General features: G+C 34.3%; 2 protein-coding genes across 5 annotated transcripts in view; both read left to right on the plus strand.

Annotated features, from left to right (window-relative positions):
* Nucleotides 1-319, plus strand: part of AN3 (SSXT family protein) — a 6,555-nt gene extending 6,236 nt beyond the window's left edge. The window contains exon 4 of the mRNA XM_086428759.1: nucleotides 1-319. This exon is cut by the window's left edge and continues 335 nt beyond it. Coding sequence (XP_086284885.1) covers nucleotides 1-16 — 16 coding nt within the window. The 3' untranslated portion in view covers nucleotides 17-319.
* A 21,176-nt stretch (nucleotides 320-21,495) lies between these two features.
* Nucleotides 21,496-49,087, plus strand: LOC147383073 (myosin-9-like). 4 transcript variants are annotated; one of them, XM_086428655.1, is made up of 42 exons: nucleotides 21,497-22,182; nucleotides 24,852-24,980; nucleotides 25,284-25,427; nucleotides 25,523-25,668; nucleotides 26,025-26,181; nucleotides 26,318-26,376; nucleotides 26,850-27,009; nucleotides 27,130-27,279; nucleotides 27,385-27,521; nucleotides 27,609-27,755; nucleotides 27,882-27,983; nucleotides 28,078-28,135; nucleotides 28,218-28,319; nucleotides 29,130-29,167; nucleotides 29,368-29,494; nucleotides 29,573-29,743; nucleotides 29,891-30,022; nucleotides 30,114-30,223; nucleotides 30,390-30,450; nucleotides 31,148-31,325; nucleotides 31,586-31,791; nucleotides 31,885-32,004; nucleotides 34,590-34,688; nucleotides 34,978-35,187; nucleotides 35,950-36,159; nucleotides 36,921-37,130; nucleotides 37,289-37,492; nucleotides 37,651-37,860; nucleotides 38,615-38,754; nucleotides 44,277-44,391; nucleotides 44,489-44,521; nucleotides 44,621-44,875; nucleotides 44,968-45,123; nucleotides 45,216-45,422; nucleotides 45,540-45,683; nucleotides 45,938-46,008; nucleotides 46,110-46,209; nucleotides 46,754-46,810; nucleotides 47,625-47,681; nucleotides 47,776-47,856; nucleotides 47,999-48,081; nucleotides 48,707-49,085. In XM_086428655.1, exons 1-42 carry the CDS (start codon nucleotides 22,180-22,182, stop codon nucleotides 48,882-48,884), a joined length of 5,457 nt encoding a protein of 1,818 aa, XP_086284781.1. In that variant the 5' UTR covers nucleotides 21,497-22,179; the 3' UTR covers nucleotides 48,885-49,085. The 4 variants fall into 4 exon arrangements, 3 of the variants coding, with proteins under 3 accessions (XP_086284780.1, XP_086284781.1, XP_086284782.1); XM_086428654.1 differs by lacking the exon at nucleotides 45,938-46,008 and having other exon boundaries at nucleotides 21,496-22,182; nucleotides 46,009-46,209; nucleotides 48,707-49,087; XR_015173690.1 differs by lacking the exons at nucleotides 47,776-47,856; nucleotides 47,999-48,081; nucleotides 48,707-49,085 and having other exon boundaries at nucleotides 21,496-22,182; nucleotides 46,166-46,209; nucleotides 47,625-47,644.
* Nucleotides 49,088-64,562: the final 15,475 nt, after the last annotated feature.

Here is a 64,562-nt window from a genome sequence, read left to right on the forward strand (position 1 = left end):
AGGAGGGGGAAACTAGAAGGTGATGATGATGATGATGAGTTCATTGATAACATCTGAACTATGTTAGGGTGGGTTTAGACTTTAGAGTTTTGGACTAAGTTTTGATGGGCTAATGATCTGATCTGATAATGGTAGATACTCCTAAACTGGTTTGCTTGTGTGCAAGTGTTATCTTGTAAATTTTATGTTGTTGAATGTCTGATGATGCGATTTGCTCGCGTCGACTTTGTTTACTATGTGGTGTTTGTTTCTCTCTCTCTCTCTCTGACTAGTTTTGTGCGTTATCATCAGAGGCAGCTGTTGTCAACAGCTTTGATTATTTTGGTGATCCCTCTATCCATATTTCTTTTTTATTTTTATGCTTTATTATCTGTTGCAGCATTTGTCGAGGAAGATTGAACAATATAACAAGTTTATTTGCATGCTTTGGTTTCATCATATTTATATTTGTGGGCTGTGAGAGAATATAATTAAATATTAGGCCTATTTTAATCACTCTTTCTTCTTTCACTAAAGATAAATAGGGGAACTCAAAGTAATGGCGTTACTTTTTTTTTTTTCTAACTATTTTTTTATATTATCAATAATAGAATATTTATTAAAAAGGTAAGTGATTTAGTAAAACAACTGTAGTTCGATTAAAAAATGTAAATATTTTTATATGGGTCCTGTTTAGGTGCCAACCATTTGGCCAACAACATGGGTTAGAAGTTTCAGAATGGGTTAATTTTATGACTTGAAGAATCATGGACTGTCATTTTTTGTAAATCACTTTTGATGGGGTTAGAAGTTTTGGAATGGGCTGATTTTTGGCGAAGATGATCTCTATATGCTGAAACTTTTAACCCATGTAGGTCAAAACTTTGACCAATTTTTTTTTGTAGCAAATCAACTGATGAGATTGGAAGTTAAGGTATATTGTGGCATTTCAAAGAATCAAACAAAGCTTATATGCTCCCAAAAGTGTTTTATGGTTAGATGCCAAATGTTGGCATAAATTGAAAATGGATGAAGGTTGAATATTTGTGAGAATCTTATGTAACTTAAAAAGACTATATATTTTTTTGGGCTAAAATGCTCTTATTTATTTCTATTAATGACTAAAATGGGAAATAAAATATTTTTACTATAATTATTTTATCATGTCCAACACGCCGGTCATGTATGAATGTATATAACATCGATTATCACAAGGTTTGTTGAATGGTTAGGAAGGTTCATTAGCCAATTAGGACACGATATTGGCTTTTGCATATTATATTTTATAACATAAACTATAATATTTCTTTGCTAGCCAGGCTTAGTCTTTGTTATATGTATCCTGATGAGAAGAAGAAGAAGAAGGTTTAAAAGAAAGGCAAATGGCGAATCATCCATGTTTGAATGTAACATCTGATGATCACAAGTATTCTTCCCCAATTCCTTTGATTGGCTTATATACAGCGGCAGCCACTTTGGTATGTTTTCTATTTATGATTTTTGATGTGTTCCATGCACTTCATCAGAAGAAACCATGGATACCTTGTCGATTCTTCTCTCTCAACTCACTTATACTAACTCTTCTTGGAATAGCAACAAAACTCCCTGTAGATCTCACCACTGCGATGCCTTCTGCTCATGATCAACTATCCAAACTTTCTGGTAGTGTCTTGATATGTATCTCCATGGGTTTTTTCTTACCTTCACTTGGAGCTCAGAGTCACTATGAACGTCTTTCCAACATGGCCTCCCTGACCATCTTTGTAATAGCCATTGTTGTCAATGTTAGTATACAAATGGTTACAAGGGTGATCTTCGCATTCATTGTAGAACATGTCATAATCTTGTCTTGTATGGTGCTTTTGCTAATTGCATTATGGGATTCTACTTTTAGACTTCATTTTACTTCTGATATTTACCTTGATGATTTAAAAGAGCGACTTGAAAAGGGCGACCCTCAAAGTTCGGCGAACAACTGTTTGATTTATCGAATGAAGTTGTTTTATGTATCCAGTTATGGAAACAACCCTCAATTAGCACTCAACGGTACCCCACCTGGTATGACTTTGTGCATGATTCCCACACTTTGCACAGTAGTTTTTTCCCAAGCTGCAATTAAATCCCTTGTTCTTAATAATAAGATGGAGTTTGGTTCTGGAGTTTCGGATTACAAATGGTCAATATGGATGGTTGTTGTGACTCAGATTTTTTCCATCGCAGTAGGTTGTATAGCAACTGGCTTTAGATGGCTTACCGTGGTGAGCAACCTTGACATTGAAGAAGACGATGACTTAAGAGGACCAGATGAACCATATATCCATATTGCATCAAGGTTCAAAGGCTTAAGAATGAGTCGGAATGTCAAATTTGGCATTGTTGTTTGTCTTTCAGAGGTCGTCATTGTGACCCTATTGCCTTTTATTTTGACATGGTTAGCAGCATATGTGATGGGAGTCACTAAAACATGCTTGGCTAATAAACTGAGAAATGGTGACACCACAGATTTGATGAGAGAAGAAAAATTCTATTTCTATGAGACAGGATTGATCAGATGGATACAAAGGAAAGGTGAGGAGGATATGAAGAGGTTGTTGGAGATATATCAAATCAATTCTCCAACTCGTATCTTCCAACTCTTCTGCAAAACTACTCCATCTCAAGAGTCTCTTATTAACAAATTTCAAGTTTCTTCAGAAAATAGGATATCTTGCCTTTCAACTGTGATCCTCGTAAGAATGGCTATTGTTTCATTGCCAGATACTCTCAGTGCTTCTCTAATTCACACCTTAGATGAAGTCTTCGAAATCATTTATTTCATCGACAAGAAAATGAATGTCGTAAATCTTCGTAACAAAGTTAAATGGATGACGGCAAAATATATGTGGGAACATAAGGGATGCATCAAATTGTCAGTAAAGAAACAGTGTTCCGAACTTCTTATGAGATCTATGGATGGAGGATTTCATTCTCACTCTCAATCTCAATTGGACTTAAACGATGCACTTAGGATTATTGAAGAAATACCATTGAAACATGATATGATAAATATGGTTGTATGTCACGACGTAGATGCCATCAATGAATTTATCATGAAGTGTCAACCGTGCACATCAATCAATGAGTTATACAATCACATCGAGCAACTATTTGTGGACATGTTACATTTTTTCTTCTCTCAACTCCCACATGCCATAATCAAGGATATTGTTGAGAGTCCCAACGATGAATGCGAAGAGAAGGCAAGGCGCTCCATGAAATTCCTATGCAAACTTGCACAATTGGAGGACAAAGTTCACTGGTCATTTCCTATTGGAACTGGCATTACTAGCTTGATAAGCCCTCAATTTCTTGCTAGAGATGCTCATGATCACATCGAACCATCTGAAAGCAATGCATCTACACATCTTGCGCTTCAGGTAGTTGAAGATGGTGAAATTCAAGAGCATGCTTAAACATCATGGACTTCCAAAGGCAATAATGAAGGTATGTGTCTTTTTTATTTGATAGTATCAAGAAGAAGAATTTCACTTCTTGTGTATTTTGGCCCGTTGTTATTATAAAAAAAAAAAGTCATGATAATATGACGTCCCTCTCTGACATATGCCCCCATCAAAGAACCATAGATCATTTGCCTTGAGATACATAAGAAAAAGATTTATGATTATGCGTATCCCAAGACAAATGATCTACAGTTCTATGATGGGAGTGTATGTCAAAGGGGTGTCACGAAATCATTACACAAAAAAAAAAAGTCTTTTATCTTTGAAATATCAACTTATGTAGGGGTGTCAATGGGTCGGTTCTTATTCGGCTCCTAAGGAACTTTGAACCATAACCATTATATTAGTTTAGTTCCAGTTCTTGTTGGTTCTGGATCCAATTCTAAAATAAATTTAAATAGAATTGTAACTGCCAAAAATCACAGGCACCCATCGGTTCTATTTCTCAAAAATTGAATGAAGAAAAAAAGTATTTCAAATCATCATAAATAAAAAAAAAAAAATTCCTTTCAAGAAATTAACATATTATCAACAACATTGTTAACTTAGTTATAATTAAGATACAAATTAATTATTTTTTTCAAAAATAAAATTTTATTTTTCTTAAAAGTAATAATTTTTTAGAAGAGTAACTCATTTTTAGTTTCAATCGATAATTTATATGAAAAATTGAAGAATTTTATATAACATGTATTTATTTTTGAAATAAAAAAATACCTTAAATCATTTATAATATGAAAATAAATCGGTTCCAGGTACTAGCGGGTATCTATTAGATAAAACCTAATGATTCTAGATTCTATCGGTTCGGTTCCATTTTAGACCTGACTTTAATCGATTCTAATAAAAAAAGATCCCGAACCAGGGTATTTGGCTCCGATTCTAATTCAATTTCAGTTAAATAAGTACTCATTGACATCCGTAAACTTAAGCAATTGTTCAACCACCAAATATATATATATATGGGGGGCGTGCAATGGCCAACTTTTTGGCAAAACATTTTTCAAAACATGAGTTAGAGGTTTTGGAATGGGCTGATTTTTGGTGCGGATGATCTCAACGGTGAGGAGATCATCCTCACCAAAAATCAGCCCATTCCAAAACTTCTAACCCCATCAAAAACAGTTTACAAAAAATGGACGGTCCACGATTTTTCAGCATGTAAACATGGGTTAGAAGTTTTGGAATGGGCTGATTTTTGGTGACGATGATCTCTATGATTAGAAGATCATCCTCCCCAAAAATCAGCCCATTCCGAAATGTTTAGCCCCATGTTTACAAGTTGAAAAATCGTGGACCGTCCATTTTTTGTAAATGATTTTTGATGGGGTTAGAAGTTTTGGAATGAGCTAATTTTTGGTGAGGATGATCATCCTCACCAAAAATCAGCCCATTCCGAAACTTCTAACCCATGTAGGACAAAACGCGTTTGTTAAAGTGTGTGGTAAAACTTAGGGTGCCGAACGGGACCCTATATATATATAGGGTGGCGTTCGGAGGCTCTAAAGAGAGCTAAACATTTTTCAAAACATGGGTTAAAATTGGAATTGGCTGATTTTTTGTGAGGATGATCTCTATGATGAGGAAATTATCCTCACCAAAAATCAGATCGTTCTGAAACTTCTAACCCTATCAGAAGTGATTTACAAAAATCGGACGGTTCATGATTCTTCAACTTGTAAATTAGGGTTAGAAGTTTTGAAATAAATTGATTTTTGGTGAGGATTATCTTTTCATCATAGAGGGCATACTCACAAAAAATCAGCTCATTCCAAATATATATATAAAAGCAAGTAAAGTATATTATAACAACCTTTGGTTATTAGTGAAAATAAATATACACGAATCCACCTCTAGAAATAATGAAACAAATATGCTGATTAATTTCATCTTGAAAATCTTGTTCGTCCACCTCTCTAAGGAACTCACTACTACACATGAGTGTGTATTTTGGAGACCCCACCACTCTATTGGTCCACGTGTACGATCCTACTCCCTACTTTCTCTCCTTCACGTTAGATTTACTTTCTTTCCGAAAATAACCTTACACTAGTCAATTAATTAATTAAGAGAAAAAAAGGAAAATGCTGAAGTAACGCTAAAATGACATCCCTGCTACCTATTAGAATATCATATATTATTATTATTATTATATATAATTTTTTATTTAATTCAAATATTAATTTTTTATTAATCTTAATATAATAATTATCTTTCTTATTATATTATAATTATATTATAAGACACTACGTAGGTCGAACCCTCCGTAATCGATCAATGGGAACCTCGAAGCTGTCTGGGGTAGGAATAAACTCATATTAGGCATTGTCGCAACCTCAACTGGTAGCTGACGTGGATGTGTTTACGGATCATAGATTTTGTTCATTGAGATACGAGTGAGAAGAATCTATGGTTCTAGGCACACCAATGTCCCAACAGATGTCAATTTCAATGGTACTTCACCACGGCTCGAGAAAAAAAAAAAAAAGAAGAAGAAATAATAATTATTATTAATTATTAATTATTAAAAATAATAATTTTTATGAATTTAGAAAAAAAAAAAAGTAATAAACCGGCGGTTGGACTGCACGTTTCCAAGCTGACGAAAATACCCCCATGAAAATCGTCAGTCCAACTGTTGATTTTCAAATTGACGAAAATACCCCATAAAAGTCGGTGTTCCAACTGTCGGTTTTCATTCCTCTTAAACATCGGTGGCCCAACTGTCGATTGCCATCAATTTTTGCACAAATTATATATCTCTCACTTACCCCATTCATACTTCTTTTATTGTCTTCTTCTCTCTCAACTTTTATTGTCTTTTTCTCGTTGTTGAGAATTTTTTTACAACATTTTTCTAGTTTGGGATTTTTTTTTCTGGGTACTCTATGATCAAAATTTTACTTATCAAAAATTTTAAAGTTGCACACTTACTCTATAATGTTTGCCCACAATGTAAATTACTGTTGTTTTGCCTATGTTTATATTTTAGTTTTTCCACAAGGTAAAAACATTGATGGAAAAAGAATTTACGTGTGTTAGTCTTGCAAGAAATGTGGTCATTTTGTAATAGAATGTCCGAAGAGAGTTTCATGCCCCAAATGTCATGTAGGAACGATCATTTCCTTTGTCGTCAAGTTAGATACACCGAATAAAAGGTCACTCATACCAAAAATGTTTAAAAGAATGTGGTTATTTTATGTTTATCAACCAAATTGTGAAGGGACAGACATCATCAACTGATCAATCAAAACTATTCAATATTAATGAGTTTTCTCGACTTTTTAGAGAAGTAGCAAGAGTGGTATTTTCTGAAGATGTGGAGGTGAAGGTGAAAATGGATTTGACTACAACGTTTAAGAGGACTCGTGAATAAATGATATAGTTCGTAATTTATAAATTTTAGGTATTTTATTATTGTTATATGTATTTATGATGTTTTAATAATATCTAACTTATGTGAAGTGATGTTTTGTTAACATATATTCTGATTATATGGATGTAATTAATTATGTATGTATGTTATAGGGAGTGTGGAATATGTGTATTTTTTTAGTAGGGGTGCACATTGAATCAGGCCAAACCGAGAACCAAACCAAACCAATACAGTTCAGATTGGTTTGGTTCGATTTTTTCGCTCAATGATTCAACTCTGATTTACAATTTTGCAATATCAATTGATTTGATTCGATCTTTGGTTCAAGAAGTAGCCAATCTGAAAGAAAAAACACTAGAGAAATAGGTCAGATGAGAAGCTTACATTAATTCAAAATAAATATTTCATTGAAAACATATTACTAATACTAAGAGAAAGCAACATTACCAACAAGAAGTGCAACTAACAATAATAAAAAGCAACAATTAAACAAGATAGAGCAATAGAAAAAGCCAACACCAGTTACTAGGACACCTAATCCATATCACCAAAATCACTTTCATTTGTCTTATGATACAGTGAATGTAGATTATAATTGTAGACACCCCAATTTGAACGTCCCCCATCTATTTCTAAGCCCATTTAAAATCCATCATTCCTAAAACCACCCAAACCCCTTTCGTGACCCTACCTTAAATCACTCCCTAACATAAACCAATACCAACTCATCCCCTAACCGAAGCCAATTCTAATATAATTTTTAACTTAAATTACAAACTAATCCTAAGCCCAAACTAAAAAAGTCCAATTCAAACCATCCTAAAACTAAACCAATTTATATATAGACCACCATTCACCTCTCCTTGAGCCCTACCTATGAAGTCCAATCAATGCCCATTTGATGTTCACACAACATCCAATCATTACCCTCAAAAGCTACACAACCCATAGCTCAACATACACCACTTATCATCGTCAAACATAATCATTTCATCCAAACTTTTATCACAAGTCATCCCCACATCCCTTTTCCTTCATTAACTCACTTAACTCACATACCTCCATACATTTTGTCACATGTCATCATCACAGTCACCCTTCCAAAACTTAACCACCTTATCTTTTGCACAAATTATTTTTTTAACCAGACACTCACACCCTTCAACATTTACCAACACTCAATATATGTATGGATTGCCTAACCAATCTAATTGAATTCTATCTTTGGGTTCGAGTCAAAAGAAACCCATTTATCCTTTTTCTCCATTTACCCCTCCCTAACATTAAAATTTCAAGCAATACATGCTTAAACCTCATGACTTTCTCTCCCATCTTCTAACCTTGACCATTTTAACCTCAAAAGTAATTCTTCAACACCTATAAAATTGTCATCTCCTTCTCGAAAAGGTGATGTTGGAACTTTCCCCCGCAAGTCTCATCTCTCTCAATTTTTCATCTCAATCTCATTTACTATCAAGTCATCTCTTCAATCTAAAAATCCCTACTAATCTCTTTACTATATCTTTTATTTTCTCTCTTGGAAAAAAAAGAATTCAACATAATTTACTAATGACCTAAGAAAAAGTCTAAGTCTCAAAGTCGGTTTAGAATAGGGTTTAATTTTTGTACCTCCCTTCCTCTCCTCTCCATCTTTCTTATTTATCTTTCCTTTTCATTTCTTTAATTTTGATTTTCGAAGGCCTTAGGATGCGATGAATACCCTCCCCTACTTCTGGTAGATCGGAGTTCAGTTCGATCAAAAGTCTAGGGGTTGTAGTCATTTAAAAAAATAAAAAAAAAATCAATTTTAACCCTCAAACACTTTGTGCACCCACCACAAAACTTATTTTGGGACTAAAGGAGATTGGGCATTTCTCTTGTTTATTTCTATTAATGACTAAAATGGGAAATAAAATATTTTTAATATAATTATTTTATTATGTCCAACACGCCGGTCATGTATGAATGTGTATAACATCAATTATCACAAGGTTTGTTGAATGGTTAGGAAAGTTCATTAGCCAATTAGGACGCATTGACTTCTGCAAATGATATTTTATAACATAAACTATTATATTTCTTTGCTAGCCAGGTTTAGTCTTTGTTAAATGCATCCTGATGAGAAGAAGAAGAAGAAGAAGAAGAAGCAGCAGAAGGTTTAAAAGAAACGCAAATGGCGAATCATTCTTGTTTGAATGTAACATCTGATGATCACAAGTATTCTTCTCCAATTCCTTTGATTGGCTTATATACAGCGGCAGCCACTTTGGTATGTTTTCTATTTATGATTTTTGATGTGTTCCATGCACTTCATCGGAAGAAACCATGGATTCCTTGTCGATTCTTCTCTCTCAACTCACTTACACTAACTCTTCTTGGAATAGCAACAAAACTCCCTGTAGATCTCACCACTGCGATGCCTTCTGCTCATGATCAACTATCCAAACTTTCTGGTAGTGTCTTGATATGTATCTCCATGGGTTTTTTCTTACCTTCACTTGGAGCTCAGAGTCACTATGAACGTCTTTCCAACATGGCCTCCCTGACCATCTTTGTAATAGCCGTTGTTGTCAATGTTAGTATACAAATGGTTACAAGGGTGATCTTCGCATTCATTGTAGAACATGTCATAATCTTGTCTTGTATGGTGCTTTTGCTAATTGCATTATGGGATTCTACTTTTAGACTTCATTTTACTTCTGATATTTACCTTGATGATTTAAAAGAGCGACTTGAAAAGGGCGACCCTCAAAGTTCGGCGAACAACTGTTTGATTTATCGAATGAAGTTGTTTTATGTATCCAGTTATGGAAACAACCCTCAATTAGCACTCAACGGTACCCCACCTGGTATGACTTTGTGCATGATTCCCACACTTTGCACAGTAGTTTTTTCCCAAGCTGCAATTAAATCCCTTGTTCTTAATAATAAGATGGAGTTTGGTTCTGGAGTTTCGGATTACAAATGGTCAATATGGATGGTTGTTGTGACTCAGATTTTTTCCATCGCAGTAGGTTGTATAGCAACTGGCTTTAGATGGCTTACCGTGGTGAGCAACCTTGACATTGAAGAAGACGATGACTTAAGAGGACCAGATGAACCATATATCCATATTGCATCAAGGTTCAAAGGCTTAAGAATGAGTCGGAATGTCAAATTTGGCATTGTTGTTTGTCTTTCAGAGGTCGTCATTGTGACCCTATTGCCTTTTATTTTGACATGGTTAGCAGCATATGTGATGGGAGTCACTAAAAAATGCTTGGCTAATAAACTGAGAAATGGTGACACCACAGATTTGATGAGAGAAGAAAAATTCTATTTCTATGAGACAGGATTGATCAGATGGATCCAAAGGAAGGGTGAGGAGGATATGAAGAGGTTGGTGGAGATATATCAAATCAATTCTCCAACTCGTATCTTCCAACTCTTCTGCAAAACTAATCCATCTCAAGAGTCTCTTATTAACAAATTTCAAGTTTCATCAGAAAATAGGATATCTTGCCTTTCAACTGTGATACTTGTAAGAATGGCTATTGTTTCATTGCCAGATACTCTCAGTGCTTCTCTAATTCACACCTTAGATGAAGTCTTCGAAATCATTTATTTCATCGACAAGAAAATGAATGTCGTAAATCTTCGTAACAAAGTTAAATGGATGACGGCAAAATATATGTGGGAACATAAGGGATGCATCAAATTGTCGGTAAAGAAACGGTGTTCCGAACTTCTTATGAGATCTATGGATGGAGGATTTCATTCTCACTCTCAATCTCAATTGGACTTAAACGATGCACTTAGGATTATTGAAGAAATACCATTGAAACATGATATGATAAATATGGTTGTATGTCACGACGTAGATGCCATCAATGAATTTATCATGAAGTGTCAACCGTGCACATCAATCAATGAGTTATACAATCACATCGAGCAACTATTTGTGGACATGTTACATTTTTTCTTCTCTCAACTCCCACATGCCATAATCAAGGATATTGTTGAGAGCCCCAACGATGAATGCGAAGAAAAGGCAAGGCGCTCCATGAAATTCCTATGCAAACTTGCACAATTAGAGGACAAAGTTCACTGGTCATTTCCCATTGGAACTGGCATCACTAGCTTGATAAGCCCTCAAGTTCTTGCTAGAGATGCTCATGATCACATCGAACCATCTGAAAGCAATGCATCTACACATCTTGCGCTTCAGGTAGTTGAAGATGGTGAAATTCAAGAGCATGCTTAAACATCATGGACTTCCAAAGGCAATAATGAAGGTATGTGTCTTTTTTATTTGATAGCATCAAGTAGAAGAATTTCGCTTCTTGTGTATTTTGGCCCATTGTTACATTTTTTTTTTTAAGTCATGATAATATGACGCCCCTCTACGACATATGCCCCCATCAAAGAACCATAGACCATTTGCCTCGAGATACACAAGAAAAAGATTAATGATTATGTGTATCCCAAGACAAATGATTTACAGTTCTGTGATGGGAGCGTATGTCAAAGGGGTGTCACGAAATCATTACACAAAAAAAAAAAAAATTAAATAAATAAATAAATCTTTAATCTTCAAAATATCAACTTATGTAGCGGTATCAATGGGTCGGTTCTTGTTCAGTTTCTAAGGAACTTAGAACCATAACCATTATATTAATTCAATTATGGTTCTTGTAGGCTCCGAATCCGAGTCCAAAATAAATGTAAATACAATTGGAACTACCAAAAATCACAGGCACCCATCGGTTCCAGTTCTCAAGAATTGAATAAAGAAAAAAAGTATTTCAAATCATCATAAAAATAAAATAAAAAATCCTTTCAAGAAATTAACATATTATTTACAACATTGTTAACTTAGTTATAATTAAGATACAAATTAATTATTTTTTTCAAAAATATAATATTATCTTTCTTAAAAGTAATAATTTTCTAGAAGAATAACTCATTTTAAGTTTCAATCAATAATTTATATGAAAAATTGAAGAATTTTAGATAACATGTATTTATTTTTGAAATAAAAAAATACATTAAATCATTTATAATATGAAAATAAATGACAAAATAAATCGGTTTCGAGTACCTGCGGGTATCTATTAGATAGAACCTAACGATTCTAGTTCCTATCGGTTCGGTTTTATTTTAGACCCGACTATAATCAGTTCTAATAAAAAAGGATCCCGAATTGGGGTATTTGACTCCGATTCTAGTTTGGTTTCTGTAAAATAGGTACCCATTGACATCCCTAAACTTAAGCAATTGTTTAACCACCAAATATATATCTAGGGAAATGTTCCAAACATTTTTCAAAACATGGATTAGAAGTTTTGAAATGGGCTGATTTTTGGTGAGGATGATCTCTACGGTGAGGAGATCATCATCACAAAAAATCAGCCCATTCCAAAACTTCTAACCCCATCAAAAATAGTTTACAAAAAATGGACGGTCCACGATTTTTCAACTTGTAAACATGGGGCTAGAAGTTTTGGAATGGGCTGATTTTTGGTGAGGATGATCTCCTCACCGTAGAGATCATCCTCACCAAAAATCAGCCCATTCCAAAACTTCCAACCCATGTAGGACAAAAATAGTTGGTTAATATATATACATATATACATATATATATATATAGGTCTCGTTCCCCACCCTAAGCTTTACCCTACACTTTAACAAACGTGTTTTGTCCTACATGGGTTAGAAGTATTGGAATGGGCTGATTTTTGGTGAGGATGATCTCTATGGTGAGGAGATCATCCTCACCAAAAATCAATTCATTCCAAAACTTCTAACCCCATCAAAAATGGTTTACAAAAAATGGACGGTCCACAATTTAACTTGTAAACATGGGGTTAAAAATTTTGGAATTGCCTGATTTTTGGTGAGGATGATCTTCTAATTATAGAGATCATCCTCACCAAAAATCAGCCCATTCCAAAACTTCTAACCCATATAGGACAACACACGTTTGTTAAAGTGTAGGGTAAAGCTTAGAGTGTTGAACATTTCCCTATATATATGGGTCCCGTTCAGCACTCTAAGCTTTACCACACACTTTAACAAACGTGTTTTGTCTTACATGGGTTAGAAGTTTTGGAATGGGCTGATTTTTCGTGAGGATGATCTCTATGGTGAGGAGATCATCCTCACCAAAAATCAGCTCATTCCAAAACTTCTAACCCCATCAAAAATGATTTACAAAAAATGGACGGTCCACGATTTTTCAACGTGTAAACATGGGGCTAAACAATTCGGAATGGGCTGATTTTTGGTGAGGATGATCTCTATGGTGAGGAGATCATCCTCACCAAAAATCAGCCCATTCCAAAACTTCTAACCCATGTAGGACAAAAAACGTTTGTTAAAGTGTGTGGTAAATATATATATATGGGAAATGTTCAGCACCCTAAGTTTTACCGCACACTTTAACAAACGTTTTTTGTCCTACATGGGTTAGAAGTTTTGGAATGGGCTGATTTTTGGTGAGAATGATCTCTATGATTAGAAGATCATCCTCCCCAAAAATCAGCCCATTCTGAAATGTTTAGCCACATGTTTACAAGTTGAAAAATCGTGGACCATCCATTTTTTGTAAATCATTTTTTATGGGATTAGAAGTTTTGGAATGAACTGATTTTTGGTGAGGATGATCTCCTCACCATAGAGATCATCCTCACCAAAAATCAGCTCATTCCGAAATTTCTAACCCATGTAGGACAAAACGCATTTGTTAAAGTGTGTGGTAAAACTTAGGGTGTCGAACGGGACCCTATATATATATATATATATATATATATATAGAACAGCGTTATTACGACCCCCTTTGCGACCCCCTTTGCGACACACCTTTTTGTCTTATATGGGAAAAAATGTTTGGAATGGGCTGATTTTTTGTGAGGATGATCTCTATGGTGAGGGGATCATCCTGGCAAAAAATCAGCCCATTCCAAAACTTCTAGACCGTCCGATTTTTGTTGAAAAATTATAGACCGTCCAATTTTTGTAAATCAATTTTGATGGGGTTAGAAGTTTTGGAATGGGATGATTTTTTGCCAGGATGATCCCCTCACCATAGAGATCATCCTCACAAAAAATCAGCCCATTCCAAACATTTTTGCCCATATAAGACAAAAAGGTGTGTCGCAAAGGGGGTCGCAAAGGGGGTCGTAATAACGTGACCCATATATATATATATATAGGGAAATGTTCAGCACCCTAAGTTTTACCACACACTTTAACAAACGTTTTTTGTCCTACATGGGTTAGAAGTTTTGGAATGAGCTGATTTTTGGTGAGGATGATCTCTATGATTAGAAGATCATCCTCCCCAAAAATCAGCCCATTCCGAAATGTTTAACCCCATGTTTACACGTTGAAAAATCGTGGACCGTTCATTTTTTGTAAATCAATTTTGATGGGGTTAGAAGTTTTGGAATGAGCTGATTTTTGGTGAGGATGATCTCCCCACCATAGAGATCATCCTCACCAAAAATCAACTCATTCCGAAACTTCTAACCCATGTAAGACAAAACGCGTTTGTTAAAGTGTGTGGTAAAACTAGGGGTGGCGAACGGGACCCATATATATATATATATATATATATATATATATATAGGTCCCGTTTAGCACCAAACATTTGGGCCAACATTTTAGCCAACCATTTTTGTCCTACATCGGTTAGAAGTTTTGGAATGGGCTGATTTTTTATGATGATGATCTCCTCACCGTAAAGATCATCCTCACAAAAAATTAGCCAATTCCAAAACTTCTAACCCATGTTTTGAAAAATGTTTGGTGCCGAATATTTCCCATATATATATATATATATATATATATAGTGTGGCGTTCGGAGGCCCTAAAGAGATTCAAACATTACGCCAAACATTTTTCAAAACATGGGTTTGAAGTTTTGGAATTGGCTGATTTTTTGAGAGGATGATCTCTATGATGAGGAAATCATTCTCACCAAAAATCAGATCATTCTGAAACTTCTAACCCTATCAGAAGTGATTTATAAAAATCGGACGGTTCATGATTCTTCAACTTGTAAATTAGGGTTAGAAATTTCATAATAAACTGATTTTTGGTGAGAATTATATTTTCATCATAGAGATTATTCTCACAAAAAATCAGCTCATTCCAATATATATATATATATATATATATATATATATATATATATATATATATATATATATATATATATATGGGAAATGTTCAGCACCCTAAGTTTTACCACACACTTTAACAAACGTTTTTTGTCCTACATGGGTTAGAAGTTTTGGAATGGGCTGATTTTTGGTGAGGATGATCTCTATGATTAGAAGATCATCCTCCCCAAAAATCAGCTCATTCCGAAATGTTTAACCCCATGTTTACACGTTGAAAAATTGTGGACCGTCCATTTTTTGTAAATCAATTTTGATGGGGTTAGAAGTTTTGGAATGAGCTGATTTTTGGTGAGGATGATCTCCTCACCATAGAGATCATCCTCACCAAAAATCAGCTCACTCCGAAACTTCTAACCCATGTAGGACAAAATGCGTTTGTTAAAGTGTGTGGTAAAACTTAGGGTGTTGAACATTTCCCATATATATATATATATATATATATATAAACAAGTAAAGTATATTATAACAACCTTTGGTTATTAGTGAATATAAATATACACGAATCCACCTCTAAAAATAATGAAACAAATATGCTGATTAATTTCATCTTGAAAATCTTGTTCGTCCACCTCTCTAAAGAACTCACTACTACACATGAGTGCGTATTTTGGAGACCCCACCACTCTATTGGTCCACGTGTACGATCCTACTCCCTACTTTCTCTCCTTCATGTTAGATTTACTTTCTTTCCGAAAATAACCTTACACTAGTCAATTAATTAAGAGAAAAAAAGAAAAATGCTGAAGTAACACTAAAATTGACATCCTGCTTCCTATTAGAATATCATATATTATTATTATTATTATTATATATAATTTTTTATTTAATTTAAATAGTAATTTTTTATTAATCTTAATATAATAATTATCTTTCTTATTATATTATAATTATATTATAAGACACTACGTAGGACCCTCCGTAATCAATCGATGGGAACCTCGAAGCTGTCTGGGGCAGGAACAAACTCATATTAGGCATTGCCCCAACATCAACTGGTACAAGGAAGAGGCACGATAGTTGATGTGGATGTGTTTACAGATCATAGATGTTGTTCATCGAGATACGAGTGAGAAGAATCTATGGTTCTGGGCACACCAATGTCCCAACAGATGTCAATTTCAATGTTACTCCACCATGGCTCGACAAAAAAAAAAAAAAAAGGAGAAACCATCTTAACCGATACTTTCTCTTCCAAGTTTCTTTATAACAAAAATCCCTAGAATCTAATACGATTATAATTTATAGAGAAAATTATTTTAAAAAATCATTTATTAATTAATAATTATTAAAAAGAATAATTTTTATGAATTTAGAAAAAAAAAAGTAATAAACCGGTGGTTGGACGGCACGTTTTCAAGCTGACGAAAATACCCTCGTGAAAATCGTTAGTCCAACTGTTGATATTCAAATTGATGAAAATACCCCCATAAAAATCGGTGTTCCAACTGTTGGTTTTCATACCCCTTAAACATTGGTGGCCCAACTGTCGATTGCCATCAATTTTTGCACAAATTATATATCTCTCACTTACCCCATTCATGCTTCGTTTATTGTCTTCTTCTCTCTCATTCACGATACATTCGAACACCAATCTCTACAAAAAATTTGAGAAATTTTCGTGTGTTGGGAATTTTTACATTGTCTTCTCTCTCACCTTTTATTGTCTTCTTCTCATTGTTGAGAATTTTTTTACAACAATTTTTTTTTTTCTGATACTCTGTGACCGAAATTTTACTTATCAAAATTTTTAAAGTTGCACACTTACTCTATAATGTTTGCCCACAATGAAAATTACTGTTGTTTTGCCTATGTGTATATTTTAGTTTTTCCACAAGGTAAAAACATGGATGGAAAAATAATTTACGTGTGTTAGTCTTACAAGAAACATGGTCATTTTGTACCAGAATGTCCGAAGAGAGTTCCATGCCCCAAATGTCATTTAGGAACAATCGTCAAGTCAGATACACCGAATAAAAGGTCAATTGTACAAAAAATGTTTTAAAAAAATGTGGTTATTCTATGTTTATCGACCAAATTGTGGAGGGGGAAACATCATCAACTGATTAATCAAAACTATTCAATATTAATGAGTTTTCTTGACTTTTTAGGGAAGCAACAAAAGTGGTATTTTCTTAAGATGTGGAGGTGAAGGTGAAAATGGATTTGAATACAACGTTTAAGAGGTCTCGTGAATAAATAATATAGTTCGTAATTTATAAATTTTAGGTATTTTATTATTGTTATATGTATTTATGATGTTTTAATATTATCTAACTTATTTGAAGTGATGTTTTGTTAACGTATACTCTGATTATATGGATGTAATTGTGTATGTATGTTATAGGGAATATGGAATATGTGTATTTTTTAGTAGGGGTGCACATTGAATCAGGCCAAACCGAGAACCAAACCAAACCAACGCATTTCAGATTGGTTTGGTTCGATTTTTTAGCTCATCGGTTCAATTCTGATTTACAATTTTGCAAAATCAATTGATTTGATTCGATTTTTTGTTCAGGGAGTAGACAGTCCGAAAGAAAAACACTAGAGAAATAGGTCAGATGAGAATCTTACATTAATTCAAAATAAAGATTACATTGAAAACATATTACTAATACTAATAGAAAGTAATATTACCAACAAGAAGTGCGACTAACAATAATAAAAAACAACAATTAAACAGGATAGAGCAATAGAAAAAGCACCAACACCAGTTACTAGGACACCTAATCCGTATCACCAGTATCACTTTCATTTGTCCTATGAAATGGTGGACGTAGATTATAATTGTAGACACTCTAATTTGAACGGCCCCCACCCATTTTCAAGTCCATTTAAAATCCACCATTCCTAAAACCACCCAAACTCCTTTCCTAACCCTACCTTAAATCACTCCCTAACATAAACCAATTCCAACTAATCCCCTAACCTAAGCCAATTCTAATCTAATTATTAACTTAAATTACAAGTTAATCCTAAGCCCAAATTAAAAAAGTCCAATTCAAACTATCCTAAAACTAAACCAATTTATCTATGGACCACCATTCACCTCTCTTTTAGCCTTACCTATGAAGCCCAATCAATGTCCATTTGATGTCCACACAATATCAAAAGTCCACGCTCATCAAAGTGGACACTTGTCACCACCACAATCATCAGTTCAAAATCAATCTACCTAACCCAATCATTACCCTCAAAAGCTACGCAACCCATAGCTCAACATACACCACTTATCATCATCAAACACAATCATTTCATCCAAACTTTCATCACAAGTCATCCCAACATCCATTTTCCTTCATTAACTCACTTAACCAACACACCTCCATACCTTTTGTCACATGTCATCAGTACAATCACTCTTCCAAAATTTAACCACCTAATCTTTTGCACAAATTGTTTTTTTAACCAAACACTCACACCCCTCAACATTTACCAACACTCAATATAGGTATGGATTGCCTAACCAATCTAATTGAATTTTATCTTTGGGTTCGAGTCAAAAGCAACCCATTTACCCTTTTTCTCCATTTACCCCTCCCTAACATTAAAATTCCAAGTAATACATGCCTGAACCTCATGACTTTCTCCCCCATCTTCTAACCTTGACCATTTTAACCTCAAAAGTAATCCTTCAACACCTATAAAACTGTCATCTCCTTCTCAAAAAGGTGATGTTGGAACTTTCCTCAAGTCTCATCTCTCTCAAATTTTCATCTCGATCTCATTTACTATCAAGTCATCTCCTCAATCTAAAAATCCCTACTAATTTCTTTACTATATCTTTCATTTTATCTCTTAAAAAAAAAAAAAAAGAATTCAATATAATTTACTAATGACCTAAGAAAAGAAGAAGAAAAAGGCAAAGTCTCAAGGTGGGTTTAGAATAGGGTTTAATTTTTGTACCTCCCTTCCTCTCCTCTCGACCTTCCTCATTTATCTTTCCTTCTTATTTCTTTAATTTTGATTTTAGAAGGCCTTAGGATGCAATGAATACCCCCCTCTACTTTTGGTAGATTAGAGTTCGATTCGATCGAAAGCCTAGGGGTTGTAGTCATTTAAAAAAAAAAAAAAATTTTGACCCTCAAACACTTTGTGCACCCACCACAAAACTTATTTTGAAGCTAAAGGAGATTAGGCCTTTCACATTTTATGAGAGTGGATCCATAATCACAAAGCTAACATTTTTCAAAATGTGTTTTCTCCAGGCAAGACATGGTTGGGGTCTCCCTCTCAATGAGGTGATCCTCATGGTGTAAACTAACATTAAAAGTCTCTTGCATCCGAGGGCAAAAAATTGTCATTTATTCAAACTTTTTTATTTATTTTTATTTCTCTAAAAAATGAACACTTTTTTTTTTTTTTTTCCAAATTCACACAAATAATCTTGGTTTTTTGTTTTTGTTTTTACAAAATGGGTATCTATTAACATCCCAATTTCTTAAATTATTTATCACACCCAAATTAAAGATTAAAACATACCATTAAAATATTGATAATAAGTCAATTTGAGAACAAGTAAAAGTCGGAGTGCAAATATAATCTCTCTCTCTCTCTCTCTCTCTCTCTCTCTCTATTTTTATTTATTAGATTTAGGATTTTACATGAGCCTCATTTTAATTGTAAACAATTGCTAAAGTTGTTTGATTGGGTATAACCCTTTGAAATGTTGAAGTAAACACTTGAACCAGACTTTAAACATTTAGCATAAAAATTCAACAAATTTATGACACTGGCAAGCAGGGCCACTTAGAAAAAAAAAACTCAAGATAGGATTATTTGCTACATTAACTTATGTTTTTCGACATAAATACTCACCTATAATTTCTCCAATAAACCTTTGAAAAAAGATATTCTAAATTTTAACTTTCTCCCTTCCAATATTTTATAACATAAAAATAGAGAGAGATAGAGAGATTCATTTTCCCTACCAAAAAATCATTGGAGTTCATCAAAGAAGCTCTAAATTTCAGGAACGATGGTGAACCTTGTAGATATTCGCACTCTCGTATTCAATCCATGATATATTGAAGGTTTTTACCAAATATCGTCGTTCTCTTTTTTATTTCTTTCAATATTTTTAAATCGTTTATATATTCTTATTATCTTGATACATTTCTCATCCATAGTTATAGAAATGAAAAATGGTAGTAAAAAGAAATTTGATTTCATAGAATTTTTACGATTCATAAAATTTACCCAGTGTCGAATCTCGGTGTTGGAATGTATTATAGCTAGTGTCGAGCCTCAACAATACCTATTGTTAAGATTTGATGTTGTGGACATTTTTCACTTACAGAAATTTCTATTAGACAATTTCGTCGAGGTTCGAGTATAGGTACCGTTGAGCCTCAATGCTATAATACATTCTAGCGTCTAGGTTCGATGCTGGATAAATTTTGTGACAAAATCATGAAATTTCATGAAATTAATCGTTTTTTTTTTTTTTTGCTATTGTTTTTCATTTATATAACTATAGATGAGTAATAGATCAAAATTATAAGAATATATAAATAATTTTTAAAAAATTGGAGGAAATAGAGGATAAATTAAAAACCTAGATGAAAATTTTCAAAATAGATCATGGATAGAACATGAGAGTGAGTAGATCTACAAGATTCACCATCGTTCCTCTAATCTAAAGCCTCTTTAGTGAACTCCAATAATTTATTGGTATAGAAAATAAATCTCTCTCTTCCTCTTTGTAGAATAAAATGTTGGAAGGGAGGAAGTTACAATCTAAAAGACTATTTTTCAAAAGTTTATTAAAAAAATTTATAAATGACAGCATTTCTATCCAAAAACATGAGTTACTGTAGTAAATAACCATATTTTGAAAATTAAAAAAAAGTGGCTTTCTTTTGTCATGGTTATAAACATATGAAATTGTTATGGTAAATATCCTTACTTTCAAGGGTTTATTAGAGAAATTGTAGGTGAGGGTATTTTTATAAATAAATAAATAAAAATTGAATAAATGTAGCAAATAGCCTATTACGAGAATTAATAAAAAAAGTGACCCTTTCTTTTGTCATTTTTATAAACCTATGGAATTTTTATACCATTCATACAATTTTATAAAATAAAATTTTAATTTTATCTTTCTTGATATTTCCATTTATCTTTTATCCATCTTAGTGACAAAGTTGGTGCTTGGGAATAATAAAATCATAAAACATTGGATATGTAGTATAAAAATGTATTGGATATACTAAAAATTTCAATAATTCGTTATTTTTAAAAAAAATTTATTGACTTTTTTGAAAAAATCGTGATTTAATCGACAAGATTTAAGCCTGTTATGAATTACGCGCGTAAATTCAAAAAAGAAAAAAAAGGAAAAAAGGATGAGTTTTCGCTATTTTTTTATTTTTTTTTTTTTAAATTTTCGCTAAGGCCTTGTAAGAAAGGCTTCCCCTTTTACTCCGCTAAATTGTTCACTAAATTTAGCGAAGGTCCGTGGCATAGAGTTGCAGAGACTCGAGACTCGAGACTCGAGACTCGAGAGGGAAAGCGAGAAGACTTAGTTAGCAACCACTAATATTCGCCAAATTGGACGAAACACACGAGAGAAAGAGTGAGAGAGAGCGAATTTCAAGGCATTTCGAAGGATGTCACCTCCACAGACTGAGCGACACGAAGACCAGATCCAAAAGAGAAGAAAAAATAACGACAATCAAATCAACAGAAAATTTCTCTGCCTGAAGTGTCTGTATCTTCTTTCAATTATAATAATATTCTCGATGGATTCCCTAAATCTGGACGTAAAAGATGTTCTTTGTCATGTAAATCGACTTATCTTGATGCAGTTTTGGTAAATTATCGAAGAAACTGTAGATTTGGATCCAGATTTTGTATGAACTGTTTAATGGAGTTGGTTTTTAGGCATTTTAACAGAAATATTGAGAAGAATTGACGAAATATGGCATTTTGTGAAGTGTTTCTCGATCAACGTAGTTGTCGTTAGTTCGATTCATGGAAAAAGCTAGATCCGTGATCTAAAAGCGTCAATTTTTATCCCAAGTGTCAAATGTGGGAGCTTTAGCTACATATTGTTTGATTTTGGGAGAAATTCGAATGGTTGGATCTTCAAAAAGGCCTTGTTTATAATGCAACAAAGAAATATTATGTAGCTGAACTTTGCAATCTGCAGTTTACAATGGTATGTGCACTTTGCTCATAGGTTTGCTATTGCTTCCTGTTGTAATTTGATCTCTTCGAGCTTACCATGCTGTGGATGCTTAAATTTTTAATATGTTTCTCTACAATTTGAATCAATCTCTCCATGTTTTGAATTTGTTTGGATGAATCTGTTCTTTCTCTACACTGGTGTGACTTCTCATGATTCTTCTTTTCGTCTCCCCTATTTACTTTGTTTGGTAGGTACAACTCAATGTTATAATAAAACAAAAAATACTTTTTTTTCTGTAAGTTCGGGAAGCGGCGATAAATAGGAATTGTTAGCATGAAACGCAAATATATGGCACATTCTCTTACTTTATTATACAAACTAAACATTTAATTTAATGTCTCTCTTTATAAAATTACAGTATCAGGATCTAAGTACAAAAAATGTTGTAAAATATAATTATTCTATATGGGTGTCAGTTGAATCATGGACAGAAGTTGTTGGTAAGAGCAAGAAGGGGAAGCAGGTCTGCTACCCTGAGTAGGAGATTCCTTCAAGAACACTTTGAATGAACACATCATTGTCTTATAATAACAAAAAAGAAGAAGTAAAAGATAGACCCAAGGAATAAATTAATTTTGTTTATCTAAACAATATTGTATAATTTAGAAATCTGGATAAAATATGTAGTGGCACTAAAATTGCAAATGAAGCTATGAAGGACCAAATTTCTGAAATACAAAATAGTGTTAATCTTGGAATAAAATTGTGAAGAAATTTCACATTACATGAATGCTGTTGTTGTTATTGGATTTTAGTTAGGGGCTTAGAGCAAGAAAGAAAAAAAAAATCATATCATTCGACTTGTAGTTGGCTCCAAAACAAATTGACGTGGCTTGTCCAACATGGTGTCCTTTTAATCTATTTGTTTGTTCAAACGCGACGATCGGTAATCAATGCCGGATGAAGCTGGAACTGGGAGGGCTATTGTTTCATTGATAGGAGTGTTGAAAGAAAAAAAAAAAAAAAATCAAGGGACCATAAACGAAACCGAGTAACCAGGTGTAAACTTAAATCGGGAAATCTGGAATGGCCCGAAGTAAGGATTCCAACTCTGCCATGAATGCAAAGAAGAATTACTAAGCCAAAACATTTAATGACGAGCTCAAAATATTGATTTCAATGTGTCATTGCATCACAATTGAGCTAATTTCTCTTGTACTAATAGTATGCAGGAATAAATGTTAGTTGTCTGACAAAATTCCTACTTAGTATTTGCATTAACTCAAGCATACTCTAGATTTCACTGATTGGGCAAACAACCAACCAAATGAACATATCCTTGGATTTACTTTTTTTAACTTCCAAGGTTTCAAATTTTGGTTTTGGTGTCTATTTTGGTTAGTTTGGAAACTAATACATTTTTCATTGAAATGATATACATTGAGATAAAAGAACAATAAGAAACGCTAGGAACTGACAAAACAGATATGAAAACTCACTAATAAGTCATTAAACTACAATAAACAACCAGATGGAGTGTGACAAGGAAGATCATAACATTCCGCTAGCCATTGGAGCAGGTATTTGAGAGCCCAATAGCCAAAACAATTATATTCTACATGGAGATGAGAATAATAATGTCATTCAAACTATGCAAACCTTAATGTGTAAGACACTTGCTTAAACTTAAAAATGTTAAATATTGCATTTTAACATGCATTACTATATATACTTTTTTTATTTTTTGCATATGTATGATTATAATTTTAAAATATCCAACTAATTAAAACATGGACAATTGTATACATGAGCTTATATAGACGTGTAAACACTTAAAATATATCAAATAAGATTATATATATATTTATGTAACTTCAAGAAAAAAATATTATTTTAGTCGAATTTTACCGTCCATAAAAATATTTCCACAAATTCTTGCAATTTTACTCCTGAAATTTGATTATTTTGGTCAAAATTCATTGTTGATCAAAATATTTTGTGAAATGAATTGTGATCTGATTTCCACCATAATATATACAAAAAGAAACTGTTGGTTAAATTTCATTTTGAGCCTTGTGGAAATGGAAATATTTTGGTATATTTTATGAAAAAATGTTGAATTTTAATACTATATTTACTTCTATATTGGAAATTAGTTATTCGTCGTCGTCAACAATGTACGATCTTTGATTTTCTTAAATGAAGTTGCAGAATTTCTTCACCTTTTTTAATGCGTTTCAGGCAAATAGTTTGGAGCAAATTTGTCTGGCCAGCTATTCTCTATTTGTTTTCAGTCAGATTGTTCTTTGGCAACGGCCATAGTGGTGAAGCCTTATTCCAAGAGAATGCTTAATCTTGATGTAGGACTCCACAAAGTTCTTAGGTCCCTAGACTGATAAATATTCAAAAATCAATAGAACTTGCAACACAACAAGACCAAAACGTCAATGAAATGTCAGTACATACTAATATGTACATTAAATAAGACAAGACACATGAGTTTCATGAATGAGAATGCATCAATAGGTGATAAAAGGTGCAAACATCGGAACATCATATCTATCATCAAATATTCTGATTGAAAAGTATATGTATCTTTGTGTATGCACATCTACAATTATTTTCACATCCATATTAACTCTGTCTGTCTCCTATCAGCCTTCTTCTCTGATATTTGCATGAAATCTAAATCGCTGCAGGGAACTTCAGTGAACATTATTGTGGGTTCTCATGTATGGGTTGAAGATGCAGAATTAGCTTGGATTGATGGAGAAGTGTCTAAGATTAATGGCGATGATGCTGAAATCCGGACTACTAATGGGAAAACGGTTGGTATGGTGCTTATGATGTTAAGTTTATATCTTCTCATGGGGTTACTTTTTAAATACACAGACAACTCACTCCCCCACCCAACCAAAATAATAATAATAATAATAATAATAAATAATAAATAATAATAATAAATAATAATAAAAAATTGCATGTAATGTCACTCCTGGGTATTAGTTACACTTACAGAGACTATAGGAATAATGTTCCGCTTGAAATTTTCAACCTTAAATATTATGGTTGTATATTAATCCCTTGGCATCACAGTATCATGACATCTTTTCAATTTTGATACTGTTCAGGTTGTTTCAAATTTATCAAAAATATATCCAAAGGATATGGAAGCTCCTGCTGGCGGAGTTGATGACATGACAAAGCTATCCTATTTGCATGAGCCTGGAGTTCTGCAGAATCTGGCAACTAGATATGAACACAAAGAAATCTATGTGAGCTTTTCTTCCTCTATTTTCTTAGTCAGTTGATGTCTGAAGCTATGGGCTGTACAATAATAGATATTCCTTTATCTTTGATACAATGGCAGACTTATACTGGAAAAATTCTTATTGCCATTAACCCATTCCAAAGATTGCCTCATCTATATGATGCTCACGTGATGGAACAATACAAGGGAGCACCATTTGGGGAGCTAAGCCCCCATGTTTTTGCACTTGCGGATGTTGCATACAGGTGATCTCATATTTTCATGTATATAGGTTTAAGCATGGTTTAAAATATCGTTTCGATTAATGGAAAAACTGATACGGTATCCGATAATACCTGATACATTCCCAAAACAGTTAAATGTTTCGGAGTCAATATTTCATACATGTCTTGGTTGATACCGATATGTATCGACCGATACATTCTGATATTTTAAACCGTAGGTTTAAGTATGGAGGCGGGGTTTGATCCCAGGTCTGTGGTACTATTGCACATGGACTTTAACACCCACTGAGGTGTGGCACCTTCATTTTACAGGGTACATATTGCTTTCTTGAAGGATGAATGCACGTAATTCGTGGAAATGGTTTCAATGAAAACAGGGCAATGATCAATGAGGGGAAAAGTAACTCCATTCTTGTTAGTGGTGAAAGTGGAGCTGGTAAAACTGAGACTACTAAAATGCTCATGCGTTATCTTGCCTATATGGGTGGTCGTGTTGCAACTGAAGGACGAACTGTCGAACAACAAGTTCTAGAAGTAAGATGGATTATCTAGCCCCGGTTCAAATTAAAGATGATTCTCAATTTGATTCCTTGTTCTTATCGAGTGGTTATTCCTTCAGTTTGTAACCTCTCATGAAATTGATATTTAGTGCTAACTGATGTTATTGCAGTCAAACCCAGTTCTTGAAGCATTCGGCAATGCTAAAACTGTTAGAAATAACAATTCCAGGTGAGATACTGTTCAGACTTCTAGGTGTACCACGAGATCAGATGTTATGTTTCTCCACATTTACCTCAGTGTATCATTGAAATTTGATTTTAGAGATGACTCGTGGACTGTCTCACACTCATTTCCCACTTTTTATCTATCTAACACAGATATTTCTCCTATTTTCATTTTGTGGGTTTCTTGAATTTCTGATGATCATATTTTTTATTTTATTATGTCTTGACACTGTACGTGGTTATACTCTTAGTATTGCCAATTAGACAGCCAACCTATTTGCTGATGGTGTGAATTGGAAGGTTTTGTACATCAGAATCTTTCCCTTTGCTTCCCATCTTCTTATTAATATGAAATCCTTCTTTCTGAAAAAGAGGGATAATTACTACATAAACACCTAGACTTCATTTTTCTTGAAAGAGTCAATTCCTGAAATTTACGTGATCTGTAATTGATGCTCATAAATGTGTCTGTTGCAGCCGTTTTGGTAAATTTGTTGAGATCCAATTTGATAAATATGGAAGGATATCAGGGGCAGCCATCAGAACATATCTTCTTGAAAGATCTCGTGTTTGCCAAATTTCTGACCCTGAACGCAACTACCATTGTTTTTACCTTCTTTGTGCGGCGCCACCAGAAGTAAGTGTCCTGTTGGAATAATAGCTATTAACTATATGTTTCATTTTCTTCGTACATGTCCCTTGACTACAGGACTTAATTAAGATTTTTTTACAGTCAATTATGTTTAAATCTTGCCAGGAAATTGAGAAGTATAAGTTGGGAAACCCCAAATCATTTCATTATCTTAATCAATCAAATTGCTATGAGCTGGTTGGTGTAAGTGATGCTCAAGATTATCTCGCCACTCGTAGAGCTATGGATATCGTCGGGATAAGTGAGAAAGAGCAGGTATAGCCTCGGCTATGATCTTGAAGCATGTAAACTACATGTGTTTAACTTCTTTATATAACTGGGAAGAATTATTTCCCTCACTTAAGTACTTTCTACTCTCAGGATGCAATTTTTAGAGTTGTTGCTGCAATTCTTCATCTTGGTAATATCGATTTTGCCAAGGGGGAAGAAATCGATTCATCAGTTCTAAAAGATGACAAATCCAAGTTCCATCTCCAAATGACAGCAGAACTTCTCATGTACGACTGGAGCCCCAACGTTACCTCACAAATTTATTTTGTTGCCTACATGGTCTCCAGTAAATGTTGATTTTATCATTATTTCAGGTGTGATCCTCAGGCCTTGGAAGACGCATTATGTAAACGTGTGATGATAACCCCAGAGGAGGTTATTAAGAGAAGTCTTGATCCTCTTGGTGCAACAGTTAGCAGGGATGGTTTGGCAAAAACAATATATTCTTGCTTATTTGACTGGTAAGGCACCATTAGTATGGGAGAAATGTTATGAGGTTTTTTCCATTACTTTCTAACTCCATGAGTAGCACAGAATAGAATGAGCTTCCACATGATGTTAAGGGTTCATAATTTCTATTATTACAGGTTGGTGGACAAAATTAATTCCTCAATTGGACAAGATCCTAACTCAAAGTCTCTGATTGGGGTCCTTGACATATATGGTTTTGAGAGCTTTAAGACTAACAGGTAACCATTGATAAAAAAGGCAAACTAATATCTAACATGGAATTTATCACATCTAGCTCACTTTGACTAAGTTTGTATATTTGATGTTACACAGTTTTGAACAGTTTTGTATTAATTTTACAAACGAGAAACTTCAACAACATTTCAACCAGGTAAGGTATTGGATCGTGTTTGGTAAATTCAACATTAGCTTGATCTTTATCTCATTCTAAAATTGTACATGATGTCACTCAGCACGTGTTCAAGATGGAGCAGGAAGAATACACGAAGGAGCAAATTGACTGGAGCTATATAGAATTTGTTGATAACCAAGATGTCCTGGATCTTATTGAAAAGGTTTTTTTGCCCTTTGTCCTTCACTTTTTAGCCCTTAATTTGGAAATAATGAATCATTTTAGTCTATTTCTAGTGAATTATAGAGTGGAATGGCTTAAAATATTATTCAGTTGTATTATTAAATTGTAGTGGTTTTTCCCATGGTCTTAGGTTCAAACCCCTTGAACCCCTTCTTATACTAATATGCTACTGTTAACCACTAACCCTACCAAGCAAAATATATATATGTGTGTGTGTGTGGGTGTGTGTGTGCGCGTGCGCGTGCGAGCGTGCGTGCTTGTTTACAGTGCTAGTCAATTTTAATGTTAAATAAATGACAAAATGCATATACCAGAGAAACGGCTAAGTTGCTTTGGATTAAATTTATCTGATTAAGTCAATCTATTTTGTTAGTGATCTCATAATTTGTATAGTTCTCTGAGTTGATATATTTTTCTATTGAAATCTGCATGAAATATATTAGTTTTCTGAGTCATGCACCAATTAGGTTTACTTCTAATAAGAACGCGTGAGTTTATTCTTAGTTGATTCCCTGAGTTCTAAATCTACTAATAAAGCTTGCAACTATGGTGTGATAATCTCTATATTGCGGCAAGCCATCAATTCTAGCTCAATGTAATCTTTACAATGATGAAAAACTTATTGCCCTGGTTTTGTTTTAATGAATTTTGGCTTGTTGTTAGTTTATATATTAGTTATTAAGATATGAAGTTCTGAATGATTTTTTTCTATGTAGCATTTTAGGATCCCTAATCTAAAGGTAGATACTGCTTCTTGCACAGATCTTAACTTACATTGTTCCTTTTGCAGAAACCTGGTGGAATCATTGCTCTCCTCGATGAAGCTTGGTATGACAATGTTTCTTACCGTTTCCTAGTATTTAGTTCTCTCCTTTTACTGGGAATGATCTAGCTGCATCAGGAGTTATATTTTAGAAAAGATTTAATTCCCATCAAAATTATTTGGGAAAATGCTGGAACTAAGCTTCTTTTTAATGCTGATGCGATTTTCCCGCTGTCATTCATATATCTTCTTTTTTTGCTTCCAGCATGTTTCCAAAGTCAACACCTGAAACATTGTGTCAGAAGCTTTATCAGACATTCAAAGTTCACAAGCGCTTTATCAAGCCAAAATTGTCTGTTACAGACTTTACCATTGCACATTATGCAGGAGAGGTGAGTTCAATTCCTAGTACTAAGTGTTCCATAATGCGAGTTTTCTTTGCACTTGAATATTTTGATTCTCCTTTTCAGGTCTTATATCAATCTAGTCTATTTCTAGACAAAAACAAGGACTATGTTGTTCTTGAACATCAAGACATGTTGAATGCTTCCAAATGTTCTTTTGTAGCAGGCCTGTTCCCTCCACCTCCTGAGGAGACAACAAAATCTTCGAAGTTTTCTTCTATTGGTTCTCGTTTTAAGGTATCTTTTTGAATGTGATAATGGGTTTTATCTTAAAGTAGGCTACAACCAATGAAAGATCTTAAAACATGTAACTTGTCATGTCCCATTGATATGTTATTTGCTCATTCTACTGGGGTGGACTTTATTATGATCTAATTGATGCAGATACAACTACAGCAGTTGATGGAAACTTTAAATTCAACAGAACCTCACTACATTAGATGTGTGAAACCAAACAATCTTCTAAAACCTGCCATTTTTGAGAATGTCAACATCATGCATCAATTGCGCTGCGGTGTGAGTACAAATTGAAATCGTACAATGCCTTTAACCTATATATAACCAGGTAACCATTTTAATTGGTGTTTTGCCTGTAATTTCCTTGCAGGGTGTTCTAGAGGCAATTAGAATCAGTTGTGCTGGATATCCTACTCGCCGGACATTTCACGAATTCCTTCTACGTTTTGGTATTCTAGCTCCAGAGGTTCTGCAAATGATGTAAGAACCCTCTCTTTGCTTTACTAGCAAAACAAATAAAAGATTGTTGTACTTTGTTAGGAATTAGTTTGGTATTTCCTGTTTGTGTTTGCTAAATGCCTAAATGTACTTCGTTAGATGTGAATGTTCTTGTTCTTTTTCTTGACTTTCTCGCATTTCTGCACAGAAATGATGAAAAGGTTGCATGCAAAAAGATTTTGGAGAAGAAGGGGCTTGCAGGGTTTCAGGTAATGCTAGGACTGCATTTATCGCTTGTATACACTTAGAATAACAATCATAAGTTTCTAACTCTGTCAAACTATATGTTAAATTAGGCTTCACTCCTCTATGATAATGTCTAATCTAATTTGAATATGCTTTGCTACTAATACAAACTGGTGCACATGTAACCAAGACACTCCATTTTCTCAGAAGTTGCCATTTGGGTACCCTATTGTACTTCTGTTTTCTATGCATGCTGACAAGCTTTTGCAAATAACCTTAGTTTACTCATATATTTTCTTTTACCTATTTTTGGGTATTGTGCACATGATTTTAATGTATATCAGCTTATATAAGTATCTTCTTTCTATATTATACACATGACCTGAACTAAGTATTTTAGAAAATATATGAAGTCACATGCCATGACTGAAGATGTCTCCAGGAGAGTCGAATGACAGTAGTTAGATAAGGCATAGATAACGGCATCGATGATGATATGTTTCAAAATATGAAATAATCTTTACGGACGTGTTGGTGAATTGGTTTGTGGGCTGTGTATTTGACATTTTGTATCAATTTGCAACATTGATAGTGTGCTTCTCATTACATAGCAAGGAGAATTTTTTCTTTCTTTCTTTTTGATGAATTCTCATAAATCTAGTTACATTTTGTGAATGTAAATGCTTTCACTTATTGAAAGGATCACCAAATGGTTTGCAGATTGGCAAATCAAAGGTTTTCTTAAGGGCTGGTCAGATGGCAGAGTTAGATGCACAGAGAGCAGAGGTGCTCAGCAATGCAGCCAAATGTATTCAGCGGAAAATACGAACATATATTGCTAGAAAACATTTTATCACATTACGGAAAGCAACTATTCAAGTGCAGGCCTTATGTAGAGGTAGCCCATCCAAAACTTTTAAAGTATGGATTACATGTACTGCTATTTAAGAAATTATTATTATTTTGGTCTGCTCTTTAAATTTTGTAGGCTGACACACTTATTAGGACATGTTTATGATCTTTTACATAGCCCTATGCCTATCCTGTTATTTTTCTAGTAGCAACTGAGAAAGCACTGCAGGGAATTTGTTATCTGCTTGCCTCTATTTTTCTCATTTAGTTTTAAATTTTTTACTTTTTTTCTGAAATGGTTCGTAGGAAGGCTGGCCTGCAATCTGTACGAACAAATGAGGAGGTCAGCGGCTGCTGTGAAAATTCAAAAGAATTTGCGTAGATACCTAGCCAGAAAGGATTATACTCGGCTCCGGTTGTCTGTGCTTGTCTTGCAGATGGGTTTAAGGGCAATGGCTGCTCGTAATGAATTTAAATTCAGGAAGCAAAATAAAGCAGCAATCATTATTCAAGTAATTAACTCGGGGCTACCATATATAACTTCAAAAAAATCATTTTTTTACTATGTATTCAAAGGTTTGTTTTCTTCCTAAACAAAATTGCAGGCCAAGTGGCGTTGTCATAGGGAATCTTCATACTACAAGAAGCTCAGGAGGGCATCCATTGTTTCTCAATGTAGATGGAAGGGAAGAATTGGCAGGAGAGAGCTTAGGAAGCTCAAAATGGTCAGTATCAGTATTAGTGTTCTAGCGAAGTTACGGTATTTAATTCATTTATTAGAATACTGTGATGCCATCAATTTTTGAAAAACCAGTTACTTTATACCTATACGGTATACGAAATGACAAGCATGAAATTGGCGAGGGAATATAAATATCAGTTGCTAGCTCAACTAGAGGGCTAATTCAGCTCCCCATGTGTGACACATGGTGCTGAAAATTTGCTCATGAAACAATCTTGCATATATAATGGTAATTTTTTCTGGTTTATTGTTATGCAAGTTTGGCATAATACATAAGCTATTGCTGGGCACAAACCGGACAAGAGTTGTGCGCAGCCTTAAAATGTTGATATTTACTTGTCAAAAAAAAAAAAAAAAGTTCTCATATCGATGTGTGTGTATACAGAAAAATATTCAACACTGTCATCATCGAAGCCTTGTCCCAAAAATTTGGAGATGGCTGAAGAATCTTGTTCCTCCATTCAATTCTGTTTAAAGACATATCTTTTGTTACTTCAAGTCTGTATGTTCTTTCTAGCTGGGGCTGTTATGTAACACATGGCTTTACCCATCTCAGTGTCTTTCCCTTAGTTTGCTCAACATTCAGCTCCATAATGTATAGCCATCCTTACTGTCATCTTATAAAACTTTTGTGTTATAAAGTAGTTCTGTTTTGTTTTCCTTTCCCTTTTCACTTTTTACAAGGTATGTCTTTTCGACCTCCTTTCTCCTTTTGATAGTATTTCTTTTGTTCATAAAAAATATGTATGTATCTTTAGCATCTTTATCAAACAATAAAGCTTTATACCACCAGCCATTTGGGCTTGCCTGCTCAAAGTTCATCATGTAGTCAACACTATCTAGGGTCATATCTTTCATTACATCATGTTCTTCAAATCTTTCCTCAGGGCCTTCTTCATCTTTTGTGGCCTTCTCTTGTGCTATTAGAGCTTTCAACATTGGCTTGAATGCATCTTGTCATGGGTGCCGTCAATGGTCTTCGTCGTACATGAAAAATTATCTAGTGGACTTGTCTTTAGTTTTACTCTTATTGGGATTTGGAGCTACTCATAGGTTTCTCGCATGCACTCATTTTAACTTTCATATTTTTGATGATTTTCTTCTTGTCTTGGCCAAAATCATTCTATATTTTCTTGATTGCCAATATTCAGTACCATTAAGCATAGTAAATCTTATGGTTTCCATATAAAATTCTCTTTCTTCTAAATGATGCGTCAATGGCATAATGCTTTAGAAGCATGTGTCATTCCAATTACCCAACTCAAATTTTATAAGCAACATCATCCTCAAATTTTCCCTCTTTTAGTATAATCCAACAAAGTAAAGAAAAGGAACACTTTGGGGGTATGGTTGTCAATGGATTGGATTCAGATCGGATTAGGATGGATCATGATTCATGAACTAATCTGATAACAGTGGATCCTGCCCATTCCTGTAAGATTTATCAGATCCCAAAACCCAACCCAATCCAATAATAAAACCACACTAAACCAACCAATAATGGTCGGAATGGGTCCGAATTGTGTGTGTATATATAATAACGTTTACACTATATATGGATAGGTATGGTGGTTAATCTGCTACCCATTGTGCCTGACCGAACTAGCTCCTTCAGAATTATGTGATTTCAACTCCACTTAGGAGACCTGCCAGTCATGGGTTTGAACCCATGACCACCTATTTGGGTGTTTACGCACCAACCGTCTTACCTATGGTTGGTGTTGTGCAATATGTATGTACATACTTACACATATACTATCTTGGGTCATTATCAGATTAAAGCTTGGTTGATCAAGAACTGATGCAATATATTATTGGATTGTAACCTTCTTGGTTTGGTAATAATTGGATCCCAAAACGTCACTCTAGACCCAACATTATTGGATTGAATCCGGGTCTAATATGATCCATTGACATCCCTACTTTGGGCTTCACCTGTCCATCAATCTTAATTTTCGCCTCATGTCCGTGGATCTGTTAACAAAGTTGCATAGAACCCCTAGATTCCAAAGTATTCCTCCATAGTTCCAGTTTTACATTTTATCATTTTTTTTTTTGTCTCATCAACTAATAAGGTGTCATCTGCAAAAACAGCCAAGAATCTCCTCTTGAAGCTAATTCATCCATAAATAGCCAATAAATATTTTATAATCTTAAAAGTAGTAAAATGACTATATCTCCCTTTCTGCACATAACTACATAAATAACTTCTAAATAGACTCTATATTCTAACAGTTTGCAACAAATATGTTGTGTTTGAAATGCACCTAATCTGCATACCTCATGTTGAAATCTTCTTCTTGTAAGATAGATGGAATGTTCTTTCAGTCATGATTTCAAGATGGTCTACCATACTTAATTTGCAACAAACATTGCATATTTAATAGGTTCTCTTCACTGGTTAAGAAGTACACATGTCTCTTGTCTTGGCGAATCCATTTGTCAACCAAAAGTTTCACTCAAGCTTCAAATAGTAACCATATGTTTTTCAGTTTTGCATCCACATTTATATCCTCATATCTTGCTGCCAACGTTGACTGTGTAATGTACATTTACAATATTGAGCAGGCTGCACGAGAAACAGGCGCACTTAAAGAAGCAAAGGATAAGCTTGAAAAAATGGTGGAAGAGCTCACATCGCGTTTGCAGTTGGAAAAACGTTTAAGGGTAATATTAATGTTCTGCATATAGCCATTTTTTTCTTGTGCAAGATATTATTAATAATTGATATATTCCTAGTTTGCAAGAAATGCAGACCCAGGCCTTCCATCCACCAGCACGATTCCTGTGCTATAGTGCCAAGGGTAGATTGGCAGTTGATTCATGCATTGGATAATCATTTGCTTCACCCCTCCTTCAATTCTTCGTTATTCTGGCCCTATTGAGTGAGGAGAGTTTGTATTTCATATTTTTTACTATTAGCCTCTTATGGAGGTTTTAAATAAATGACATGCAGATTGACTTGGAGGATGCAAAGGGACAATTGCAGAATTCTTTGCTATCCATGCAAATCAAAGTTGATGAAACAAATGCATTGCTTGTCATGGAACGCGAAGCTGCACGTAAGGCTATTGAAGAAGCACCTCCCGTAATCAAAGAAATCCAAGTTCTTGTCCAAGATACTGAAACGATTGATTCTCTAACAGCAGAAGTGGAAAGGTTAAAGGTAATTGTAACACCCCAGGCCCACTACAATACAATATTGTTCACTTTGGGCCGAAGCCCCCACAACTTAAAAATGCGTCGTATCATGTAGTGTCTGGTTTATCCTTATAGCCCAGATTTTGAACGTTATCTTATCCGATGTGAGATTAATCACACTCCTCCCTGTTATTCAACCCTGCAACTGTGGTGGCTCCACTTCGATCTCACGCGGTCTCCGTGGTCCTTTCCACATCCAGCCAGTGGCACACTGGCGAGGTCGTGACAACCTCCCCACCAAACAGGAAGAGTCGTCCTCGGCTCTGATACCATTTTTAATGCCCCCAAGCCCACACAATACGATATTGTTCGCTTTCGATTGAAGCCTGTACAACTTTTAAACGTGTCGTATCGTGTAGGATTTGGTTTATCCTTGTAGCCTAGGCTTTGAATGTTCTCCTGCCTGATGTGTGACTAATCACACTCCTCCCTACTATTCCACCTCACAACTGTGGCGGCTCCACTTCAACCTCACATGGTCTCTGCAACCCTTTCCATGTCCAGTGAATGGTGCACCAGCTAGGTCATGACAGTAATTCTTTTCAATCCTATTTATCATACAATGGTTAACCAATGGTAGATTGGCAGTTGATTCATACAATGGATAATCATTTGCTTCACCCCTCTTTCAATTCTTATTATTCTTGCTATATAGAGTGAGGAGAATTTGTATTTCATATTTTTTACTATTGGTCTCTTATGGAGGTTTTAAATAAATGACATGCAGACTGACTTGGAGGAGGCAAAAAGACAATCGCAGAATTCTTTGCAATCTATGCAAAAAAAAGTTGATGAAACAAATGCATTGCTTGTCATGGAACGCGAAGCTGCACGTAAGGCTATTGAAGAAGCACCTCCTGTAATCAAAGAAACCCAAGTTCTTGTCCAAGATACTGAAACGATTGATTCTCTAACAGCAGAAGTGGAAAGGTTAAAGGTAATTGTAATGCCCTAGGCCCACTACAATACAATATTGTTCACTTTGGCCCGAAGCCCCCATAACTTAAAAATGCGTCGTATCATGTAGTGTCTGGTTTATCCTTATAGCCCAGATTTTAAACGTTATCTTGTCCAATGTGAGATTAATCACACTCCTCCCTGTTATTCCACCCTGCAACTGTGGTGGCTCCACTTCGATCTCACGCGATCTCCGTGGTCCTTTCCACATACAACCAGTGGCACACCGGCGAGGTCATGACAACCTCCCCATCAAACAGGAAGAGTCATCCTCGGCTTTGATACCATTTTTAATGCCCCAAGCCCAAGCAATACGATATTGTTTGCTTTCAGTTGAAGCCCACACAACTTTTAAATGTGTCATATCGTGTAGGATTTGGTTTATCCTTGTAGCCCAGGCTTTGAATGTTCTCCTGCCCGATGTGTGACTAATCACACTTCTCCTTACTATTCCACCCCACAACTATGGTGGCTCCACTTCAACCTCACACAGTCTCTGCAACCCTTTCCATGTCCAGTGAATGGCGCACCAGCTAGGTCATGACAGTAATTCTGTTCAATCCTATTTATCATACAATGGATAACCAATGGTAGATTGGCAGTTGATTCATACAATGGATAACCATTTGCTTCACCCCTCCTTCAATTCTTATTATTCTTGCCATATAGAGTGAGGAGAGTTTGTATTTCATATTTTTTACTATTGGTCTCTTATGGAGGTTTTAAATAAATGACTTGCAGACTGACTTGGAGGAGGCAAAAAGACAATCGCAGAATTCTTTGCAATCTATGCAAAAAAAAGTTGATGAAACAAATGCATTGCTTATCAAGGAACGGGAAGCTGCACGCAAGGCTATTGAAGAAGCACCTCCTGTAATCAAAGAAACCCAAGTTCTTGTCCAAGATACTGAAATGATTAATTCCCTTACAGCAGAAGTGGAAAGATTGAAGGTAATTCTGTTCAATCCTATTAGTCATACAGTGGATAACCATTTGCTTCACCCCTTCTTCAATTCTTCATTATTTTGGCCCTATTGAGTAAGGAGAGTTTGTATTTCATATTTTTGACTATTGGCCTCTTATGGAGGTTCTAAGTAAATGACATGCAGACTGACTTGGAGGAGGCAAAAGGACAATTGCAGAATTCTTTGCAATCTATGCAAAACAATGTTGATGAAACCAATGCATTGCTTGTCAAGGAACGGGAAGCTGCACGTAAGGCTATTGAAAAAGCACCTCCTGTAATCAAAGAAGTTCTGGTCCAAGATACTGAACTGATTAGTTCTCTAACAGCAGAAGTGGAAAGTTTGAAGGTAATTTTTTTCAATCCTACTTATCATACAAAGGATAACTATTTGCTTCACCCCTCCTTCAATTCCTCATTATTCTGGGCCTATTGAGTGAGGAGTGTTTGTATTTCATATTTTTGACTGTTGGCCTCTCATGGAGGTTTTAAATAAATGACATGCAGACTGACTTGGAGGAGGCAAAAGGACAATTGCAGAATTCCTTGCAATCTATGCAAAACAAAGTTGATGAAACTAATGCATTGCTCATCAAGGAACAGGAAGCTGCACGTAAGGCTATTGAAGAAGCACCTCCTGTAATCAAAGAAATCCAAGTTCTTGTCCAAGATACTGAAACGGTTAATTCTCTAATGGCAGAAGTGGAAAGGTTGAAGGTAATTCTGTTCAATCCTATTAATCATACCTGCATTTTTCTCACCTTTGAGATATCCATTTCCTGGGAATTGGAGTACTCCATATTTCACCAACTGAAGAAATGGTCTTTACATATTGCCTTTTAAAAACTCAAAAGTCATTACAGCATTCAAGAATTAACACATAACCTAAAGTATGTATGATGTTACCTGTACATAAAATAAGTTCTGAAGGCCTGTTTAGATGTAGCCCTATAATGAGAAAAGAGATTGTTCAGTTGGAAATTTCCTTTTAATTGGTGCATTTGGACAGCATAGTTGACCAAGTGCCACTTGGGAAATTGATATTCTAACTCCTAGAGTGAATATGTCCAGAATCTTTTGATTTGATTGACTTGATAGTAGTTAGATTTTAGATGAATGCTTATAAGGCATAGTTGAACATAATATCAATCAATTATATTGCTTCTGACAAGGCATGTACAAGCAAGCAAAGCATGAATGGAAATTTCACTTTGTTTTTTTTTTACAAAGGTCGGTTAAGCCTGTTTCTAATGAGATCAGTAACTTGGTGCTGGAGGGAATTGAACCCAGCTCTATAGTATCAATGCCCATAGACTTTACCTACTAAGCTAGCTGGCACCTGCAGATTTTTTTCTCTTCACTTTTTTATATATGTTGGGATGTGTTATCTGACTTATCTCTATAAACGATCTTTCTAGCACAGTTTTGTCATCTTATTTTTGTTAAATTGACCCTTCTTTATGCACCACAGGACTTGTTCCAATCGGAAAAGCAAAGAGCTGATGATTTTGAAATGAAATTTGCCAAAGCCCAAGACTCTAATGAAGAAAAATGTCAGAAGTTACAAGAACCAGACGGAAAAGTTCGTCAACTTCAGGAGTCTTTGAACAGGTAGTGCCCTTTAAGAATGTTCTGAGCTAATATCATTACTTTTCAGGTAAACCAGACTTTATCCTTGATGTTGTTAGATATGGTTTCTTTAACTTTCTTAACAAAGTCTAAGCATTATTGGCCCTAAAGTAGGTTGGATAAGCCAATGCATGGCCATGACGTCCTTGGAACCTCTTCCTGAGTAAAATATTTGTATTACTGTCCAGAATACTGGATCTATTATGAATGGTCTGTTGATTTGTCATAGCAAACATTCCCAACCTTACATAATGCTTTCCAGACAAGAATTCACAATATGGGTTTAATCATATGTTCATATGCATGACCTTAGTCTGCACAGAAGTAAGGATTGGACACAAAAGTATTGGCTCTGAAAAGATCATCAAAAATTTAAAATTAAAAAAAAAAAATCAGGTGAGTTTCCTCACAACGATATGTGAGTTAATCTGTGATTACATCTTATAAGTTCAAATATAAAATACTTAAGATATATTAGTACATCAATCAATCTAAGGAAAAGAAAGGGAAATTTTTAAATAAAAATGTCTATACATCAAATGTACAGTGTCCAAGTTTTCACATAACCATTCATAACCAAAATAAGTTTATATCATCAATAATCTCCCTTATGCTAGGGGATGAAGCTGGTTGAATTTCTGTCTTGCTGCACAACATTTATTTAATGTTGCTTGGTGAAAAAGCCTATCTCCTGAGATTTTTACTTGAATGGGCAACATATTTGCGGGTGCCCCCTAGTTGAACATTTTGTCCCATCCCTTTTAGGATTTTTTCATTTGTTGGGGGTGCAAACCCATAGCAGATGCACCTGTGGTAGCAGGAATCTTCTACCTAGTGAGCCGCTCCCACTTCGAAATCCTGCTTTTAGTCATAAAATAGTATGATGCTCCCGCTTAAAACAGAGTAGCTTCTTAGATCTTTTCGGAACTAAGGATGCATCTCTCTCTCTAGCCATGCTACCTATGATTACTTGGTGACCCCACATTCATTGCTATGGAAAGGTAGAATATGTATGTAATTTTGTCATTTGGTTTACTGGGTCTTTGATTCATGAGAATATTTTAGCTACCATTAGAAATTCCTCATTGAACCTCACAAACCATGCCCTAGGATATCACTTCAAATTAAAGGCCATCTTTAATTTGCAAGCTTGTTATCTTCCCTTGAGGTAATCTCCCTTGAACAAAGAGTCGTAGCCACGTAAACCTCTTTGTGCAACTCCCCTTGGGAATTATTTTTCTTAACGTCCAATTGATGCAAGACCACAAGTTTAGCATCAATTAGCAAGATCACATTGATCTAAGTCTTTAATTTATAGTTCGTACCCCCTATTCTCTTCCTTCTTTACAGAATCACAAGTTCCCTAGTCATGTTTTACTCAACTCATTTTTTTCCTCAATCATTTTTTTCTCTGTTGGAAGTTTGGAACTATACCTCATGAATTGGAATTAAGATCAGAAATAGATAGAAGAATTAAAAACCTTGTATGAAGGATAAAAATCAACATCCATGCCTTATCTCAATTGTTTCATGTGATTCTCGATTCCAATATGACGTGTAGGGAGTAGTGATAGGATGTAGCAAATTAGTCAACCCAACCTCCTTGCTTTATTTTTATTAAATATTTGCTAGTGATTACAATTACCTAAATTGAGATTAAGTTAATAGAATTCCCACCAAGTCATCTGGTTAATAAGATATATGATCAAGTGTGTCTCAAGATGATTCAGTGCTTCTTAGACCAAGTTTCAAAGCTAAAAATGATTTTGTGTACCACATCAAACTTGAGTGCAACTTTAGGGCTCATTGATATAGATGACCCGATTGATACTACTTCCACCATCCTTGGTCCCACTTTCTAGCTCCAACTCCAACTCCTGCCGTCATTCCTTCCCTTACTCCTAATGTTCTCCGCCAGAAAGTTCAGGATCTTTTGCCATTCAAGGGTTCAAGTTAGTTTAGTCGTCATTATGTCATTTTCACTCAATATTTTGGCTTTTGATGCATCTCATCCCATTAATATATATAAAGTAGTTGGTTGGTATGCATAAGAGAATTCAAATGAGATCCTAGCACAATCATCAAGAATTTCTCACTAATAATAGTACGGAAGTCAATACTTTCTTTGTTGAATTCTTCATATTTTTCCATGGCAATAAATGAATTTAATTATGTGCTACAATTGTTATTGGTCTTATTTTAGTAGGGAAACTTGTTAACTATATTCTGTTATTTTCTTGTGAATATTGCGTTGTGTAGGACCTGATACCTGGGAAAGTGATCTGGAGGGGGCATTCGACGATTTTTATTTATGGATTTTGCTCCAGTTTGTTATATTACTAGTTTGAAGTTCCTTCTAGTTTAGATTTTAGCTAAATAAAATGTAGTAGCTTTGGCATCATAAGCTAGGTCACCCACAATCTAGGTTATTATCTATGCTTCATTATAATAGTTAATGGAAAATTTTGATAATAGTAAACTTGATCATTTATGTAGTTCATTTAACTTCTTGGTTAATAACTATTCTTATTTACCATGTCCTTGAGTCCTCTTAATTTGTACTCCTTTTGACTTGATTCTTAGTTATCTTTTTTCCTTCCATTCTCTTGTCTTTTGATTTTAGAGGGGATGGTTCTTCTAGTTTGTGCTTTAGATGATTGTACCATCATGCATGGTCGTAGTGTATGCCCTCAAAATCTCAGGTTGTGTTACCTAGTGGGAGTGGTGCCTATTCAATTTAGCAAGAAGCTTAAAGCCCATTGTTCTAGATCCATGACTAAGTATAATTCATTGAGCTCAAACAAAGAGTCTTCACAATCTTTTGCTTTTGCCCAATACATGCTTTCAAAATGGAATCATTTATGAAAATCATCACGTGGTGGAAACCATATGTATTGCCTTAGCTGAGTAAGTTACCTAGTTTCTTTTAGGGCAACACAACTATTATTTAATAAATCGAATTCATTCACTTTCTTTTTTTCCTGTTTTTTTTTTTTGCTGGCTAAGTTGGAATTGAACCCACGACCTCAAAGTTGCTTTGCAATGTGTCAGACCAACTGGGCTTAGAATTCATTTACTTATTTATGGAAGCATGTTCCCTTACTTCAAGTTAAATAAGTTAACTACTTTGTGATTTGTCCATTTGCATGCACTTTACCTATTCACTGTCACAACAAAATATTTAAAATTTATTGAACCATCTACTACGTCTGTTTTTCTTGGATATGAAGTAGGACAAAAAGTTTTTAAATTAATGGACTCTTTTAGGAGAATTATTGTCTAAACAACTTCATATTTATTCATAACAAATAACTAAAATAGTTTTAATATGCCAAGTGTTTCAATTATTACATTTTTATTGTTTGTTCTTGTATTCTCGAATTCTCCATGTAATGCTACATGGTCCTTGTTAGTCCGTTATTGTAACCCCCCCCCCCCCCCCCCTACACAAGTACCAGTGGAAGGTCCGCATAAAGCAACATCGTCGTCTAATTCTCCTTCATCAACTTTGTATCCTTCTCTTTGTCTTCTATCTTCGGTAAGTCTTCGCCATTTGAATTAAATCTTAGTTCTACCGAATGGACAATCTATTTTCTATTACTTATTTGTCTTGTTCTCCTTTAGATTCTAGGTTTGTCCATACATCATTCAACATGGCATTGAGAAACTGTATTGGAAGGAAACCATGGTTGGAGAGCTAAGGGTTGTTTAGCACAATCTCATCACTATATTAATGAAACATTTTCTTACTAAAAAGCTTTAAACATCTCAATTTTGTTACCATTAGGACACTTACTCAATTAACCGAGTGAGTTACACCAAACTACAAACATGGTGTGGATCGATTATTGGATTCTTTGTATTGATTCATCTATTTTGTTCATGGATGAATAAAATAGTTTTACTCTAATTTAAGTTAGTTTAGGATTTTTTTAGTAGACTTTGGTCTTAGTAGAAAACTATACTTTTTTCTAGATATTTAAATTCCAACTCATACTAGTTTTTTTTTTCTTCCGATTAGTGTAAAATTTCAATAAACTATGGAAGCGAATATAACCAACAAACCTAAGGAGTCCTACCTAGATCTAGCAAAATGAAGAGAAAAAAAACCAACAAAATACGAAGCGTTACCGCATCTTATCCTGACAATCTCTCGCCTAAAAATAAAATCCTCAAAAAATAAGCTCCTAAATTCTTTGAACAACTTGGTCCAAAATAAAATGAATCCTAAATTCCTTTCCATTAAACATATGTTTGCTCTTCTCTTTCTAGATGCCTCAACAAATCAGAAACCGCAAAAGGAAGAGAAAAATAAAATAAAATAAAAATTAAGGCATTGCTACATCTTGTCCTAACACGGTCTCCCTATTGAAAAGAAATTCTCAAAAAGGAAGTTCCTAAATTCTTTGAACAACTTGCTCCAAAACAAAATGAGCCCTAAAATACTGATTATGACTTTACTATTTGAAAGTTCCTTTCCATCAAATATGTGTTTGCTCTTCTCTTTCTAGATGCCTCAAATAAAGCACAAATGAATGTACACTCCATAGAATTTTCTTACAGTATCTAAAAGCTATGGATTGCAAACTTTGGCAGAGAGAGGGACACGAGAATAGCAAATCAAACAGCTCAAAAGGCGAATAAAATTGGACCAAAACAAAATTACAATGGATCAAAATATGATAAACAGACTTGCTATCAATTTTACATGAGGAACACAAATTTTCTATAACAGTAGGAAATGAATTTATGAAAAGATTGAGAATTATTCATTTTGGCAATGAATTATTAAGGATGTCAAGTTTCTTCAGAGAAAGCCTTTTTATTGTTATATATTACATTTTTATAAACAAAGGGGTATCCAATACCCAACACGCAATTGAGATATTTGTTGTTTCTGTTCCTAGACCTCCTATTTCAGTATTGGATCCAGAACCACTGTGTATGGTAGGTTCCTTGACACACATTCTTGGATCGTAAGGTTTCTTTTAATCCTCAAGGATATACTATTAGTTGGAGGACTGATTTGGTGAAATTTGCTTATCAAACTGATGATTGAGTTGCAAAGAGTCCTCTTGAAAATAATGTAAATCAACTTGAGATATGCTTCAGATCCAACTCTCTACTAAAAACTTGCCGACAGTGTTGTATTGTGCAATGAAATGACGATATTTTACTATATATTCCGTGAAGGCACATTAGACTGCCAACTCTTCTGTATTCCTAGTCTTCTACTTCCCCATCGGAGCTGATTAGTTTGCCTGATGCCAGCTGACAGGTTGTCCTAATTCATGTCGCCTGATTAGCAGTTGGTGTATTTCTTGGGTGCATATCCCAAGGAAGTGCAAGAAATAGGAACAAGTTTTAAGTTTTTTATTGCGGCTATGTACAAACTACAAATTGATGTCATCAACTTGCAACATTGAATTTAGCTTTGCCAATCACTCTTCTCAATGTCTTCTTTACATTTAATGGAATACTCATACTTTTGAAATTGAAATTAGGCTCGAAGAGAAGCTTACCAATTTAGAGTCAGAGAATCAAGTTCTCCGTCAGCAAGCTCTGTCCATGGCACCAAAGAAGAGGTTCCTCTCTGGACGCTCTAAATCAAACATTCTGGTACTCCTAACAAAGCATCTTTTGGTTGAATTGTGCATTAAGAGTTTTAACCCGAAAATTTTTGTAGCTAATATTTATGTTGTCTGATATTTGACAGAGGAGTACCGAAAGCAGTGCAAAACTAACTGTAGTAAGTAAAAGTACTCAACATTATAGTATATATGTAGACTAACTATCAAATTGTGCTTCTGACATTGTCGAATTTTGATCATTTACGAAAATGTTTTAGGATCCACAAACTGCTTCATCAACCCCAAAGGACCTTTCTGAAGTTGAAGAGAAACCACAAAAATCACTCCATGAGAAACAGCAGGAGAATCAAGACTTGCTCATTAGGTGTATTGCACAGCACCTAGGCTTCTCAAGGAGCAGACCCATTGCTGCCTGTATCACATACAAATGCCTTCTCCAGTGGGGATCTTTTGAATTAGAGCGGACCAATATTTTTGACCGGATTATTCAGACAATCGGGCATGCTATTGAGGTTTATTTATTTATTTTCCTTCTTTTTAAAAACAAAAAAACAAATCGTAGGTTTTTTTTGAACTTAAATGTTTTTTTTTTTAATTTTTGAAGACCCAGGAAAACAATATGGTCTTGGCCTATTGGTTGTCCAATACCGCTATGCTGTTGTTGCTACTCCAGCGCACACTAAAAGGGAGTGGTGCAGCTGTCGTGGCTCCACAATACCGTCGATCATCATCAGTTACATTATTTGGGAGGATGACCCAAGTAAGCATGAATTTCTTTTGTTTATGTTGTTTTCATACTTCTAAGGAAACCCACCATTCTTCCGATCCACTTTATGAATTTTTTCCTTGTAGAGTTTTCGGGGAAGTCCACAAGGTGTTGATCTTTCTTTTGTCAATTACGGGTTGATCGGTGGAGTAGATACCATGCACCAAGTCGAAGCCAAATACCCTGCTTTACTTTTCAAACAACAACTTACAGCATATGTAGAAAAGATATATGGAATGATCATAGATAATTTTAAGAAAGAAATTTCTCCATTGCTTGGGTTCTGTATTCAGGTATTAAACCCCTAACTTATGAGTGACTTTTTGTTTACAACTCTAATGGTTTCATATTATCTTTGTTGTTAACATAATCTTCCTTCTCACTGTGCTTTTGTGGCTTGGATTGTGTAGGCACCAAGAAAAACCAGAGCAAGCTTAGTTAAGGGACCAGCCCCTTCAATATCAAATAGTGCAGCCCAGCAAGATTTGATTGCTCACTGGCGAGAGATTGTTACCAGCCTAGGAAATTTCTTGAATACTCTCAAATTCAATCAAGTTAGTGGACTACTGTTTTTGTTGTTTCTTCTTTATGTTTTGTCTTGTTCATTTTCAAATGTTAAAAGCATGAGCTGGAGCCATAGTTTTACTCTGATGGTCTCAATCTATCTATAGTAGGTGTCTGGGGTGAGTTTGGCTTTAATTAGCTGAATTATAATTAAAGTCTCAAATTTTTTTTTACTTGTTATATTTTATTATATTTTGTTAGTTTTTATTCTCATATAATATTTTGCGTACCTTGCTATTCTTAGGTGCCACCATTTCTAGTCCGCATGGTGTTCACACAAATATTTTTTTTCATCAATGTGCAATTATTCAACAGGTACGGCAACAAATGGCATTTGTTTGTGTTTGGATGTTTTGGAGAAATTGTACAGTGTACAAAAATTGTTTCTTATGGTCATGTCCTCTTTCTGGCTTCAGCCTTCTATTAAGACGAGAGTGCTGCTCGTATGCTAATGGTGAATTTGTCAAGGCAGGGTTGGCTGAACTGGAGTATTGGTGTTATAAGGCAACTGATGAGGTAACCATTTATATAATAAAACAGTGGAGTCCATACTCTACCCATTTTATTCCCATTCCTCTTCACTCCCTTCAACTTTATTGTCTTTTTGCCTCTCCCCCTTCAATAATATCCCTCCAATTTTACTATCTTTCCTCTTTTACCCCCTTTTTCAATATTACCCCTCTAACTTTACCATATTTCCCCTTTTACCTGTTTAACCCCAAAGAGGATCGGCACGGGCAAACTCTAGTCTTTATAATAAGTTACAATGATGGACCTCACTATGCTACAGTTTTCTGGGGGTGTAAAGATTGAGACAAATGAGTGGGGTCCACACAATCCCACTTTATTGCCTTTCCTCTCCCCCCCTTCAACTTTATTTTTTTTCCTCGTCTCCCCCTTTTTCAATAATACCCCTCTAACTTTACTGTCTTCCCTTTTTTACCCCTTTGAACCGCAAAGAGGATGCTAGTGCCACAGGCACGGGCAAGCTATAGTATTTCAATATCGTATTTCCTTATCTTTCATTTATTTTTTTTAAACATATATATACAATATGCAGTATGTCGGGTCAGCTTGGGAGGAGCTCAAGCACATCAGACAAGCTATTGGGTTCCTGGTACTTCTTTTCTGTTCATTTCCTTTACCTTCCATAATGTTTTTTATATGCATTACCGTAAGCAAGGTATTAAATTTCTATTTCGGTGTAAGACATTAAAATGAAGGAACTATTAAGTATTACATTCATGTGTTATTATATATCTTTTATTTTTGAATAAGTATGAATATGAATAAATTGCTAATGTGTCCAACTATTTGAAACATGGCTGATTGTATGCTTGCTTATATAAATGTATTAATATTCTAAGAATACATTTACATTAAAATAAAATGATATTGATTACTAACTAATCATAATTCATTTAAACTACCGGATGAATGTTATATGCAATTCTTATTAGTAAATACTATGTGCAATTTACAAGTTCTTTCTAAAAGCAATTATAAGTTTAAAAAAAAAAAGAATATTTCGGTCAAAATTTAATATTCATCGAAATATTTCCACCGAAATATTGCACTTTTATACCTAAAATCTGATAATTTCGGTCAAAATTCACCATTCATCGAAATATTTCGTGCAATGAATATTGATTTCCACCGAAATATATACAAAAAAGAAACTGGCGGTTAAATTTCGTGTCAGGACTTGTGGAAATGGAAATATTTCATGGAAATATGTCAAAATTTAATACTATGACCTTAAGTAGTGCAAAGTGGTCCAGAACAGAAGAAAGAAGAGATATTTAATTCAGAAGAGAAAAAAAAAAAAGCATTGTTGAAAATAATGGAAAACCTACCATTTTAGATTGATAAATAAGTTGGAAAATGGGAAAATTCCTCATTGATATATATATTTTTTATTCTTGTTTCAGGTCATAGATCATAAGCCAAAGAAGACACTCGATGAAATAATTCATGACCTTTGTCCAGTGAGTAGCCCTTTTTAAGAGTGCCAAGATAATTTTTACTTCTCCCTAACCATCTTTGTTTGGGTCTCAACCAGCTTCAACTTTCCATCAACAGGTGCTCAGTGTACAGCAGCTGTACCGAATTAGTACAATGTACTGGGATGCCTCGTATGAAACCACTTCTTTGTCCTCAGATGTAATTTATTTTCAATCCAAATTCTCAAATCTCAATCTTGTCTTGGAATATCACTTTAAATAATGGGTTATGATAATATTTTGAGCCGTCAGGAGCGAGCATTTTTATGTACCTAACCATGGTATGTGATGTCTCTGTTTAGGTTATTTCCAACTTAAGGGTGTTGATGACTGAAGATTCAAACAATGCTGTTAGCAGTTCTTTCCTGTTAGACGACGATTCAAGGTTAGACAAAGACTTAAATCAATTATCTGGTTTTGTGTTCTATTCATGATTGCCTTTTATTTCAGATGGGATCAGTTTCCTCTAATGTATAACTTTATCAAACTCTTCCAAACCTCAATCACTTGTAGAATATATTTCAAAAATATATATTTTTTTGGTTATAATCTAGATTTTAAATTTTATAATCACCAAACTCGTTTTATATTCGTACCATGGTTTTAATTCTCATCCGAGACCGAGACGACTTGTCCGAGCTGTTTTGGTACCGTCCACCAACAAGACAAGTTGACAAGTCGTCTCAAAGACATGGTTTGTTCTAATTCTAAGGCATATTTTTAAATCTCGTCCGAGACAAGACGTCAAAACGAGTTTTAAAACCATGATTCAAACAAACATCGGTTGACCCAAGTTGAGATTGTGGGAAAGTTGGCCAATTGGATTTTGTTTTTCTTTTTTTTTTTATATCAAGTGATTGAGGTGCCCGATTCACATCGGGCATTTCGTCCGGTCCTGGAAGAGTTGGTCAAGTTTTAAAACAATGGACTATTCTGCATTTATTTTCTGTATTTCATGGAAATACTATGATATGTTGATTAGTGACCGCTTTCTGTTATTCATCGTGCAGCATACCATTTTCAATCGACGACATATCAAAGTCAATTGAGCAGATTGACATCTCTAACATAGAACCACCGCCACTCATTCGTGAGAATTCAGGCTTTACATTTTTGTTGCCGCGTGTTGAGAAAGGGCAGAACCAGAGAGTTACATTTGCAGAGGCCCGAACTAATAGTATGAAATAAAATTAGGAAAATTACGAAGAATAATGTATACATTTCTTTATAATAAAAGTCATATTATATATTTACTGTAAAGGAAGAACTAAGAACTAAGGTTAGATCATTTATAAACCAAAGGTAACAATGTCTAAACTGCCAATCTTAAATTTGTTAAAAGGTAACAATGTCTAGAGAGTTTTGAATTAGCCACTTTGAATCTCAAACTTATAGAATGAGAAAAATAAAGGAGAGAGAGAGAGTTTGCTTGTCGTGCCTTCGATCCAGTTCCTATTATATAAGAATGAGTAAATGAATTAAGATTTAGAAAAAAAAGGGATTACAACAATGGTAATTGTATAAAAATTTTACCATGTAAAGAAATATAATCTTGACAAAAAAAAAAAAAAAAGATTGAAACAAAAGAAATTTAAAATTAAATGTTCTTATTAAGTGTGTCGATCATAATCAATAATAATTGTAACAAATCATTAAAAAAAAAAAAAATAGATCAAGTAATCTAGAAAAAAAAGGGATCACATGAAGAAGATTAACTAGAAAACATGTCTTCCTCTGTCTATTATTTCTTCTTGGATTCATTCTGTTATTTTTTATTTTTTGGAGTTGGGAAATTTATCTATTTTCTCTAGTAACTAAATTATAATTCAGATTTAAAATATCAAAATCTCATATCTCTTATTAGTTTTGTCGGAACCGAAAAAATTACACTTCTTGGGATTAGTAAAGTTACCAAATTGAAGTGTTGGAATCCGGTTCAAGCCGATCCAACCTGAACCAATCCAAATCGGATCTAATATTTAATGGATTGGCTGATAGGCCGACCCCTCCTCTTAACACTCCAACCATGCCGACCTCTCCCCTTAACGAGTTCCATGATAAATGGTTCGACCAAGTAGGCCAACCCCTCTTCTCAATGAGCCCTTCACTACAAGGTTTGCCCAATAAGACCCTTCACACTATATGGTTTGGGCAATGTGCTCCTTCAAACTACATGGTTTGGCCAATGTGCTCCTTAACCCTAAAGTGGTTCGGTCAACGAGTCCCCACACACTAGAAGGTTCGGCCATTAAGGCCGAACCATCTTCTTAACATTATACACCACATGGCTCAGCCACCCAGGCCAAGGAGAAACCCACATAGTAACTAAAGAGGCAACCTTATGCCAAGCTACCCGAGTAGCACAAATTTTACATGGTGCCTAAAGAAATCACAGCTACATAATTTGATTGAGTCAACTCGAGAACTAAGTAGACATTGAATTAAGACGGTTACACATTTAAGGCCACTCCTCATGTAAATTACAAGAACAATGAGGAGTGGGTCTTCATTGCCATCAATGCATCATGAGCATTAATTTCCATAAATGTTTGACAAAATGGGAGAGTGGTTACAACTGAGTTTACTACTTCCTTCAATAAGTTCAATCTATAAATAAGGAGATTTCTCCCACTCAAACCACAAGGAACAAACCACCCAAAAATACTTATCTTTTATTATCTTCTTTTTACTCTATAACTTTTACCAAATTCCAACTTGACTATTGGAGGCTTCTTGGACAGTACCATGCTGATGTCTTTTTAGGTAAAGGTGACTAAGGATTATGACAAAAAACTTAGAAACTACGTCGGAGAAGACTATCGGAACTTAGAAGCTTCATTGAAGAAGAAGACAAAAGTTGATCATTATTTGAATTTATTATAGCACGTATCTCGAGAAGTGGGAGATCTAAAAAATCACCCACAAATTTCTCACGTGGTCTACTTTTTCATTAACTCAAAAAATCGTATAATAATTTTTTACTCGTGTTCCCTATTTATAGATTGACGAATAGAAGAAATTGACATAGAGAAGAATAACAGAAAGATAAAATTAACAAATTCAAAAAATACTAACAAATTTCTTGCTAAGAAAATCAATGTTATAATCTATCAAAGAAATCAAAAACCCTAATTTCAAATTTTAAAAAAAAAAATCCCACTTTTTCTCCTTTTCTTTATTTAGCTAAACCTAGATTTACTAATCAAGAATTAATGTTACAATGAATCAAATTTAGAAAATAGATATAGTAAATAAGAAGAAACATACCAATTTTTTATCTTTGAAGAATCGGAACAAATTGATCGAAGGTAATCTCTGTAAGAGATGCATCATATTATGATGCATGAGATACATTTTATCATTGTCAATATATCTCATAATAAAAGGAAGGTTGAGGTGGTGATTCACAATAAAATATTTAGTAATATCTATTAAGATATTCTAAATTAGGAATTATAGATAGTTAGTATATCTATATTAGACTAGTTTCTAATATTTTGATTTATGTAATCTCTATAAATACCCTAATAGGGTTCATGTAATCTTCATCCAATAATTCTCAATAAAATCATATTTCTACAATTTACAACACCACCAAGCCTTAACAATTCTCACAAATGCTATTGAGAGATCAAAAGAAAGGATGCAGAATCCAAAAATCGATTTTCTTGTTTTTTATTCCTACAATTGAAGTCAAGCAAAAGAAAAAGGAAAGGAGAGTGAGATATAGAGATGTTAGTGGCACCCCAACTTTTATTTATCACACCCCAATCAAAGAAAACACACTCTTCAAACATTACAAAGTTTGGCTCGAATTATAATCTCAATATTACAAAACATTGTAAGACTCATTCAAACAATTTCAGTATTTGTTTACGATTATGATTAGGCTCATATAAAATTTTAAAACAAAACAAAACAAAAAAATCTAGCAAAGAAAAAGAGATATATCCCAAAATGTGTGCAACTTATGACAAAAATTTTATTCTAGTACGTTGTTCATTTTAATTCACGAAACATGTTTTTCCAGTGAATTCGTCATTTTTATGATCAACGAATTTACTAATAAATTACCAGTGCCAGTGAGATCGTATCTATGGCAAAATCGATGGTATTTTATCAATAAATTCATTGATTATAAAAGTGATGAATTCACTGGAAAAACCTGTTTTGGGAATTAAAATAGTAGTGTACCGAACTTGGAATTTGGTCATATTCAACGCACGAAATGGAGATTCACACCCCCCCCCCCCCACACACACACACACCCCATAAAGAGAGAGAGAGAGAGAGAGAGAGAGAGAGTTTGTATTGGCACTCCAACTTTTACTTATTCTCAACCATTCACTTATTTTATTTATTTTTAATTAGGGTGTAATAAATTGGGTATTTTAGTAACACCCCCCGCTAAGAAATAAGAGAAATTAGGGTCACCCCCCCTCCGAAAATGCAAGATGAGGTCTACTTTCTTGGACTTTTGTTGACCCGGTCAAATTGTTATCAACACTTATTCAATTGATAGTCTATGTTTTGAATACCCAAACTACCCTTGTAATTTAAATTACCAAAATGTCATTGTTTTAGTCGGAAAAAAAAAAAAACATATATATATAGGGTCCCGTTCAGCAACAAACATTTTGACAAACATTTTGGCAAAACATTTTTTAAAACATGGATTAGAGGTTTTCGAATGGGCTGATTTTTGGTGATGATGATCTCCTCACCGTAGAGATCATCCTCACCTAAAATCAGCACATTCGAAAACATCTAACCCATGTTTTAAAAAATGTTTTGCCGAAATGTTTGTTGCTGAACATTTCCCATATATATATATATATATATATATATATATATATATATATATATATATATATATATAATCATATCTCAACCATTGGATTGAAAATATTTCACACCATTGGATTAAAAGAAAATCGAAGTTTATTTTCTTCAACCTAATTTCCCCTTCTTGAATAACATCAAGTTAGGGTTTTACCATATCTCACTAGTTAGGGCTTTGTATTTATTATTGTTGGAATGTTCTTAAGAGTATTTGAGTTCTATTCCTTAAACCTGTTACTTTGGAACCCAACCATTAACATCTTTGAATCTGATTTCAATTTTGCGATAAATTTTGGTTAATCAAGTTAAAGATCTCATGTTTCTTGGAATGGGTGGATGTTTCAACTCTTATGTGAGCTTTTTTAACCATTTTGTCTTCAAGGCATACGTTTTCTTGAATAAATCAAGAAAAAACTTTGTTTGTGTTCTTTACTGTGTGAGGGCGTAGAACTAACATATATATTTACAAGAGGGAGTATTAATAATTTCATATTCTTCATTGTTTCATATATTTTCTCATCTTTTTTTTATTTCATTGTTTTCCATGTGAAGATTCTAAGTATTGGGTTAAAAAATGCCATTGGGATGTGATGAAAATGTCCATTTGGAGGATTCCGAGTTGGAAAATGGAATTTGTCGGAAAAAGGGAGTAGGACAATGAAGTGATGAGATTGAGATGAACATGTTGATATTATGTTGAAAAATATGAAATTAAGTTGAAAATGATGAGAAAGGGTTCAAAACGATGAGATTAAGTTTCAAAATAATGAAGTTTAGATTTAGATTGATGAAAAATTGGTTGAAAATGATTAGGGTTCTCAAGGTTATTGTCTTTAGAACGATTAGATCGAACACAATTGGATATTTCGGCTATGAGTCGAAGAGGGGGGTTGGGCAGCAAGGTTGTAGTTTTGGATAGAGGTGATGATGAGATTCTAAAGAAGAAGAAGGTAGGATTGGATGAGGCAGCAAGTTGCTGTATTTTACAGCAATGGGAAGAAGCAGCAAGTGGCTGATTTTTTGCAGCAATGGAAAAGGAGGCGTTCTATTATTGTAACAGCACTGCTGTGCTTCAGGTTCAGCCCAAGAACATTGATAGAGAGAGAGAGACGAGAGTCCTCCAAAACGAAGAGAAGACGAAAATCACCCAGTCCCCCCCCCCCCCCCCCCCCCCCCCCCCCCAAGAGAGAAAACGTCTTCTCTTTAATAGAGACGACCTTACTATTTTCATTTTTTCCTTCTTTCTAATTCTTTTACTTTTCTTTTTTATTCTTTCTTTTTTTCTCTTTACATGTCCTTTCCTTTGGGAGGATGGTGGTGGGGTGATACCCCGCTACTCGTAGCACGATGGTGGTTGAGTTACGATTAGTTGATTCAATTTTCATTTTATCGATTGATTAATTTTTTAATTTTGAGATTTTCTTTGGTTGGTTACTTTTTTAATTTTAAGTTTTATTAGTTGATTAGTTTTTGTTTTGGGTTAATTTGATTTTAAATTTTAATTTGAATTTTAATTGGCCATTAGATTTTATTTGATCGATTTGATTGGTTAAATGATCTTTAGTTTATTTTTTCTATTAAATTGCGTTGCTTGATTAAATTTTAATTGTTCAATTTTAAGTTTTAATTATTTAATTTTGAATTAGATGTTAAATTTTAATTGTTTAACTTTAAATTGGATTTTAATTGTTTAATTGTGAATTAGATTTTAAAAAAAATTATTTTGAATTAAATTTTATTTGTTTAACTTTGAATTGGATTTTAATTGTTTAATTGTGAATTAGATTTTTAAAAAAATTATTTTGAATTAAATTTTATTTGTTTAACTTTGAATTTTAATTGTTTAATTTTTGGTTTGATTTTAATTTTTAATTTTATTTTCCTAAGGATCGAGATCTCTAAGTTGAGTTTGGAGGTCGAAGGGTATTTTGGTCATTTTTATGATTTTTCTTAAATTTCTCTGTTTTCGTTGGTTTGGGTCTCGTTAAACTTGAAATCATGTTATAAGTGCAATGAAGGTACTTTTGAGGTCTTTCGGAGGTCCAAAATTTATTAGGGGTATTTTTGTCATTTTATCGATTTTTGCGGATTTTTACGAATTCTAGCGTAAGGTTTCTTTTAGTCCCAACGTGATTATTTCTATGTTTCAAATTCGTATTTTCCTAGCGTGGCAGGATCTCTAGGTTATTGAACTGTGTGGGGAGCCTAAGCGTACGTGCTTGCTAAATCGGGTGTGACGTGTCGTGAATTTCTATGTCGAGCCGTAACGAGTAGGGGGATGAAAAAAGTGGAAACTGAGGGAATCAGGGACAGTACTCACAAGCCTTTGAGTTCTTTGTGATCATCATTAGGAATTCACGATAACCGGGTGACGAATTATCGAATTAGGCAGATGCAAAAATGGGGTGTCTACAGTTTTAAACATGTTAGTCCATTATCTTTCACCTGGATTGGGTTTATATAACTAGTTTTGCTTATTCACTTACTTTTCTTTTCTTTCATTTTAGTTCACATAAATGCTTCATGACTTTGCAATTGTGTTCTTATTTCTTTTAATGAGCTCTAGTTGTTGGTAACTGAGGCTCATTTGATATTTAAATCTTCACAAGGTATTAGAGTAACTCCAACACAAATAGACATATTTGCTAGGCATTTTATTGTGGAGAGTGATTTTGCTTATTTAAGGGGTCTTCACTCCAATCGTACTGCCAAAATGATTCTTCATAAATTCAACTACAATAAAATGTTTCACAATTGCCATCGTTTTTTACTGCCAATAGATAGAGAGAGAGAGAGAGAGAAAATAACTTTCTTCTTTTGCCTCTCCCACTTTCTCTCTTTCCAAAATATTTCAAACTAGAGAGCCCAAGTGCGTTGGAGTATTTTTAGATGGCTCTAGCTAACTGGCTCTATAAAATAGCAGTTGGGAGAGGATACCAAGCCCTAGTGTGTTGGAGTTTCTCTTAATAATATATGTATTTTAAATTAAAATCTTATTGTATGGTTTGATGTAGGGGCTTCTCTATATAACATCCATGATAATGACACTGGCATATGTAGTAGTATCTGATAAGGATAAAAAAATATCTTAATTTTATATACACACACTAGAATTCACCCATGCCTACGACACAGACATCCTCTCTTGGGTTAAGGGGGTAAAAGAGAAAAAAATAAAATTGTAAGGATATTATTAAAAAAAATTTAGATTAAAGAGGTAAACTATGAAAAACAATAAAGTAGACTAAATGGGTAAAAGAAAAAATATAGTAAAATTATGGGAGGTGAAGAATAAAGGAAATAAAGTGAATCTTAAAAAACTATAACTTGATAAAAGGGTTATTATGAAAAAAAATTGATATTAAAAGGATGAGAGATGGAAAATAATAAAGTGGATTAAATGGGTAAAAGAGAAAATATAGTAAAGTTAGAAGATGACATCATTTTTTGGGTCAAGAGGTAAAAGTGAAAAAATATAATTATAGGGGTATTATAAAAAAATTGAGATTGAAAGAGTAAAAGATGAAAAATAATAAAATGGATTAAAGGGGTAAAAGTGAAAATATAATAAAAGTAGATGAGGTGAAGAATAAAGAATATAAAGTGGGTCCCATGACACTATTACTTAATGAGATGTTTAACCAACAAAACTGTATATGATTGGACGTTTGTGTCACACACAATTGTTCCAACTCAGTTATGTGTTATTATATAAACTAGAGTTCACCCGTGCTTACGGCACGTGCATCTTCTCTCGAGTTAAGGGATAAAAGAAAAAAAAGTTGGAGGGGTATTATTATAAAATTTGAGATTATAGCTTGATGGAAAGGGTATTATTAAAAAATTGAAATTAAATAGATAAAAAATAAACAAATAATAAAATGGATTAAAGGGGAAAAAAAATATAGTAAAATTAGAAGAGGGGCATCCTCTTTTGGGTTAAAGGGGGGTAAAAGTGAAAAATAAATAAAGTTAGATGGATATTTAAAAAAAACTGAGATTAAAATGGTAAAAGATGAAAAATAATAAAATGGATTAAAAAGGTAAAAGAAGAAATGAAGTAAAGTTAGATGAAGTGAAGAATAAAGGAAATAGAGTGAATCCTACTAATTATACCTTGATGGGAGGTTTAACCCATAAAAATGTAATTGATGGGAGGTTTGTCTTCTACAATGTTGTGATTGATTGGATATTTGTGTCACACACAATTGTTCCAACTCAGTTGTATTTTATTAAATAGATGTAATCATTTAAATAAGGGATTTTTCATAATAAACTCTCAAATTAAAGAGGTAAAAGAGAAAAAATAAAGTTAGAGGGATATTATTATATAAAAAAATTGATATTAAAAGGGTAAAAGATGAAAACCAATAAAATGGACTAAAGGGGTAAAAAAGGAAATAAAGTAAGGTTAAGAAAGGTGAAGAATAAATAAAACAAAATGGGTCCCAAAAAACTATAACTTGATGAAAGGGATATTATTTTAAAAAAAATTAAGATTAAAAGGGTGTAGACACCCAAATTTGAGCGGGCCCTCGACGCAAAATGCCCCAAAAAATCGAAAAAATCGAAATGGGCTCCGAAGCCCAAACCTACAAAATTTCAATTTATTCTGTCATTATTTTTCAATAAACGACCCAAGGTTACTCACGTGGCCCATGGACCCAACACCTCATCACCCTCCTACATTCTTCAATCCAACCCAATGCAAGTCCAAACCCATCCTTATCCTACCCACTACCCAAGCCCATTCAATTCAACCCATTCAACCTAAACCCATCATTATCATACCCACTACCCAAGCCCATTCAACTCAACCCAACACATTACCCAAGCCCAATTCTCTACCTAAGCCCAACATCACAACCAATCACCCAATATGACACATGTCATCACCCCCTTCCACCTCCCTCATCCAACCAACCAACTCCATTACTTCCCCCCAAAAAATTAATTCAACCCATAACTCTACCCTAACCTATCCTATCCATTCTCTCAAATCAAACACTTATAACCTATCACCCTCTCCTAATCTACTCTCATCATTTCCTACAAAACCCATCTCTACAACCTACACCTACACCCATCCTCTCAAATCAAACACTTATCATTTCCCATCAACTCATCTCCACCCTTCATTTTCACCCACTTTGACACATGTCATCATCTCCCTCACCCTCCCAAAATATCATCAACCACCCTCTTAAATCCTCCATTCTCTTAAACCAAACACCACTTAATCACAACCACCAATTAATTACCCCCTTTAAACAATCTCATCCTCTCAACCACTCTCATCAATTCTCCTCCATTTAACACTCAACCCAAATGGGTTGAAAGATCCAACCCATTTGGGTTGTAAACAACCCATTTAACCCCCTTCCCTAAATATCCTCCAATCTCTATCAAATTACACCTACTTCTCTCTCAAACTTATAACCATTCTATCATTTTTCTTTATTTCACCCAACTTTACCCCTAAAATAACTCCCCAACTTCTATAAAAACCCACCCATTCTCCCCTTACAACAACTAATGAAAATTTGACAAAAAACTCTAAAAAATCACAACTCACCTCAACTCTCTACTCTTGCTCTACTCTCAACACCCAACTCTCAACTCTCAACTCTCAATCTTCTCTCAAACAAGTCAAGCAAGAAAAAAGAAATCAAAGGAAGTCAAAGGAAGTCAAGGAAGGAACAAGGTGGGTTTGGACCAAGAACACCCCCCTCAACTTCCCTCCTCTACTCTCCCTTTCTCTACACATTTGCACACACCCCACTATGGTCTAAATCACCAAAGGGCCCCTTCTTCATAAGGGTGCCCTCAATGATTTGAACCAACATCGAAGCCCCTCACACTTGAGGGCACACATCGAATCCTTTTTCGATTTTATTTTCTTTTTTATTTAAAAAAACCGAATCCGAGGTTACCACATTACGTGGATGGAATAGGGTGCCTAACACCTTCCCTACTCCATAAATGGACCCCCTTACCCGGAATCAAGGTTGGACCAAACATGCATTATCCAACGAGAGTCATCATATGTCCAAAGTGACATATTTTTTAAAAAAATACAACTTCGGGTGACCATTCACACCCTTTTGTCAAATTTGAATGGTGGCGACTCCAAAACACCCTAAAGTGGAGGGATGTTTCAAAACATTGAAAATCCCGTGTCCACAAAGGGTAAAAGATAAAATATAGTAAAGTTAGAGGGAAGCGTCCTCTTTTGGGTTAAGAAGGTAAAAGGAAAAAAAATAGAAGAGGGAGGGAGGGTGATTAAAAAAAATTGAGATTAAAGGAGTAAAAGATTTAAAATAATAAAATGGATTAAAGGGGTAGAAGAGAAAATATAGTAAAATTATAGGAGATGAAGAATAAAGAAAATAAAGTGGATCCCATGACAATATAGCTTGATGGGAGGTTTAACCCACAAAATTGTAGATGATGGGAGGTTTGTCCTAAATAATCATGTAATTGATTGGACGACTGTGTCACACACAATTATTCCAACTCAGTTGTGTTTTATTATATAGATGTAATTGTTCAAATAAATGAGTTTTTATAATAAAATTGTAACAGACAAGTCTACCTAATAAATCTCTCATAAAATAACCCTTAAACGCTAGATAGTCCAAAGGTTTGACAAAAAACGAGATAGTTTTGCGTCTTAATTTGTTTTAAATAGTTTTTTTTAATTACAATTTTTTAATAATTAATTAAAAATGTAATTCATGCATTTGCTTCTCAATTGCCATTGCATACTCTTCTTGACACGAAAATAATGGATTGCACATGAAAATAATGGTTTGCATTCAATTACCTATAGACGCATGATTTTTGAATCCGAAGATTTGGAGTTGCCATCATTTTTTTATGTAAAAGGGTGTGAATGGTCACCCAGAGTGTATTTTTTGAAAAGATCGTTATTTTGATGTTTAGTGACTTTCATAAGGATAAAGTATCGATCCACCTAAGATATAGGAAAGCGATTCGATTAGAGAGAGGGGAAGGTGTTAGGCACTCATTTCTTTCCATTAAATGATGATAACCTCGAAAGTTTGATAATTTTAGAGAATAAAAGAAAATAAGAAAATTCGGTTAAATGATGATTTTGTGCCCTCGATCAAGGGAGAATTTTAATGTTAGCTTAAACTAGGAGGGTCATCTCATTGAGAGAAGATACCTTACTATGTTTTATCTTAAACTCACATGATTTTGAAAAAGTATGGACTTTGTGATTATGGACCCATTCTCAAGGAATGAGAAGGGCCCAACTATCGATGGTCTTAAAATATTTTTTGGTGCGTGCTACTTGTGATTATGGATTAAAGATGGTATAATTTTGTTTTGAAAAAAGGGGCTTCAACCCCTACACTTTTGATTGAATCGAGGTCTGATCTACTAGAGGTAAAAGAGCGTTAGAATCACATCCTATGACTATTTTAAATCAAAAATAAAATAAGAAAAGTATGAAGGATAGAAAAAAGAAGATGGAGGGGAGAGAAGGGGGGTTTTTCACCTAACTTTACCTTGTCTTTAAATTCTTATTGTCTTGAATTTTCTTCATTTTGATCTTCTAATGTTTCTTCTTATTCTTGCATTTGAATTTGAGGATGATAATAGAGGTATTTAGAGTAGGGATTATGAGTTATGAGTTGAGAGAGTTTTATTTTTAGAGAGATTGATAGGAGTGAAAGAGATGACTTGAGATGGGGTGTTCAAACACTTTTTTTTAGAAGGAGAGAGGGTTTTTATAGGTGTTAAGAGTTACTTGTAGGGGTAGGTTGGGGTGAAAAAGTAAAAAAAGGTGGAGAATGACATGATATTTGTAAAAAGGGGTGTGTGTAAATTAAAGGTGGTGGAATGGGATGTAAATGGGTTATTTGTGATCCAAATAAGCTGGATCTTGCAACTCATTTGGATTGAGCATTAGGTAAGTTGAATATAATAATTTTTTATTAGAAGAATGAGGGTGTAGGAGAATGGTTGTAGATTTTTTTAGGAGGGTGGAGGATGTGGTTATATCTGTCCAAACGGTGTTAGGGTGTGCGTGTTAGGTGAGTTGATTAAGGAAAATGAGTGTGGGGTTGGCTTGTGATGGGGGATTTGAAGGGAGTGGTGGGGTAGGTTGTGACATAAGTATGGGTGAGATGTGGATAGGTTAGTTTTTTAAAGAAAAGTGATGGGGTTGGTAGATGAATTAGGAAGGTGGGTTCAGGTGATGACGTGTGTCCCATTGTGATGATCTTGATGATTGGTTGTGATTATTGGGTTGAGACTTGGGCTTGGGATAATGGTTTGATTTTGAATCTAATGGGCTTGGTGGTGGGTTGTGTATGTATATGATTGAGTTTTAAGTCTAATGGGCTTGAGTTTGTAGCCTGTAGGCCTAGCAAGTGGGTTCTAGACTATTTATTAAAAATAAAAGTAAATTTTTTGAGGGTTTGAGTCTTGGGGTCCATTCTAATTTTTGTGAATTTTTGTATTTTGCATGGAGGGCCCGTCTAAATCCGGGTGTCTATACTGCCATCACATACTTTTGACATGAAAATAATGGTTTTCGTAAATTATTTATAAAGTATTAATCTCTCATTTGCTTTACCTATTCAACTAATGGGTTGCACATAAAAATAATGGTTTTCGTAAACTATTTATAAAGTATTAATCCCTCATTTGATTTATCTATAATATTGAAGAAATGGTACTTAGAAGATATCAAATATGTAAGAGAAGTGAGAAATTTGAGCATACTAAAACACTAATGTAGCATAATGTTGAAGAAATGGTACTTAAAGGATACTAAAACACCCAAAATGACTATAGGTAGCGAGTCAAACTTAGTCTCATAGGCAACTTAATCTTGTTAAAGATTCCATGACTCAACCTTATTTTGAAATTCTTAGTCGAATTTATAAAAATTCAGTTCAATCAATCATTTTTTAGTATTCTTTTTTATGTGATGGAGTATGATTTGTGATTGAACATCTATTGATCCACACGTAATAATAAAAAGAGAACGACAAGTTGCACACCACACATTACCAGTTGCACTCTATAAATAAGTGGGACACAATTGTAACAATGGATGGGACATTTGTGTCACCTACAATTGTTTCAACTCAGTTGTGTTCTATCATATAGATATATGTGGGTAGCGTTCAATTGCCAAATTCCTAGTCAAAGTATTTTGTCCTATATGAGTTAAAAGTTTCACAATGGGTTGATTTTTTGTTCAGAAGATCTCTATAGTAAGGAGATTATCCTCACAAAAAATTAGTAAATTCTAAAACTTCTAACCCCAGTTTATAAGTTGGAGAATCGTGAACCTTTAGTTTTTACCATTAATTTCTAAATCACTTTTTACTGAAACTTCTAACACGTAAAAAGTTGTTTATAAATTGATGATAAAAAATAACGATTCACGATTCTTCAACTTAAAATTTTCAAAATTGATGGAGGATAATCTCCTCACCACATAGATCATCCTCACAAAAAATCAGACCATTCTGAAACTTTTAGCCCATATAAGATAAAACACTTTGGTTAGGAATTTGACATTCGAATCATCAATTGGGTGTTGTAGGCACGACTAAACTCTAGTTAGTCTAACCAATGAGCGTTGGATGTAGTGGCCAGTGCCTCCCTTCAAAAAGTGAGATGTCTTGTGTGGCACCCCGTCAAATGCTAACACAAATCCCCATGTCAGATCTCGAGGTAATAGGTGGCACTTCAAAATTTTGGTATGGTCTCATCTGTTTATGTTAGCATTTCAAGGTGATTCAACCTGCACTAATAAACGACATACAATCCTGCCTATATATATATATATATATACACGAAATATAACAATAGTGGAAGCCTACATACATCTAATAACGAACGATAGATCAGAGTACGGAAGAATAACAAAACACATAATTATACAAACATCCTCACTCTAACAGAAGTCCTAACACTCAAGACAAAATTCATAATAATCCTGGAAAAATTGACTCCACTAGGGGCTATAACCCCAATACTCACCAAGTGATGAACTCTGGCTGTCTATCTGACCCACCAGATGATTCTCACTCGTGCTCTATACCTGCATCGTCAAGCTTTGGATATGAAACCAAAAATAGAAAAGGAAATGGTGAGTAACAATGGTTACCTAGTAAGGAAGAACACAATTTCTGCCACTAACATTTTCTAACATGAACGAATAAACATACTAAATCATTTTAAAATCTGTAAAATTTTACAAAAAAAACTATGATTAACTAGTACATATAACCAGGGATGAGCAACTAAACATTTTAAAACTAACATTACATCAATCAATAGTACTCACTATAGCATTTTCTTTATATACACTATGGTGTATATAAACATTAAACATGTATTTGATTTTTTTATATCAAAGTAAAGCAACAGATACATAATACACTATGGTAGAGTATTGGAATTAGAGAGTTGGGATTCACGACTGGATCGCTCCCAGTTGGGACATGATGTTACAATTATTCTCTGGCTTTTAGTTCCTAATTTTGTGGTCGGTCGCTGCATTTACTACACTTGGTTGACCATTTATCTGGCTCAGGCTGGCCATTTGATGTGACCGTAAGCAAAGATGTCTCTTTTCGATGTGTCAGAATGTTCGACTACTATAGATTGTTAATGATCACTGACTAATCATCTTCGTCTATGCTTATTAGGCGTGCATGTGATTCCCAAATATACAAATCATTCGTATACGACCACCTTTATATTACAAATTCACTGGTAAAGATAGAGAGGAATATCCCGGATTCCAGTTGTGACTCCACTCTTATACGTGTCCCATACCACGTATGAGCTTGGCGGTCCCTACCGTACATCCTAGGATAGTACACTACTTCAGATGATATAACAGCTCACAAAATAACTACATATATATATATATATATATATATATTACTTTCATTTGAAAATAAAAGAGAAATTAACAATACAAGGTTGAGAAATTAATAATGCAAGTATGACCAATCAGCCTAAAATAAATAACAGAACGGAAAAGTAAACAGCGCCTCGCGCTAACAGAAAGTAAATAAACATGCAACCAGTAACCTTATCCTTGGATATCCGTTCACCAACCTACACACAACACAACAATGTAAAATGCAGACATCACCCCTCGGGTGTGACTCTGACATTTTACCGTTTCATACCCTTTTTTCATTTTTTCGATTTTTACCATTTTCAATTTTTCAAACAAAATATCCATTTTCTGATATTCATCAACTCAATTTGAGTTCATTGAATATTAAAATCATTTTTTTCAATTATGAAATTTATTTTCATCAATAACATTGAAAAATGTACAACACTTAGATCGAAATGGGGTCCGAGCAGTGCACAAGACCCAATTGATGGAAATAACCCGTTAAAATACCCTACCCACATATAATTTGTTAAAAAATACAATTAAACATATCAAACATGCAATTTCTTGCGTGAATTTTTAAATAACAAAAGAATTCTATATTTTGGAAATACATCAAAATTTTTTGATAAAATCCTAAATGCAATTTTCACAATCTACGATTACTAATAGAAATTGAAAATTCATTATAATCTTTATGCGAAGGAATTAAAACATGTGTACAGAAATCGAGGCGAACGATGCAAAAATCGAGGTAACTTGTATTTCGAGATGGCTGATTTTTGAAATCGACCCTGTGATTTTAAAGATCTCGATGTCGTCGTCCTTTCTCCCTTCTGCGACGGAGGACAGTTTGATCCTGAAACGAATGAAATCCGAGGTCGAAGTTTCGAAATCCTCGTATATACGTACGACTGATTTTTGACGATACGGGGTGAAAAAGACAAGAAAACGAAAGGAATTTGGGTGGGTTTTGTAGATGTCGAGGCTACGGACATTTCTCCCTTCTGCGTCGGTTGTCGACGGTGAGCCATTTGCAAGGAATTTGAGGTGGAAGATCGAAGAAAAAAATAATTTTTTTTTTAAATGGATTGCTGTTGGACGGGTTGGAGAAGACG

Source organism: Akebia trifoliata, chromosome 16 (genome assembly GCF_017979445.1).
Source record: "Akebia trifoliata isolate Shusen 1 chromosome 16, ASM1797944v1, whole genome shotgun sequence".
In the NCBI taxonomy this organism is placed as follows: Eukaryota; Viridiplantae; Streptophyta; class Magnoliopsida; order Ranunculales; family Lardizabalaceae; genus Akebia; species Akebia trifoliata.

What these genes read in the sequence shown, in the direction of transcription:
- LOC147383073 (XM_086428654.1), top strand. An exon ending in TGCATCAATTGCGCTGCGGT is followed by an intron (nt 30,023 to 30,113) that starts GTGAGTACAAAT and finishes ATTTCCTTGCAG; the next exon opens with GGTGTTCTAGAGGCAATTAG. An exon ending in GACAAGCTATTGGGTTCCTG is followed by an intron (nt 46,811 to 47,624) that starts GTACTTCTTTTC and finishes TTCTTGTTTCAG; the next exon opens with GTCATAGATCATAAGCCAAA.